Source organism: Hyaena hyaena, unplaced genomic scaffold, assembly GCF_003009895.1.
Source record: "Hyaena hyaena isolate Hyena2069 unplaced genomic scaffold, ASM300989v1 scaffold_139, whole genome shotgun sequence".
NCBI classification, from domain to species: domain Eukaryota; kingdom Metazoa; phylum Chordata; class Mammalia; order Carnivora; family Hyaenidae; genus Hyaena; species Hyaena hyaena.
Window position 1 is genome coordinate 2446284 of NW_024080771.1, and position 72089 is coordinate 2518372.

General features: G+C 39.6%; 2 protein-coding genes and 2 long non-coding RNA genes across 6 annotated transcripts in view; 2 read left to right on the plus strand and 2 right to left on the minus strand.

Annotated features, from left to right (window-relative positions):
* Positions 1 to 22247: 22247 nt before the first annotated feature.
* TERF1 (telomeric repeat binding factor 1) lies at positions 22248 to 56223 on the plus strand. 2 transcript variants are annotated; one of them, XM_039238405.1, is made up of 10 exons: positions 22248 to 22564; positions 29402 to 29497; positions 33778 to 33899; positions 35580 to 35666; positions 38987 to 39136; positions 40283 to 40392; positions 43809 to 43871; positions 45399 to 45487; positions 51835 to 51935; positions 55991 to 56223. In XM_039238405.1, exons 1-10 carry the CDS (start codon positions 22258 to 22260, stop codon positions 56165 to 56167), a joined length of 1302 nt encoding a protein of 433 aa, XP_039094336.1. In that variant the 5' UTR covers positions 22248 to 22257; the 3' UTR covers positions 56168 to 56223. The 2 variants fall into 2 exon arrangements, with proteins under 2 accessions (XP_039094336.1, XP_039094337.1); XM_039238406.1 differs by lacking the exon at positions 29402 to 29497.
* Positions 28811 to 48869, minus strand: LOC120235875. The gene is made up of 3 exons (XR_005529519.1): positions 48732 to 48869; positions 30551 to 30629; positions 28811 to 28961 (listed from the first exon to the last, which is right to left on the minus strand). It is a non-coding gene; the product is annotated as an uncharacterized LOC120235875 (long non-coding RNA).
* Positions 56224 to 60366: 4143 nt separating the features above from the next.
* The window catches only part of LOC120235870, a 13253-nt gene continuing 1530 nt past the window's right edge, over positions 60367 to 72089 (plus strand). Inside the window, exons 1-2 of one of the 2 annotated variants that reach the window (XR_005529517.1) lie at positions 60367 to 60464; positions 61305 to 61406. This is a non-coding gene — a long non-coding RNA (uncharacterized LOC120235870). Of the gene's footprint in view, positions 60465 to 60542; positions 60776 to 61304; positions 61407 to 72089 lie in introns of those variants that run through there. The other variant, XR_005529518.1, reaches the window with a different exon arrangement.
* Positions 63365 to 72089, minus strand: part of SBSPON (somatomedin B and thrombospondin type 1 domain containing) — a 30213-nt gene continuing 21488 nt past the window's right edge. The window contains exons 3-5 of the mRNA XM_039238400.1: positions 68889 to 68979; positions 67114 to 67290; positions 63365 to 65123 (exon numbers count right to left, since the gene is read on the minus strand). Of these exons, the coding sequence (XP_039094331.1) occupies positions 65006 to 65123; positions 67114 to 67290; positions 68889 to 68979 (386 nt within the window). The 3' untranslated portion in view covers positions 63365 to 65005. The remainder of the gene's footprint in view (positions 65124 to 67113; positions 67291 to 68888; positions 68980 to 72089) is intronic.

Genomic DNA, 72089 nt, shown 5'->3' on the forward strand with positions numbered 1-72089 from the left:
GCATCTGTAGGAGGAAATACTTCTAAATGATCACTTAAAATATTTTGGGGCAAAGCTTTAAGCTCTGCTTTAAAAAAGAAAACTGCTACTTCCGGTTACTTCTTAAATGAAGATTTAAAAAACTTCAGACTTCTTGTCAATATGAAAATAGGCATCTACTATACTTATTTTATTCTGATGCTGCACAACAGAATCGCTGATAAGCTAGAGGAAGTACACAAAAATGTGACCCTTCTTAGGTTTCATAGAATATAGGGAGACGTTTCACGGAGGTCAGAAGCACAAACAGAAAATGAACAGCTCTAAAAATCAGAAAATAATCAATAAAGATTGAAAATTAATGAAAATTTATTAACTTATGTATCACAAATTTGTAGCCTGGGAATGCCAGGCAAAATAAAGGGAAATGCTCCAATTTCTTGGACGATAATGCAATTAATTTAATTAAATGGTATTAAGGGCTTTTGCCTTGAGTATTGCTCCATATAATTGAGATGTTAACAAAATTATCAAGAGGGTGCATTCAGAATGAAGCATCTTCTTTATTAAGAACAAATCAGATGAGATTCTATATAGCCAGAGATGGCCCCATAGCTCTGGAACATTTGTGAAAATCAGCACAGAAAATAGGCAGAAATAAATGTATACTCTTCAGTTGTCTTCATTCGGGATGCTGTCACAAGATACCACAGAGTGGGTGGCTTAAACAACCGAAATTTATTTTTCGCAGTTTTAAAGGCTAGGAAGTCCAAGGTTAAGGTATCATTGCTTCAGTTTCTGGTAAGAGCCCTCTTTCTGTTTTTGTTCCCACGTGGCACAGAGAGAAGGAAGAAGCCAGCTCTCTCCTTAAAAGTCTCTTCTTATTAAGAGCACTAATTCCACCTAAGTGCTTCACCCTCATGATCTAATTATGTCCCAAAGACCCTGTCTCCAAATATCATCACGTTGGGGATTACAGTTTCAGCACATACATTTGAGGGGAATACATTTAGCACATAGCATTAACTGAAAGGTTACTGGGGCAAATTATATTTTCCAAATATGGCCACAAATATTTTTTGTCCTACATGCTCTTCCAAAAGCTTGCTGTTCTCCTATAAATAGATGGAACCTGAGCAGGCCTTTGTGATTGCCTCAAAAAATAGAGCAGTGGTTTTTACCTCGTGGTGTTTTCTCCTCCAGAGAACATTTGGCAATGTATGGAGACATTGTTAGTCATCACAAGGGGTGGGAAGGGTGCTACCATTGCTGAACATCCTAAAACGGACAGAGCAGCCCCAGAACAAAGAATGACGTGGCCCCAAATGTCAATAGTGTGTGTATTAAGGAATTCTCTAAGAGAGTCTGGTGGAAGTCATGCTTCATATCTCTCCAGGACAGGTCACGAATGGCCTTTCAACTTCTGCCTAGCACTCTCTCTATGAGAGATTCCTTTCCTTTGGAACCCAGCCACCATGCAATGAAAAGCTGGCTCCAGCTTCAGACCACATTCTGTGCAAGTAGCTCTGATGTAGCATATCGCATGAATGCCTCCTTCCTGGGGGTATCACTTAATGAAGATATTAAAAGTAGAAAATTTAGTCTTCTCAGTGGAACATTTTGTATATTTATACCTTCCAAGGGGTCATTTTAAGAGTGAAAAGAATAAAGATTTGACATCAGTGCACATGGACTCTAGGTCTAGCTCTATCACTTGCTAAATCCATGGCTTTGGTGAGGTTATTTAACTTCATAAGCTTCCATTTTCCACATTTAGGACACGTGGAAACATATGACAGGGACCGTGTGAGGATCAGCACAATGACGCAGTATAACTTTTAGCACAATGTCAGCAATGTAGCAATGAACAATAAATAATTGTTCTCATTATTGTTTTATTTTGAAAAACAGGTTGTTGTTGTTTTTTTAAAATATTCCTAAGTTGTCTTTCAAGTACCAGATGCTGCAATAGGGTTTTCCTTGGGTAATGTTTTGTCATAAGAGTCCAGTAGCACTGATAAATTGGGATAATATAATCATCATGTGAAATTTCACAAAATAAAAGGCAGCATTGCTATTATTTAAATTTCATGTAATGTGATTAAAGGCATTATAAAATAATATAGTTATTAAGCAACAGAGTATTCATTTTGACTGGCCCCAAATTCTGTTAGTGATTTTTCTTAAAGGTTCATATATTTTTGAGAGAGAGCAACAGAGTATGAGCAGGGAAGAGGCAGAGAGAGGGAGACACAGAATCCAAAGCAGACTCCAGGCTCTGAGCTGTCAGCACAGAACCCAAGGCTGGACTCAAACTCACAAACCCCAAGATCATGACCTCAGCTAAACCAACACTCAACCACGCTTCCCAGGTGCCTCTCTGTCAGTGTTTTTGACCAATCTGAGACATATTTTCCACAAAAATCTATGAACTTGTTTCAAGATGAGAACAACCACAGGGGTGCCTGGGTGGCTCAGTCAGTTAAGTGTCCGACTTCGGCTCAGGTCATGAGCTCACGGTTTGTGGGTTCGAGCCCCGCGTCGGGCTCTGTGCTGACAGCTAGCTCAGAGCCTGGAGCCTGCCTTTAGATTCTGTGTCTCCCTCTCTCTCTGACCCTCCCCTGCTCACACTGTCTCTCTCTCTCTCAAAAATAAAGACAAAAAAAAAAAAAAAGATGAGAACAACCAGAAAGNAGATTCTGTGTCTCCCTCTCTCTCTGACCCTCCCCTGCTCACACTGTCTCTCTCTCTCTCAAAAATAAAGACCAAAAAAAAAAAAAAGATGAGAACAACCAGAAAGGTAGGATTGTAGCTATTCCTGCTTTTAAAAAAACATAATGCATGACCATCCAGATTTTCAAAACAAGTAAATTAAAAGATGATTATTTGAATCACAAAAATTATTTGATTTAAATTATTTTATTATTCTTAAATTTGCAAAATATAATGATAAAGAAAACATCCTAAAAGTAGTAAGACAAAAGAAGTCCCTAACTTACAGGGGAAGATCCATAAGGCTAGCTGCAGATCTCTCCACAGAAACTTGGCAAGCCAGAAGAGAAGGGCATGATATTTTCAACACGCTCAATGAGAAAAATCCACAGCCAAGAATAGTATATCCAGCAAGGCTATCATTCAGAATAGAAGGAAAGATAAAAAGTTTCCCAGACAAACAAAACCTAAAGGGGTTTGTGACCACCAAACCAGCCCTGCAAGATATATTAAAGGGGACTCTGTGAGTGAAAAGAAAAGACCAAAAGTGACAAAGACTAGAAAGGAACAGAGAAAATCTCCAGAAATAGCGATAAAACAAGTAATAAAATGGCACTAAATAAGCATCTATCAATAATTACTCTGGATGTGAATGGACTAAATGTTCCAATCAAAACACACGGGGTGTCAGAATGGATTTAAAAAACAAGAACCATATGTATGATGCCTACAAGAGATTCATTTTAGACCTAAAGACACCTGCAGATTGAAAGTGAGGGGATGGAGAAACATTATCATGTAATATGTCAAAAGAAAGAGTAGCAATACTTATATCAGACAAACTAGATTTTAAACCAACAACTGTAGCGAGATGAAGAAGGGCCCTATATCATGATAAAGAGGACAATCCAACAGGAAGACCTAACAATTGTAAATATTTATGTCCCCAACTTGAACACCAAAATATATAAAATAATTAATAATAAACATAAAGGAATTCATTGATACCCCCACTTACATCAATGGACAGATCATCTAAGCAGAAAATCAACAAGGAAACAATGGCTTTGAATACCACACTGGGCCAGATGGACTTAACAGGTATATTCAGAACATTTCATCCTAAAGCAGCAAAATACACATTCTGTTCAAGTGCACATGGAACATTCTCTAGAAGAGATCACATACGAGGTCACAAATCAGGGCTCAACAAGTACAAAAAGATCGAGATCATACCATGCGTATTTTTTTTTACCACAACGCTATGAAACTTGAGGTCGACCACAAGAAAAAATTTGGAAAGGCCACAAATACATGGAGGTTAAATAACATGCTACTAAACAATGAATGGGTCAACCAAGAAATCAAAAAAGAATTTTTTAAAAATACATAGGAACAGATGAAAATGAAAACATGATGGTCCAAAACCTTTGAGATGCAGCAAGAGCTGTCCTAAGAGGGAAGTACATAGCAATACAGGCTTACTTCAAAAAGCAAGAAAAATCTCAAATGAACAATCTAACCTACACCTAAAGGAGCTAGAAAAAGAACAACAAACAAAGCCTAAAGCCAGCAGAAGGGAAATAATATTTTAAATCAGTTTTTCTCAACTGAGGGCAATTTGCCCCCCTACCCCAGATATTTTTGGTTGTCACAACTGGTAGGGGGGTAGGAGGGAGAGCACCTGACATCTAGGGGTAGAGGCCACAGCTGCTATATATACCCTAAGTGCTCAGGACAGCACCTACAAAAAAGAATTATCTGGCCCAAAATGGCAATAGTGTTGAGACTGTGAAATCTTGCTTTAAATAAATGCACTCTTTTTTGTGTGTATTTAAGTATTTGAAATTGGTATATTTAACAGCACCAATCATGACTTAATCAAAAGTCACCTATTTTTTTTTTCACTTCATCTTTTTTCTAAATGAAATTTAAAATGAGTGAAATTTCATTTCATTTACTTTACCCCAACTCTTGATGAAAATTACTGCCAAATCTGTGACTTTATTGCTCTTCACTCTTAGGTTCTATCATCATTGTAATAGGTAAACACAAGCCAAATACAGGAATTAGAATGTTCAGTCCAGAAGCATTACAGCAAATAATTGACTGAAGGGATAGTGGAAACCCCCAAATTTAGCTAGTTGGTCAGAAGGACAGGTGGCCTGGGGACCTCCATAGTGCAGGTAGTATCTGAAGTAAAGGCAATCTTGTTGGGGACCGTGCCCTTAAACCTGTACAGTCTGACACTGAGTCCGGGTTGGTTAGTGTACTGCAATATACATAGTACTTCCCCTTCCCTTGATAAATTGCAGGAGTATCTCTATGAAAGATGGGTCTTTAGCGCTGCTTTATCTTCTAGGCATTCACCTTCAGCTTCTTGCTGCTGACACCCAGACTGCCCACATGGACTCTGTTGGGTGCTGCTCACATCTGGTCCATGAGAAGCACTCATACCTCCCTTGCCCTATCAAACTCCCAAAACAACAGTATTTTTTTACACTCCCATCCAAGCAAGGCATAGCTCTTCCCTTAAATTCTATGTTTTCTGGGAAGGAGGATACCTCTCTCTATTATGCCCCCAAATGCTGGGCCACAAATTAAGGTCCCTGTGTGGGAAAATTCACCAGCTTTCTGTGGAAGCTTCATTAGACTTGATATGAAGGACATAGAAACTGCTCTCACACCTTCCCCAGGGAAGAGGAGTAGGCTCATAATATAATAACTCTGCAAATAAATTTTTTGCAAAATCCCCTTTTCCATTCTCCAGACAATTCTACAACCTTAAAATGGGTAAGGAAATTAGAATAGGTTCTAAACTATTTCTTTTGAAAACTGTGAAAACCTATGGTTATTCGTGGTCTCTCATCTGAAATTTCACATTTATTATTTCTTGATGGCAACTTACCTGGCATTTTAACCTCTATTACATATTTAATTGAAGATTGCAACAGAGATGAAAAACTAGAGAAGGCAGAAAGTTACAACAAAAATTATAGGAAAAGGAAAGCCAATTCTCAATTAAGACAAAACAATCCAGAGTTCATCAGTCAATAATAGAAACATTAAACTTACAAAAAGTGATTTATAAGAAACTTCTGGAAACGCTTGTGTTGCTTGATTGGTTCATCTGTTTAAAAATACACACTGTGATTTGTCATTTCAAAGCGAACCCTGCTTTTTGATGTTGATACAGAGGTTAAATAAGGCAAGACAGAAAATGCATTCTGGACGTTCACAGGAGAACTGAAAGGCTTCCCAATAGCTACATAGCTCACAACTGTAAAAGATAACTCATGCCACTAACATTGTCTTCTGTGGTGGACATTTGTAACGTTGCCTCTACCCCTCATTAGAGAGGTCCGTTGGAATAAATGCTAGCTTCTCTCCCACTTGCTAATGTTGGCAAGATATACTTCTCTGGCTTTAACTTTCTCGTATGTGATATGGTCAAAACAAAACAACAAACAAACAAACTTACCCATTAAAACATTTCAAGTTTATAATGATGATTGAACACATTTTTATCTCCTTTCTGAAATTCCCCTAAAATGAAAATAAAAGAGTAAATTAGTAAAAGACAGAAGGTCTCAGTGACATCGAGAATAGATGGGGAGACAACAGTCAGACAACTGTCTAAATGTCACAAAAGTATGGAAAATAGCTAGATTAGTGTTTTTTAACTCTGCATAAGACAAAAACTAAAGTCTGGCAATGAGGGGATTCTTAACTTTAGAAAACCTAAGAAAGGAGAAGAAGTAGAGACCTCTGAAGACAGAGCTGCAGTATGGCTGAAAATTGTGGGTAAATCCCAGCTATTTCAACCACTCACATATAATTAGATTCATTAGCCATATACTCAGGTACACAAACCCAGCGAGGTGAGCTAGGGCACTGTGCTGAAAACAGGAAGCCCAAATGAAAGAGGATTCCTCCCTGGAGAAACCATCCAGCTCAAGAGAAAAGACCTACGGATACTGCTATGGACTGAATGTTTGTGTCTTTCCAAAATTCATATGTTGAAGCCTGAATGCCGATGTGATGATATGCGCAGGCAAGGCCTTTGGAAGGTAATCAGGTCATGAAGATGGGGCTCCCATGAAAAGGACAGGAGATAGTTTACTTTCTCTCTCCCTGTCCTCCACCATGTCAGTATATAACGAGAAGTCAGTCATTTGTAAATCAGGAAGAGGGCCTTCACCAAGAACCTGTGTTGACACCCTGATCTCAAACGTTTAGCCTCCAGAACCGTAAGAAATAAATGTTTGCTGTTTGAACCACTCAGTCTATGGTATTTCTGTTATAGCAGCCCAAACTAAGAGAGATCATAAAAGTTGGCAGAGGTTAGGAGCTCTCGTGAAGTATTCAGGTCTTCCCAATCACCCAGGCCCAAGGTAGACAAGTCCTACTAACGTATATGGATGCTGACGAGGTTCAGAACGAGTCTCCCCAGGATGTACCACTTTGGCATGCTGATTATTTTTAAGTTGAAGATAATTAAAGCCCCAAAGATTCAGGAAGAGCTTTTTACCTCCTCCTCAACGGCCTAAAATACTTTAGGTAGAGGGCCTGGTCCAGGACCAGAGCTATCACCAGAGATAACTATAGAGTATATGGATACAGGTTCGGTGTGCTAAGCTGCAGGGGAACTTGGCAGGGCCTGTTTGTTCAAGGTCTTCTCTTTGAACACTGTCTCTGAATGATAGTGCAAACATTTGTTTACCAAACATTTGCTCTTCCCATCTTCTTGTGAATTGTCTTCCTTCTCTTTGAAGGTCCAGACTCCTGTCCCTTCTCCTTTGTTCATAATGGCATATAAGCCTCAATTGCTTGGCTGCTCTTTGAGACTCTCAAATCTCTGTGAGGCTTCTGGACATATGTAATTAAATTTTTCTCCTATGAATCTGTCTAATATCAAAGCAATTAATAGACCAACCAAAAGAACCTAGAAAGGTAGAGGCAGCATTATTTCTCCCCTACACTTCCAATTAGGTGCTTAGTGTTCCATTCCCAGACATAAACAAGGATTTTGAGACAGTCGAAGAAAGCATTGAATATTTTTTAAAAAAATGTTTTCAGTTTATTTATTTTTGAGAGACAGAGTACAGGCAGGGGAGAGTCAGAGAGAGAGGGAGACAGAATCCAACGTAGGTTCCAGGCTCCGAGCTGTCAGCACAGAGTCCAATGTGGGGCTCAAACTGATGAGCTATAAGATCATGATCTGAGCTGAAGTTGAAACCTTAACTGAGCCACCCAGGCACTCCAGGAAAGCATTTAATATTAAAGAGAGAAACCAAACCAAACAAGCAAGTAACAAAGACGTCAGATAGAAAACAGAAGTAATCACAGTAAGGACAAACCATAATATATATCCTATAAAAGATAAAAGAAAATATGACATCTGTGAAACAAGAACAATAAGCAACTTTTAAAAAGGAAGATTCAAAGGAAAAGACAGAGCTCTTTTCCTAAAATAAGTTAATAGAAATAAGAATTTCAAAAGAAATATCACAATTGAGACTATTTCCCAGAAAGTAAAACCAAAAAGATAGACTTTTTATAGAGAGAAAAGATTTTGAAAATGACTAAATTAGTCAGAGGGTCATTCTTTATTAGGAGCTCTGGAAAGAGAAATAAATGGAGGGGAAGCAATTACCAGAAATAATACAGTTTATCACATATATGAGATAGGACTAAAGGACATGACTTTCCAAATTCAAAGTAATCACCCAGGGACTCGTCCAATAAATAAAAACAGAACTACATCAAGAAAGAGTAACATGAAATTTAAGATGTCTATAAATAAAGAAGAAATTGTAAAAGCTCCCAGACAGGAAAAAAATTATTTTCCAAACAAGATTAAAAACTTTAATTGCTAGAGCACATGGGTGGCTCAGTCGGTTAAGCATCTGACTTGGGCTCAGGTCATGATCTCGTGGTTCATGAGTTCCAGCTCCACTTCGGGCTCTGTGTTGACAGCTCAGAGCCTGCAGCATGCTTCACATTCTGTGTCTCCCTCTCTCACTGCCCCTCGCCTGTTCATGCACTGTCTGTCTCTCTCAAAAACAAATAAACATTAAAAAAATTACAAAAAAGCCCACAAAACTTTAATTGCAGGGGGCCTGGGTGGCTCAGTCGCTAAGTCTCCGACTTCAGCTTAGGTCATGATCTCACCCTCCCAAGTTCAAGCCCCACGTTGGGCTTTGTGCTGAGCTCAGAGCCTGGAGCCTGTTTTCGATTCTGTGTCTCCCTCTTTCTCTACCCCTCCCCCACTCGCACTCTGTCTCAAAAACAAATGTTAAATTTTTTAAATTAAAAAAAATTAAAAACTTTAATTGCAACCGACCTCTCTGTGGTATTCCTGGAAGCTAAAAAAAAAAAAAGGAACAATTATCTTCCAGCAATTTCTAATTGTGCATTCTGTATTCAAACTATCCTTCCAATGAGAAGGAAGAATTATTATATTTTTAGACAAGAATAGTAACATAATGTAAGGGCACACTTTTACAGATGTTGGTTGCCAAAAGAGGAAACATAGTATGCCACATTGATGTATTTGACTTGTTTTTGTGCAGATTTCAAAACAGCTTCATAGACCTCTGGCCTCTATCCCACCTCATATTTTACTCTTTTGCATATTGGGCTTACAAGTAAGCTAGTAAAAAAGAATATGACAGATTTTTTTTAAGATTGAAAATCTTTGCATGAAGGGACATTATATTATGTATTCTATTGTTTAATGGAATATTTCATTAGATAGTGACCTCTACTGGGAAGAAGAAATATATCACCAGAGGTGATAAAGTAAGTAGTCAAATTCATCTCTTTAGTCAAGGAATTGGAAAGGCAATGCTAGTCAAATCTGTTATTAAGAATTGTTAAGGGGGACCCTGGGTGACTCCGTTGAGTGTCTGACTCTTGATTTCAGCTCAGGTCATGATCTCATGGTTCATGAGACCAATCCCCGTGTCAGGCTTTGCTCTCCATGTTGGGCATGGAGTCTGGCTGGGATTTTCTCTCTCTCTCTCTCTCTCTCTCTGTCTCTACCCCACTTGTGCTCTAAATAAATAAATAAATAGGAATTGGGGTCGCCTGGGTAGCTCAGTCGGTTGAGCGTCCAACTTCGGCTCAGGTCATGATCTCACAGTTCGTGGGTTCGAGCCCCGCATCGGGATCTATGCTGACAGCTAGCTCAGAGCCTGGAGCCTGTTTCAGATTCTGTGCCTCCCTCTCTCTCTGATCCTCCCCTGCTCATGTTGTCTCTATCTCTCTCTCAAAAATAAGTAAAATATTTAAAAGAATAAAAAATAAATAAATAAATAAAAATAAATAGAAATTGTTAAGGCACAACAGTACTCTGAATACCATTATTCTAAAAATTATTCTGTGAAGTATTTCAAAGTTATGTAGTATAGAGAATAATATAATAAGCACATACCTGTCACCCACCCTTATCAAATCTTAACATTTTCCCATTTTTTAAGTAAAATACTTACTTATATGTGAGGCCTCTTATATCCCTTTTCCTGAAAACAGTTCCTTGTCTCCTGTCAAGAGGGCATTACTTAGCATTCATCTTTCTCATGAATATTTTTCTCCTTCATATGAAAGTATCATATATAATATAGAGTATAATGTGTTGCAAGTTTTAAATTTTTATAAAACTGGGATTTTATAAAAATGGGATGACACACACACTTCTTTCTGAAATTTACCCTTTTCTGCTGGTTCAATTGATCTGTTACTGAGGTCTTGTCCCCCTCCCTTGGGGGAAAAAAAAAACCCAAAACATTGAGACATGAACTGAGAAGGAAAACATGATTCTTCATAATAGAGGTAGGTCAGATAACTTCTTAAGGGATTCTGTACAACAGTGTGTGAACATCAGCACAAAAGAGAAAAACAGTAGGAGTTAATATTATTGAGAACTTACAATATGCCAGGTAGCGTTTTAAGTGATTTCTTTGATTAAGTAATTGAATCCTCGGCCACTCTTCCGCAGGGACCTCCACTTTACAAAGGAGGAAACTGAGGCGAATAGAAGTTACCCAGTTTGTAGGTGTCAAGTAGGTCACACAGCTGAGCTGCGGGCCAGGAGGCCAACCTCCTCTGATTCTCTGCTCTGAACTATGATACGGAGATGAAGCTTTAAAAAATTCTATTGTACTACTGATATGGATGCACTTGATTCCTACCAAGTTCCCCTCCTTGTATCTGCCTGACACTCCCAGCTGGGTCCTGAAGGGTGCTGACAGTTGCTCTCTTCTCTCTCTTCTGAAATTTCACTGACCAGAAACTGAGCATCCTCCTCCATGGAAAACCTCTTGGTCCTCTGGCATGAGAAAAGCTAACATTGTGGTCCCTTGGCATGAGAAAAGCTAAGATTGTGGTCCATTGGCATGAGAAAAGCTAACACTGTGGTCCCTTGGCATGCAAAAAGCTAAGACTGTGGTCCATCGGCATGTGAAAAGCTAAGATTTGTTCTTGACTCCAGCACCTGGGACCTGAGATGAGTTAAACAAAGATAACAGCTTCTCTGGATCCATCCTTCTAAACAAGGCAAAATATTATCCTTTTCCATTTGAAATAATCTTGTTGTGAGGAAGAATAATTTAACGTGCTGTGACATCCTGAGTCATTAAATAGGAGGGTCTAGCAGTGCTATGCACTTATTTGCAAAAGTTGTTATGCATCAGAGCTTTTGGCTTTAATTCTTTAGCAGAGAGAAAGGGGAAGTAGACCTCCAGGCCTAAGTAAGAGTGACAAAGAAAATAAACTCTGGCTCGTGTCTGTTCTCCCAGAGGGAGACTTCTAGGGACAAGCAGGAATAGCATGGGGTCACAGTACCTGGTTTCAGGTCCTGGGTCCCTATCTTACTAACAAGCTAGCTCACTTTCCAGTCACGGGTGAGTTAACAACCCTCTGTGCTGCAGGCCAAACCTCCATAAAACCATATCATCATAATAGTATCTTACTAATAAACCTGCCAGGAAAATTAAATGAGATCACACATATAATGCACTTAGGAAAGTCCCCGGCACCCATTAAACATGCGATACATGTCAGGTATGGCTGACATCGTCATCATCAGTGTCTAGCTGATGGAACTTGGTCTGACCTTCTAAAGAGAAAGGGGGTAAAGACAGAGGTGGAAGGTTCTGGGTTTTTTATGAATATGTGCAACAAATCTTAGTGTATGATTTAGTACTTAATAACTGAAGTTTTCAAATTCTATACATTTCAATGGTAAGAATGTTTTCTATTCTCTTGAGTATCAGTTTCTTCTAGCCATGTCGAAGAAAACTGTAACATATATTCACTCAATAAATATTGATCGAACACCTACCATGTGACAGGGATTTCTCTAAGCATTGGGGATACAGTAGTGGACAAGACAGACAAAATGCCTTCCCTCATAAATCTTATGTTTTCATGAAAGAAACTGACAAAGTAAAAACTAAAATACAAATACGATCAGTTTGTGATACGTGCTATGCAGAGTACTGCAGAGGAGAGATATAAGACACAGGGGTCAAGGAAAGCTTCCCTTGACCTTCAAATCTCAGTAGTTTATTTTTGCTTTTGTTTCCCTTGCCTCAGGAGATATATCTAGTGTGGCCAATGTCAAAGAGGTTACTGCCTGTGTTCTCTTCTAGGATCTTAATGGTTTCATGCCTCACATTTAGGACTTTAATCCATTTTGAATTTATTTTTGCGTGTAGTGTGGATGGAGCTGGAGGGCAGTATGCTAAGTGAAATAAGTCGGTCAGAGAAAAACAAATACCATATGTGGAATTTAAGAAACAAACAAAAATGATTGTAGGGGAGGAAAAGAGAGAGAGGCAAACCAAGAAACAGACTCTTAACTACAGAGAACAGATGGTTACCAGAGGGGAGGTGGATGAGGCGATAGGTTAAGTAGGTGATGGGGATTAAGGAAGTGCAATTGTGATGAACACCAGGTGTTGTATATAAGTACTGAATCACGAAATCGTACACCTGAAACTTATGTTACACTGTATGTTTGGTGGAATTTAAATAAAAACTTAAAAAAGGAGACGAAAGCTTCTCTGAAGAAGGTGGCATTTGAATGAAATAGGTTAGCAAGAAATCTGCAACTGAGAGACCGATCAGGTCAGCAGGAACAGCAAGTGCAAAGGCCCTGAGGCAAGAGTGAGCGTGGCTTACTTAAGGAATAGCAAGAAGACCAGAATGGTTACAGCAGAGTGAGCAATGGGCAGATTTTGTAGGAGCTATGGTTAGAAAGGTAAGTAGGAGCAAGGTCATATAATGCATTTTAGTCCTTAGTAAGGAGTTTGGATTTTATTCTAAGAGTGATCACAAATCAATATAGATTTGAGCAGGTGGGGAAAAAAAATAAAGACCATGGTAAAAGTAAAGAGATCCATTGGGAGGCTACTGGGGTCTAAATGAGACAAGGACTATGTAGATGGAGTGGAGATGAAGATGATGGTTAGTAGTGAGATTCTGGATCTATTATGAAAGTAGAGCTAACCAAGCTATTGAAGGACTAAACATGTTGGGTGAGATAAAGAAAGGAATTAAGGACGAAGCCTGTGTTTTGGGCCCAATTAATTAGCTAAGTGGATGGAACTGCCATTTACTGAGGTGTCAGGGAGAAAAACTCTTCTCTCCTAGTTTCTTTGGCTATTCTAATAATTAAATTGACGGAGGACAGATTAACAGGAGAAAAACAAATTTAATTTTGTATGTACAGGAGCTCACAAAAAAGAGACTGAAAGAAGTGACCAAAGCAGGCAACTTTTAGACAAAGAAACAATAAATTTGTGAAAAAAATGGGGCGCCTGGGTGGCTCAGTCGGTTAAGCGTCCGACTTCAGCTCAGATCATGATCTCGCTGTCTGTGAGTTCAAGCTCTGCATCAGGCTCTGTGCTAACAGCTCAGGGCCTGGAGCCTCCTTCAGATTCTGTGTCTCCCTCTCTCTCTGTTTCTCCCCTGCTTGCACTCTGTCTCTCTCTCTCTCTCAAAAATAAACATTAAAAAATATTATTTGTGAAAATAAATTTGTGAAAAGTTGACAAGACAGGGAGTTCGGACTTGAAGGAGCAAATTAATGAAGAAGTAACAAGGTTTGTTTATACAACCTTCTTGGTCCTGAATTCCCCATCTCTGGTGATAAGGATACCTCTTACCCTCCAGGTGAAGGAGGGGACCCTTCACATGGGAATTTGTTTCCCGCTTTTGGGGGAAAAGAGAAGGGTCAGAGTGTCCTTGTACCAACTGTTTCTTAAGTAACTTTAATTTTAAATACTCAATATCAATCAAAATAATATTAATAATCAGTAAATAAAGTGGCATATTTTAGGGTGGCCTGCCCTGAATCCCATCAAGGGGAAGATGAGGGGTGGGCCTCATTTGATAGACTGAGGGTATATTTGGACTTGTCAAATTTAGATGCATGTGATCCAAGCAGTGATATGGGGCAGCTCAGCAGAAATGTTGGGGAGGGAGATTTATGTTTGAGTCTCAACAAGATCTAAAAGACTTTAAACAATAGGAGGAAAGAAGATCAACAAGAGAATGAATATAGTGAGAATCAGGAACAGGTTCAAAGCTGAGGAGGAGGTTATTCCAACATTTAGAGTTTAGCCAGACATGGAATGGCCAACAGGAATAGTGAGAAGTGGCTAGTAAGGTGGCATCCTGTAAGTCCAATAAGGAAAATGTATCAGTGCTCAAGGGGGATGTGATCAATTGGTCTTTGATGTTGAATAGTCCATAACTCTTAGGTATCACAGAATAATCTTTTTTGTTTGCTTTTTGTTGAGAGAGAGAGAGAGAGAGAGAGAGAGGGAGAGAGAGAATCCCATGCCCAGACTCCATGCCCAGCACAGAGCCCAACATGGGGCTCCTTCTCATCAACCATGAGATCATGACCTGAGCTTAAATCAAAGAGTTGGACACTTAACTGACTGAGCCATCCATGTGCCCCAGGTATCATAAAATAATCTTAATAGCTGGTATCTGCATATATCTGTATAGCAGTTTACAGTGGCAAAGCATGCTTGTTAGTACAGTAATTATATAGAACATCCTGTGAAAAATGAGTGCAATGATCAATTATGGGACATGTTATCTGTTATGTTTCACTCAGAAGTTCATAGTCCACATTAATGCATGCATTTAGTATGTAGCTCTGAGATGTCCATGGAAAAGAAAACTGCTACTTTTTTGAAATCAGGAATTACCCCAATTTTTTTAAATTGAGATTTTTGGGACTAATTTACAAAATCCAACCATTTTAGGAATACAACTTTAGGGGCGCCTGGGTGGCTTAGTCGGTTAAGCGTCCGACTTTCACTTAGGTCATGATCTCGCGGTTCGTGGGTTCGAGCCCCGCGTTGGGCTCTGTGCTGACTGCCGGCTCAGAGCCTGGAGCCTGTTTCAATCTGTGACTCCCTCTCTCTCTGACCCTCCCCTGCTCACGCTGTCTCTCTCTCTCTCCTAGAAATAAAACATTAAAAAAAAAATTAAAAAAAAAAAAAGGAATACAACTTTATGAGTTTACCACCACAACCCAAATGATTTTAAATCACGAATTTGGCCAACTCGGGATGCCTCTAGCTCCACTCTGGGAAATGTTAATTGACGGTTTGTGAACATTTCCACATATATTATCCCATTTAACCCTTGTGCCATCTGTCTGAGCTACACAGTTATGGGGTTCAGGACATGCTACCCCAAAATATGGCACTTGGCATCTTAAATATCTTAAGCTTAAAAAATTCTGTGTAAATGGCAGAACCAGGAAGGCTACTCTGGCTTCCATCACCCTTTTCCCTGAAATAGGCCATAGAACTCCCATGTGAAAGGTGCCCTCCATGAACCAAGAGGAGGGAAAACCTCACATAAGACAAGAAATTTCGGGCCAAGAAGTATATATAAACAAACCTTGTTAAACTAACCTTTATCCTAGATACTTCTTCACCACTTACTACCTCTAGCCCAAACCCGTTAGTCTGACAATTTTTCACAAAATTACTGTTTCTTCATCTAAGAGGTATAAAAGCTTCCTTCTCTGGTTACTACTTTGGCTCTTCAGTCTCTTGTGAAGGCTCCCGTGTACATGTAAAAATTCAATAGTTTGTATATTTTTCTCCTATGAATCATTGTCAGTTTAATTTTCAGACATAGGCAGGGACCCTAAAAGGGTTGAGGAAAAAATTTTCCCCATTTGCAATACCATTATTTCCTATAAGACAAAGAAAGAAGCATAAAGAAGAATCATGCTCAAGATCACGCAAAGCTGCTCAGCGAAAGAGGTAGATTGAACACAAATATTCAAACAAATCCTCTTTTTGTTTGACACGGTGGAAAAATAACAAACTACCAATAACTAAGACTATTTACTGACTCCTCGATTCATCACACATCTCTTTAAAGCAGGTGCTGTTAGGGGCACCTGGGTGGCTCAGTGGGTTAACCATCCGACTTTGGCTCAGGTCATGATCTCACGGTTCGTGGGTTCGAGCCCCGCGTCAGGCTCTGTGCTGACAGCTAGATCAGAGCCTGGAGCCTGTTTCAGATTCTGTGTCTCCCTCTTTCTGACCCTCCCCTGCTCATGCTGTCTCTCTCTCTCTCTCTCTATCTCTCCCTCTCTCAGAAATAAATCATTAAAAAAAATAAAGTAGGTGCTGTTATTCTTAACACATAGGAGTTAAGTGTTAAGAGGTTAATCAATTTGCTCAAGGGTAAAGAGTTAGAAATTGGTGGAGAAAAAATTCAAATCTAGATCTTTCTGAATCCAAAGCTTCAAATCCCAGCTGCGTCATACTGTGCTGTCCTATACAGTAGCCACTACTCATATTTGGCTAGTTGAGAACTTGAAATGTGGCTACTCATATTGACCTGTGTATAAATATAAAATATACACAGGATTTTGAAGAGATTTTAAAAATATCTCAGTAATTTTTTATAATGGTTACATGTTTAAACATTATTTTGGATATATTGAGTTAGATAATTTATTGTATTAATATGAATTTCATTGGGGCGCCTGGGTGGCTCAGTCAGTTAAACATCCAACTTCGGCTTAGGTCATGATCTCACAGTTCGTGAGTTCGAGCCTCACACTGGGTTCTATGCTAACAGCACGGTGCCTGGAGCCTGCTTCAGATTCCGTGTCTCCCTCTCTCTCTGCTCCTACCCGACTCCTGCTCTGTCTCTCTCTCTCTCTCAAAATCAATAAACATTAAAAAATAATAAGTAAATTTCATCTCCTTTTTACTTTTTAAAATGTGTCTCCTAGAAAATTAAAAATATGTGGTCCAAACACTGCTTTAATAAGTAGAGGCTATCCATAAAATTTATTTCTTAGTGTTGCAGTCAAGAGATTTCCCCTTATTTTTCCATCCAAGGTAGAACACATCACCAGGATACATTGTTTTATCCAGAGTTGGTTTCTTTCCAGAGGAAATAGGTAGAAACAGGATTCTTCCTCTGGTCCCCAGCTGTCGCAGTCATATTCTTTTGCACCCACACAATGTTATTGCTTTCACTTTTGGTAGATGCATTTTATTAAAAATATTAGCTAATCAACGACTTATTAAAGACGTACACCAGAGGTTGTGTTTTTTTAATAAAGCAATAAAATACAATGATCATGGGGAGACATTACTGGACATCCCGCATTTAACCTACTGCATTTCCTTGCAGGGAGATCTAGCACCTGTCTGATGCCTGTATTCTGTCAGTCATGTCACACGCTAATCCTGAAATGCATGTAATACCTCCTAAAATATCTCAAGGGATTATAAAGATCTTCCAAATATTTTTAAAGCTCTAAAAAATTAGAATTGCCTAAAATAGTATGTTCCTTCCTGAAACCTGCTTCATTTCAGTTCTAAACATTCCTTTAGTCCTTGATACTAATTTATTAATTCCGAGAAAGGAAGACGTCTTCATAATTAAATATTCTTCTTTACTGGAATTATAGAGTGTATGTATATATGTATATAGTGCATATATGTGAGTTTGTAGACATTTATATTTACCTATAGTGCCCACTACCTCAAAGTGGAGTAGAAATCTGGCACTTATCTACTATCATTTTATTTGCGTAGTTCAGTGGCTATCAACCCTGTTTCTGTACTGGAATCAACTGTGGGAATTTTGAAAAACACAAATGTTCCAACCTTGCCCCTAGAAATTCTGATTTAGTGAATATGAAGTCTACTTCAGCCCAATGAGAAAATCTGATGCATAACTGAGGTTGAGAACTATTTGTGAGGACAGCAAAACCAGTGTATTTTAGGCTCCCTAAACTTACTTTTAAAATAGAAACTAGTTTGCACCCAGGTCTCTCTTCTGTCCTCTCTGCCTGCAAGGATACTAAGCACCTCTGCTCAAATTTCTTACCAAACTCTCATTGGCTTAGACTCTTTCCCTCCGCCAAACTCTGAGTAGTCTTCCTAAGCATCACTCATTAGTCTAATGTTTATGTACAATGTGTGTAAATGTGCATGAGTGTGTCCCAACTGAACGATAATTCTTTAAGGAGATAAACATCTTTATGTTTATCATGCCCCATTTTTGCTAAATATACATCACACAATAGGTACTTAGTGAAAGAAAAAAAAAAAGGATGTTTGAAAAGTACCTAAGAAAATCCTCAACTTACAGTGATTTGACCTACGATTTTTCAACTTCTTGATGGTGTGATTCAGTAGAAACCATACCTTGAATTGTGACTTTTGATCTTTTTCCACTAGCAGTATTTGTTAAGATATTGTCTTATGATACTGGCCGTGGCAGCAAGCCACAGCCCCCAGTCAGCCACACGGTCACAAGGGTAAATGACCAATATATTTACGACTGTTCTGGTTTTCACTGTCAGTACAGTATTCAGTAAATTGCATAAGATATTCAACACCTTCTTATCAAATAGGCTTTGTATTAGATGATTTTGCCCAACTGTAGGCTAATGTAAGTGCTCTGAGCACATTTAAGGTAGGCTAGGCTACGCTGTGATGTTCAGTAGGTTATGTTTATTAAATGCATTTTTGACTTACAGTATTTCCAATTTATGATGGGTTTATTGGGACATAACCCCACTGTAAATAGAGGAAGACCTGTATGTAATTTGGATAATCAAAAGATATTTATAAACACAAAAATAAAAGTTTCTATTATTCACAATGAGATCATTAGCTTATAGTAGTGACAAATATTCAATAGGTAAACATAATTTAAGAAACTTATGGGTTTCAAAATGTTCCTTAGAAAACAGTCCAAGGTTGGGACTCTCACGGTTCATGGGTTCGAGCCCCGCATCGGGCTCTGTGCTGACAGCTAGCTCAGAGCCTGGAGCCTGTTTCAATTCCTGTGTCTCCCTCTCTCTCTGCCCCTCCCCTGCTCACGCTGTCTCTCTCTCTCTCTCTCAGAAATAAATTTTTAAAAAAATTAAAGAAAGAAAGAAAGAAAGAAAGAGAAAGAAAGGGAAGAAAGAAAGAAAGAAAGAAAGAAAGAAAGAAAGAAAGAAAGAAAAAAAACGGTCCAAGGCAAAAACAGTCTTGGAAATTGCAACAGCATAGGAAATGCCTTCTGGACTTTACAGGAATATCTGTACTAGTTAACTTGGGCTGCCATATAAAATACCACAGACTGGGGGTCTTAAACAACATAAATTTATCTTCGCACAGTTCTGGAAGCTGGAAGGTCAATATCAAGGTACTGGCTGATTTCATTCCTAGTGAGGACTCTCTTCCTGGCTTGCAGACAGCCACCTTCTCACTGTGTCCTTCCATGGCTGGAGAGAGAAAGAGAGTAGAGAGCTTTGTGGGGTCTCTTCTTATAAGCATGCTAATCCTACAGGATCTATCCTCACCATTATGACCTCATTTCACCTTAATTACCTCCTTATATGCCCAATCTCTAAGTACAGTGACATTGAGGGTTAGAGAATTAACATATGAACTTGAGAGATGGGGCTGGGGGATATATTTCAGTCCATAGCAGAATCTTTCCACAGTATCTTTGTCCAGTGGTCAGCCAGCCATTACAGCAATGATTCTAGTGGTGAGAACTCAGTACTTGACAATACTTCATTGGGGGAAAGCTCTAATGGTTAGAAAGCTTATGTGATATGAAATCAAATTCGTATCCCCAAAACTTTCGTCTTTGGTTCATGACGTGCTCTTAGGAACATCACAAAACAAATCAAATGCCTCCCCTAATAACAGCCCTTTAACTGAGGATAATTGTAGCAGTTAAGGGATCTCAGTCCATATATTCAAGTTTGCAAGAAATATAATTTTCTAATATTACCCAAGGGATGACTTGAAAGTCATCACACTCATGATTTTTCTCCGCAGTCACCCATTCCTTCACCTCAAACTATTAGGATCCATCGCCTTGAAAGTAGTCCCAAGGAAATGATACATTATAAACTTCCCTGCCAAAAGAAAAAAAGAAAAAAAAATCACCATCTCAGAATGTTTACAGATAACATAAGTTTTCCTGAAATGCCATGTGTTTGAATTATCTATTATACCATTAAATTAAATATGGCTAAAGTGTTATTGGGACTTTATGTATTATAAGCTTTATTGTAGGTATTTTATACTTATTACACCTGAGTTTTCTGATCATAGTGATGTCAAAGTATTATTTAGAAGAATAAACCTACCATCCATGTTGATGTTGATGAGCAGGATTAAAAAATTAAGAATTTTTTTTTCCTCAGAGACTTCCTCCGCCAGGCCTATTTCCTGGCCCACAACCCAGTAAAAACTCTATATTACTGACTTTCTGTTGGGATAAAATTTTAAAATACCTTTTGACCCACCCTATTCGGCCAGCACTTCTTAAATTCTCTTTAGGGATATACCAGTAAGGGAAGAAGACAGAGAATGCAGTATGTAGCTGAATGTAGCTCCAAACTAAAATTTTCTTGATGATTAGAATTAAATATTAATGAAATTCTTCATCTCATTTCATTATACATCATTGCTTTAAATAGTAAAAAATGTTTCCCTTCCCTGAATCTTTCAGTAAGTTGATGCCATAGGAAAATATGTTTACTCTGTGGCTTTGAACAAATTGGTGATACACCTAAGAATAACCCTTAACTCCAGCTGGGAAGAAGAGGAGGCTTGGAGGAAAGGAAGAAGCAGGCCCCACGTGAGAGCCTTGCATGGCAAAAAAAAAAGTTTCAGTTTGGAAACCTGGGGTTTGTTTGCTATGTTCTTAATGTACCTTAACCCTTATTCCCTTAAACCCTGTTCCCCATTGTTTGCAAACAAGACTTACTTTCTATGGGGCAATAGAGCCTGAAGGTGCAATCCCATCTGACTCATGACTCTCTCCAGAGAGTACAAATGTCCTGCTTTACCAGCTAATATTGAGCACTTATTCTGTACTTGGTTTCATTTTAAATTCTTTATATTTATTTGTCAAGTCTTTTAATCTTCCCAACAAGCCTGTGATGAGGGAATTATTATTATGCCCAATATACAGAAAAGGAAACTGAGATATAATTCCTCCAAGGTCACTGAGATATAATTCCTCCTAGTGGATAACATTCCAACCTGGGCATCTTAACTGCTGCAATATTGTGCTTTAAATGACTCGCCATTTAAACTATGTATAAAATTAAAACCCACAAAGGATTGATAATGTTGGGTGTATTATAAAAAGGTTTTTAAAGTAAACTTTTTATTCATGTTGCATATTGAAACGTGCATAAATCATGTTCAAAAGTAACTATCACCCGCATAGAGAAACAGAACATAGAGGCCCCCCTATCGCTTCCTATGCTCTAAATTTCAAAGTTCAAAATAATCATTCACTTATTGTTGTAAAAGCTGAACTCTATAATCTATTTAAGACCCTAATTAAATTCATTTCCATAGTAATATACTCTTTCTAGAGCAGTGATCCTCAAAATGTGGTCCCCAGACAAGCAACCTAGCATCATCAGGAAACTTGTTATACTTGCAAATTCAAGGACCCCAATCCAGACCTACAGAACGGAAACTCTGGGAGTAAAGCCCAGCAATTATGTTATAACAAGCCCCTGAGCCGCGTGTGATGCACGCTAAGGTTAGAGAGGCACGGATCCAGGTCCGTTGTAAGTTTTGGTCGGTGATGGCGTATTGTGTCAGGTGAACACTACCGCCTAAAGTGTTAGGCGTGGAAAACAGTGACAGCTACCTTTTTCAAGTACACTGCAGGTAAAATGCTTTCTATTATAAGTAACCGTGTTGCTGTTCCCGTAAATGTTGAATTTTATCAGGCGTGTAAAGCAGGTTCCTCACCTCCTAACCTCACTAGTCGCCCAATCCGTAGTAGTCCGTTTGCCAACGGAGCCGGGCTGCAGCGTGGCGGGGAATTCAACAACCAGAGGCGGGAGCAGGCCTCGGCCAATCAAATTCAAGGCTCAAGTCGCTCGCCCTCCCTGGCGACGTGATTGGTGGGTTCCCTCCGGCGGAAGAGACCTTTCGAGGCACCGCCCAGGGCCCTCCCGCACTAGCCAATCGTCACTCGGCGCCTGGGGCGGGGCCGGACTCGCGCGAGTGATTTAACATGGCGGAAAATGGTGGTGTAGCAGCTCCGAGCCCGCGGGGGCGTGCGGATGGGGAGGACGCTGAGTCCCCGGAAGAGCGAATGGCAGCAACGCCGAGAGATGATCAGGAGCAGTTCGAGTGCCAGGAGCTGCTGGAGTGCCAGGTGCAGGTGGGGGTCCCGGAGGAGGAGGAAGACCCAGGCCCAGTGGCCGAGGCTGAGGCGGTAGCTGCCGGCTGGATGCTCGATTTCCTCTGCCTCAGCCTTTGCCGGGCCTTCCGCGACGGCCGCTCTGAGGACTTCCACCGGACCCGCGACAGCGCCGAGGGTGAGTGCTGGGCGCGCTCGGCCCGGGGCTGCGCGGAGGCCCGGGGCGACAACGCGCAGCGGGGCGGGAACCTCCGCGAGCTGCCGGAGCCCAGTTTGCGGCGCAGCCCCCCTGTGGGGTCGGGTCGGGGGACCCGGGCTGCTGCGGCGCAGGACCCGAGACTCTGAGTTGAAGTTGAATCGAATCCCGCACCCGCCTGTTGGCAGCTTCTCAGTTTTTCCTCAGATTACGTTTTTCTGTTCAGTAAAAAGACAATTAGACTGCCATTTAGAATTGACGCAGGGTTAAACGAGTTAAAATGTATAAAATTGCCCAGCGTCTCAGGTCCTTTTTCTCCTTTGGCGCTTGTATGTGTTTTTTGGTTTTTTTGTTGTTGTTTTTGACTCCGGTATTCCTGTGATGGCATTTATTAAGCGGTCACAGGGGCCTCCAAGTGACCCAGGCATCAGTGTTTTCTATTAATTGGTGAGCTTTTTAAATCTCATTTGGCTTGGTTGCCTGCAGAATAAAAGTAACTGTCAATGAAATTTCCTTCCTAGACAAGAGCCTGTTAAGTAATGGACAAAAACGGGTTCAGAAAAGACTAGCCTGGCTTTTTCAGTAAGAACAGAAAGACACCCTAGAATTTAATATAAAATTAAACACTTCAGAAAACGATATTGGAACATTTCATCTTCATGGTAATCCCGTAAATTAGGCAAGTAATCCTAGTTTGTAGAGGAGTGAACAAGTTAAGCAGTCTAAAGTATTGGTAGGTTAAAAGGAGTTTTCCACACTTGTGCCTTATCTTCCAACCCAAGAACCTTTCCGCATACTGCGTCAGATAGCACTAGAGCCGTGGTTAATTTCCATTAATTAGGCAGTTAAATCCTGAAGTGAAGCCAGTTCATTAGACTTGGAATTATTTTAAAACTCCACTTTGGGGAGGAAGGTAGAATTATCTGTGTGTGCGTGTGAATTTGATTTGGAAACATCAGTATGAGCTCCTGTTTGGCTCCATACAAGCACAGATGGTGTTAAGAGACAACATTTGTTGGGTAAATTTGCGGATCCAATTGGCTTTATTAAACAATTTCATGAATTGGGCGGCATCCCACCCAGCCAAGCAGGTAGGAGGTCGGAGGAGTTGTTAAAAATGGAAGATTTTAATAGGAAGGAGGGCAGGGCAAGAAAGTTAACAAGCAAAAGAAAAGGATTATTCCAGGCTAGGTTCTTTCTCTTTAGGAGGAACAGCAGGGCGTCTCATGCAGATTCCTTCTCCAAAGGAAGATGGAGAGGGCCCATTTGGCAGACTTTTTGGTTCCAAGTCACGAGTTCCTGCGAACCAGTTTAGATTGTATCTCTCGGGAAGGTTGAAAGTGCAATTAGATTTGGTGATAAGCCCACTTGGGGACTCAGCCTGAGTGACACCATTTTGGGCCTGTGCTTCCCCCCCCCTTTTATAGTTTATTGTTAAGTTGATTTACATATAACACCCAGTGCTCATCCCAACAAGTGCCCTCCTCCATGCCCATCACTCCTCTTCCCCTCTCCCCCACCCCCATCAGTCCTCAGTTTGTTCTCTGTATTCAAGAGTCTCTCATGGTTTGCCTCCCTCCCTCTCCCCCACTATTTTTCCCCTGCTTCTCCCCCATGGTCCTCGGTTAACTTCCTCCTAATTCACATATATGTGCAAACATGGTATTTGTCCTTCTCTGCCTGACTTATTTCGCTCAGCATAATACTCTCTAGATGGTTACATATAGAAATGTATATGCATATTTCTGTACATATCTAGACACAGGTTAGCATCTACTCTTTTTTTTTTTTATTTTTTTTTAATTTTTTTTTTAATGTTTTATTTATTTCTAGGAGAGAGACAACATGAGCAGGGGAGGGTCAGAGAGAGAGGGAGTCACAGATTGAAACAGGCTCCAGGCTCTGAACCGGCAGTCAGCACAGAGCCCGACGCGGGGCTCGAACCCACGAACCGCGAGATCATGACCTAAGCGAAAGTCGGACGCTTAACCGACTAAGCCACCCAGGCGCCCCACATCTACTCATTTTCTTATCCTGGTAGGTGAAAGGGCACAGAAGCAGTGTAACTCCGAGTAGTAACCTAGCACCGGAGGCTTGGTTTCTAATACCATTCCTCAGTAAAGGGAACCAAAGCTCTTTGGAGAAATGGCCTGAATCTGGAACTGGCACAGGAAATAGGCAGGATGAACCTGGAGCATCTTGTGCCAGAAAGGAAGGAAGTACTAAAAGCAAACCCCCAAACAGAAAACTTTGGGGGTACAAAGGGAGCAGGAGGCAGCTGTAAGAGCTCCCAATGGCCACAGCATCTCAAGCAAAAACATAATTTGAATCATAACCCAAAAGTAAAATAATTATCTGAGTCTATACTGATGTAAGTAAATGACGGAATAAATAAATGAGAGAAGAAACTCCTGCAGAAGAATTCCAAGTAATTTATGTAGCTTCTGGGTCGTCAGGGAGGTGAAGCGGACCACTTCACTCCTTACGTGGGGGCTGTGCACACAGTATTCTGAGAAGAGCAGTGTGGAGTTGGGAAGGAAAACTACAGTAGAGAAGCCTAACAAAGAGTACCTCACACGTAGGTCAAGGTCAACAGGAACAGTGACAGTGGGTAGTATGTGCACTTTATGTGATGTATTGAATATGGAATTTGACCTCTTTGATCTTCCTCTCAGAACTTCTTAACTCCAGTCACATTGTGATAAAAACAGACAAATCCCAATACCAAAAAACTAAGACAGAATAAAGCATGGACTTTAGTTAATAATATATTAACGTTGGTTCATTAATGTAACCTATACCATGCTAATGTAAGATGTTTTATTAATAGGGGAAACTGGGTGGAGGGTCTGTAGGGTTTCTATCTTCACAATAATTCTATAAATTGAAAACCTTTCTGAAAAATAGAGACTTCTTTTGAGGTTCTAGGTCAAGACCTGAGGAATAATCTAGGCCACCTGTATTATTTTTAGGTTAAGGGCACAGAAACCCACAGAGAGTAAACTATTTTTTAAAGTTGCGCTGCTAATCAGTGACCTGTAAATTGTGAACATAGTGTTGTCTCTGTATTTTCCAATTTTGGCTGAAAGGACTCCCTTTTATCTTTTATAGGATTTCATTTACTACACTTTGCAATAAACACACAACCCTTGATGCTTTCTAGAATATTCTTAGCTCCTTCATTCTGACTCACAATGGTTCTCACACCTCACTTAACTTAGAAAGGCCTTTTCCAGACTGTTATTTCTAACTGATCTCTCACCATGGGAAGGAGTTAAGATAGTGATTAAGAGCATGGGCTCCAGGGGACGCCTCGGTGGCACAGTCCGTTAAGCATCTGACTCTTAATTTTTTTCTACTCAGGTCAGGATCTCAGGTGTGAGGTCATAGGATCTAGTCTGTCTCTGGCTGATGCTGACAGCAGAGCCTGCCTGGAATTCTCTCTCTCCCTCTCTCTGCCCCTCCCCCCTCGCTCTCTGTCTCAAAATAAATAAATCAACTTAAAAAAAAAAAAAAAAAGGCATGGGCTCCAGAATAAATTGTCTGAGTTTGATTCCTGGCTCTGGTACTTTATAGCTGTTAGACCTGAGCAAGTTACTTACCTCTTGGTAGGTCAGTTTTCTCATCTTTTTATTTGGGGTAGGAGGCAGAGAGAGAGAGAGAGAGAGAGAGAGAGAGAGAGTGTGTGTGTGTAAGGAGGGATTCTCCTCTCTGTCAGCACAGAGTCTGATGCGGGCTTGAACTCAGGAACCATGACAAGACCTGAGCCGAAATCAAGAGTCAGACATTTAACCTACTGAGCCACCCAGGCGCCCCTCAATTTCTTCATGTGTAAAGTGGTGATAATAGTATTTATACCTAACAGAGCTGTTGAGAGAAACACATGAAGTGATAGGTATAAAGCAAGGTTTATCGACCTCAGTACTGTTGACACTATGTGTTTGCACTACATAATTCTTTGTTCTGTGCATGCATGAGAGTGGAGGGGTGAAGGTGAGGGTTCTCCTCTGCATTGTAGGACATTTAGCAGAGTCCCAGACCACAAGTAGCAGATGCTAGAAGCCCCTCCCTTCCACTCATGACAATCAGAATTGTCTCTAGACCTTGCCGAACGTCCCCTAAAGGACAAAAAATCACTCCACTTTGAAAACCGCTGGTGTGGAGTGCTTAGAGTAGTGCCTGATATTAGAAGTGCTTAAGTACAGTGGCTATTGTAGCCAGTCAGGAGATCTCCCTAGTGTGTTTCTGTCAACAGTGTTTGGTTACAGGTGAGGAAAAAGCAAATAGCCGGGTTCAACCAGGGGAGGTTTTCTTTGTGTTGTTTTGTTTTATGACTAGCAGGTACGAAGAACAGAAGGGCAGCAGTATTTGTAGGTATTGCATATGGACTAAATTGAATATGGAGGGAGGTGAAGATAGAGGTCTGACTTTCTTCCCTAGCAGAGAGTAGATTCTTTTGTTTTGCTCCTATATCATACTTATTAACATTCGTAGCATTGAAATTTTAACGTTTGGTTTGTGTGTTAAACTAACATTGGCTAGCAGTAGCTGTAAAGTAAATATTGAACTGTTTAAATTTTATATAAATTTTGTGCTCTCTCTGAATACTGTTTAATTAAATTGTTTTTGGTCCAGATAATCTCTGGAACAGCATAATATTATGCTACTTTAGAATTGAGGAAATAATTACAAGTGAATGTATTTGTCTTTTATTTGCTTAGTAGCTGTAAGACTGCTTTTTGGTTTTGCTAGTTGATTTAATCTTTATACACACCAACCTATCCCTGGGAGAAGTGTTAACAGTGGTGCCTTCAGGTCTTTCTTTAAATATAATTTCCTCAGAGAAGCTTTCCTACCTCCTTCCTCCAACTAACTACTAAAATACATTCTAAGGCTTCTTTGTTTTTTGTTTCTTTTTTTAATATTTTTATTTATTTCTAGGAGAGAGAGAGAGAGAGACAGCGTGAGCAGGGGAGGGTCAGAGAGAGAGGGGGGACACAGAATCTGAAGCAGGCTCCAGGCTCCGAGCTGGCAGTCAGCACAGAGCCCGACGCGGGGCTCGAACCCACGAACCGCGAGATCATGACCTAAGCGAAAGTCGGACGCTTAACCAACTAAGCCACCCAGGCGCCCCGCTAAGGCTTCTTTGTTATATGTATCTATAGCATTCTGTTCTGGTCTTTTTCCTTTCCTCCACTTTTTCAATCATCTGTCTTTCATTGCTACATAGTAATGAACTCACTGAGATCCAGGATTATGGTTTACTCAGCATCATTCTCACTGCCTAGCATTACATGTGGGGCGGCATCCAAATATTTGCAGGACTAATATTAATAAATTTGTTTTTATACATCTGCAGTTTTATTTCTTCCTTCGGGTTAGGGCTGAGGAGAAACAGGTTTTGGCTGAGAAATAATCTTTTGTTGTTGTTGCTGAAATTGTATCCTGAAAGTTTTAAATAAGTAGCAGAGGAAAGGAAAGGTAGTTGGTAAACTGAGGCCTAAAGTTGCTGCCTCCTTTCCGTGTATGCCCCATGACGTCCTGTCCCAAACCAAATGACAATAGGGAAAGGAACTATTCTACTCGATTTTGCTCCTGTGATATCTAGACGAGACGGAGAGGAGGTTGCCACCCCACGTTCCCAGGAAGGAGTGCCACAAATTCGTTAATTCTATGGTCTGCGTCTGCGATAGGACCTCTAAGGCCTCTGACAAAGAGTAAAGGTAGTGATATTTCCAGAGCTTTTCTGTCCAGCTGTCACTGATGAACACAGTTAAGACCAAGGGCACGTCTATGACGGCCCCTTCGAATTTCCAGAATAAGTGTTGTTCTGTGAGAGCTGAGCGGCAGCTTTTGAACATTCCTCTTAGATGAGCTGCATGTGATTTTCTCCCCATGGCCTGTGGCCCCACACTCAGCTGTGTTCGCACCCTGGGAGTTTGCACAGTCTCCTGCCGCTGCAGTCACCCCAGCCAGCGGGGCACGCCTGGTGCGCCCCCTGCCGTCTCTGCCTGCGGAGCGCTGAGGTGAGAGCACAGAACAGCCAGCAGAGCGCCCCCCCCCCCCCCGCCTTGGGGGAGGCATTGCCCCCTGCCTGTAAGTCTGCGGTGCTCCATGTCGCACCTGTGGGCACAGCGAGACCTGCTTGACCGGCCTCGTGCCTCAGTGGGGCGCTCGCACTGCAGCCCCCCAGGAGCTGCCGCCCCTCCAGGCAGAGGCTCTCTCAGGATGACCCCATGGCCATGGCGAGAAAGCCAACGTGCTTTTGTTGGGTCGGGCTGTGAACTCACTTCTTAGGACCCACACGGCCTTCTGGAAAGGCCATGGGACCTAGGGTCTAGCAGATGGTCGCACTCAGGGCCCTCCCGTTGCCGCCATCCTGCCCCAAGAAATAGGCTTTTTAACTCTTTGTAAATTTAACAGACTCACTTATCTGAAACCTTGACCAAAATAATATAAAATATTTCCTTTAATGTTAGGAGCTTTAAAGTATAAAATAAACTTCCAGCTAATGATTTGACACATTTTACAGTTTGAGTCTAAATCCCCCTTTTTGTTAGTGTAGAGCGCTACCTGTGGAAGTACTTTTAAATATTTATTATTTTGCATGTGAAAATCTGTTTTTATTTTGCAAGAAAAACGTTCACTGCTATTTTTCTCACTTAAAAAAATGGTCTATAAATAAAAACATAGCTCTCAATTTATGATTTTTGCATGTTTACAGCCTATTACCCAACCAACCACAGAGAGGCACTGCTGGGTCAAGTTTGGCTTTTTTTAAAAAAAAGTTTTAATAAACTTCATGCCTTTCTTTTTCAGCTATTATTCATGGGCTGTCGAGTCTAACCGCTTATCAGCTGAAAACTATATACATATGTCAGTTTTTGACAAGAGTTGCAGCAGGAAAAACCCTTGGTAAATATGTGTTTTTATCTTATTTTGAAAATGTTTTAATCTGTGTTAAAGGTAAAACGATGAGAAGAAACACATGGGAGCTGTTAGTTGTTTTTGAGTTTACACGATGTGTTTGGCATGTCCATCTATTTAAGCATATCGTAAGCAAGTCAGAGAAACCTAGTTCTGATCTCCTGAGAGCGCTGGTGGTCAGACTTAGCTTGCTCCGGAGTTATTCAGACACCTGTTTAAAAACAGAATGCTGAGTCCCCTTCCCTGCCCTGAATTCCTGATGGGATGGATGGGAGGGGCCCTGGAGTGTGTATTTCTGGTAAGTTCCATGGTGATTCCGACACATGGGGAGCCACGCTTCATGGACCGCCTGGAAATTTCACTTTACATTTGACTGTAGGGTAACTTTGGTGACTCTTACTTTCATATACATTCTGTTTTTTACTAGCAACTATGATAATTGAAACCTTTTATTTGAACTTGATTTTAGTACTTATTTAGATAGGCATATATGATTTGTAGCTATAAACCTCTCTCCTTTATCTCCACAGGTAATTTTAGATTGTAATGGGCAAGCCTGCTTCAGTTTATTAGTAATAGATGATATTTACAGCATGGTCATTTACAGGACCTTTTGATAAAAATAATTACATATTTGTATTGGTTTTTACCATTTACAAAATGCTTTCCCAACAGTGCTAAGTGGTAGGCAGTACTTAACATGAAACTGCTTACTTCTAATGCTGTCATAGGATGGCGAAATTCCAGTGCATTAGTACCACTCTCAGGCCCCTTGCTGCCTCACTCCAGCTCACACAGCATGCTTCCTGCTGAGGGGGAGACCGGGTCTGCAGCTAATGCATGACCATAAGTGAATAGGACCAGAAGCAGAGTAAATATGGGGGAGCAGAACTCTAGGTAGTCTGGGCCTATAGCTAAAGAAGAAAAACATCTTGATGTGGACACAATCAGAGAATTCCTGACCATGCAGATGATAAGTTAACATGGTTGTTAACAGTTGTTTTGTAAATTAAATATGACAGAATATTTTAAAGTGCCCACCTGTGTTTCACGTGTCAGCAGTTGTTCAGTAGATCTTCCTTTCTCCCAGACAACCCTTCCTCCAACCTTTCCTTTGTTTCTGGAAAGAAATGCAGAATGTGTGTGTGACCCCGTGGTTTACAGTTCACCAGGATCCCTGTTTGGGTATATCATAGACATAACAGGCACATATCAATTGTCAAGAATCAGTGTATTTCACTATCATGGACTCAAGTGAGGCAGCAATTAAAATTTTATTCTAATTTATATGGAGGATTTTCAGCTATATATAAAACTCTTCTGCTTTTTTCCTAAGTGGTTGCTCAACAGCAGCATTGTCTAATAGAAATATAAAGTGAGCTGTATATGCAATTGAAAAGAAATAGATGGACTTAATTTTGGCAATATCTTTTTTTTTAATGTTTTTTATTTATTTCTGAGAGAGAGAGACAGCGTGAGCAGGGGAGGGTCAGAGAGAGAGGGAGACACAGAATCCGAAGCAGGCTCCAGGCTCCGAGCTGTCAGCACAGAGCCCGACGCGGGGCTCGAACCCACGAACCGTGAGATCATGACCTGAGCCAAAGTCGGACACTTAACTGACTAAGCCACCCAGGTGCCCCAATTTTGGCAATATCTTGTTTAACCCAGTATTTCTAAACTGTGTATCAATATAAAACATGTTAATGAAATATTTTATCCCCCCCCTTTTTTTTCAGTAAGTCTTTGAAATCTTGGGTATATTTTATACTTAAAGCAATTTCCATTTGGAACTAGCCATGTTTTAACTGTTTAATAATGATGTATGATCAGTGGCTACCATACTGGCATTAGTCTCCTGCCCCATATAGCTTTACAGTGTGACAGATGTCCTTAACGGCAGGTATTTGTTTATGGCAGGTTCCGTTCTCTCATGGGAGTTTATTTTTTAAGTTCTGTACAACTCTGGGAGACTGCCCTACCTTTCCACCCCAACTTTCTGAACTGCCCCAGAATTCACCAAATGACTTGAGGGGAAAACCAGCCATGTGTTTTCATTTCCTCTAGTTTCCAGTCCACCAAGCTAGCCCCCAGGAAACCGCCAGAAGCTTTCCTCGTTTCTCTTACCCCAGTAAAATCTCCCTGCCTGGAGTGCACTCACTGAATCCTCAGTCTTATGAGCAAATGAGGCCAGGAAAGAAAAGCCACATATCATTGACTCACCTCAAAAGGATTCTCTCCCTGAAGATGAAGCAAAGCTAGTTCTCTTTGCTTCTACCACTATCCAGTGTTTCTAGCAACATGATTTTGCAATTTGTCCCCCCTTTTTCTAGCTGTACTGGGAGTGCTGGCCTATTGCAGTATCCTACATCCTGCCTGAAAGTGAAAGTCTCCTCTGAAATTTTTGAAGTTAGGATTTAACATTGATACATTTTTTTCTCCTACATCTCACATTTATGAGAAGAAAGGCAGATTAATGAGATAGGTTAGGTAGTGTCAGTCAAGAAGCTTAGTAGGAAATACAAATATTGAAGTGAGTTTTTATTTTCTTTTTAATGTTTATTTATTCTGAGAGAAAGGGAGCACTCACACAGGCAGGCAGGGGAGGGACAGAGAAAGAGGGAGAGTGAATTCCAGGCAGCCTCCACACTGTCAGCTGCGGGGCTCAACCTCATGAACCATGAGATCATGACCCGAGTCAAAATCAAGAGTCAGACGCTTGTATGGCCGAACCACCTAGGCGCCCCTGAAGTGAGTTTTTAAAAGAAAAAGAAATGTGAAATTAAGAAAGAAAGATTAGGCAATCTGCCTTTGCGTTTTCAATTTCGTGCTTTCCAGTTTGTACTCTAGCCTTACCAGGCATCTTCTTATTCCTGAAACACACCTTGTTTTGAGACAAACTAAATGGTTTTTAAGTGTTCTGGAGTCTGCTTCTACTACTTGCTAGCTGTGTGACCTCTCCAAATCTCAGATCCTACTTTATAAAAGGCAAAGTTGATACTGTTGTATCCCCTTTTAAAGAAATTGTGTGGACAAAGGAGCTGTTGCATGTTAAGTGCTTAGCATAGTGCCTAATACATAATACAACCTTAATACGTGTTGGCTGTGAGTGTGAATATCTTTTGTACTCCTTTGCCTTATGTTCTGCTGCTGCCTTCATGAAATGTTCCCCCTCCCATCCGTGTCATCTCATGTTTATCCTCAGCGTTCCAGTTTGGATTGTTTCTATTTCATTAAGGATTCTCTTCTAGTATCCTTTCGTAGAGTTGATATTCTATTCCTCAGATACATTAGACCCTCCTAGAGGGTTTTTGGGAAATACAGATGCAGGGGCTCTACCCTGTACTAATTAATTAAATCAGTCTCTAAAGGATGCGTCTAGGTATTGCATTTTATTTTGTTTGTTTATTTTGAGAGAGAGAGACCACACAGGGGAGGGGCAGAAAGAGAGAATCTCAGGCAGGCTCCATGCTTAATGGGAAGCCTGACTAACGGCTTGATCTCACAACCCGACTGAGATCATGACCTTAGTCGAAATCAAGAGTCGTACTCTATAGAGGCACCCCTGTAGTTTTTTAAAGCTCCTCTGATGATTGTGAGGTATAGCTAGAGCTGAGAAGCACTGGCATAGTACATGATTCTAACAAAGTACCAGTCACATCGATTTGTCTTTCTTCATAATTAGCACTTGAGTTTCATAAGGGCAGGAACTGTTTCTTCTTCCAGGTCATATCCTAAGTACCTGGCACAGGGCCTGGAATATAAAGAGGCTTACTCTACACATTAATACATTTTTATGTTTAAAATGTTGGAGGGGTGCCTGGGTGCCTCAGTCAAGCATTGAACTCTTGATTTCAGCTCAGGTCATGATCTCACGGTTTGTGGGATCCAGCCCCACATCAGGCTCTGTGCTGACAATGTAGAGTCTGCTTGGGATTCATTCTCTTTTCTCTCTTACTCTCTCCCTCAAAATAAATAAACATTAAATAAATAAGCAAACTGTTGAAGAAACAATTAGAAGACAACAGGACATAAAGTAGAAATCGTTGAAACTGCTAACAGTTAAATGCTCCTTCAGATTTTTCAAAGAAGAAAAGGAAATTAACTTGAAAACTAAAATCACTTACCTAAATTGCTGTGTACAGGAATACTGCCTGGCACATACTGAATATATTCAATAAATATTTAAAGAGATGAATTCATTAAAAATTGGCCAAAGTAAGGTTCTACTTAGCTTCCTAAGTTACTTATTTTTGTTTTGGTTTTAAAAGATGCACAGTTTGAAAGTGATGAACGAATTACACCCTTGGAATCAGCCCTGATGATTTGGGCCTCAATTGACAAGGAACATGACAAACTTCATGAAGAAATACAGAATTTAATTAAAATTCAGGTATGAATATTATGTTATTAATATTAATATTCTGGTAGAATCTAAGCATATAACATCTAGAGCAATCTAGAGCCACTTAATAGAAATTGGACAGTAAACCCAAAGTAAAATTTAATATACTTACTCTCTTCAGACGTTTGACCTCTGGTTTCCATTCTTTAATACAAGCTCTAAGAGCTGGGACTTCATATTTCTTACTGCTATGTGTGTGTGTGTGTATATGTATATACACACACATAGACCCCACTCAAGAAAATATATGGCGCCATTTTAAAGATCACAAAGCAGCTTTCAAAAATCAGTAATTTGTACTGTCTCAATTCCTATTAAAAACTACAAATATGAAAAACAATATTTGATAAGAAATTAATAGATTTTTGTGAATAAGGGAATGTAAAATTTTAACTATGTAGAGAGAATTTTAGGAATAATCTGTTAAAGAGTGAGGAGCTAAAAAGTCATTCAAAGTACAATGGCAGGGAACTATGTTTTGCTAACAGGCAGAGCAAATACTAAGGATTGTTTCAGTTAAATACATTTTTCCTCAGTTTTAGAAAATTATTTTATGGTTGGGTAGGAGAGAAAATCCAGATGAAAGCCCACCTTCCCAAAAAGGAATTATTGTTAGTATGGTGATTGTCAAGTAGAATTAAGACCAGAAGAGAACAGGCAAAAATATGACTGCTACTTTTAAGAATTTCAGCCTGGGACAAAGAGCTTTGTCAGGTTATGCCAGTATTTGGAGGGGGTTCTAGAGGAAGCAAGCCATCATTAGTACACTAGGGTAAAGTTGAGTGGGCTACCATAGATTCATAGCAAATATATTGCTTGCTATTCATCAGATACTATTCTAAGCACTTTTCATGTAGAACTCTAATCCTTAAAACAGTCCTATGAGATAGGTACTATTATTTTCACTGCTTTACCTACCAGGAAACTGAGGCACATGAGGTTAAATAGCTTGCCAAAGTTTACAAAGCTACCCAGATGGTAATGGTAGTCCCATATCTTACCACATAATATATCAGAAAGGCCAGTTTATAAAGTGATTATTCAGAAGCATCTGGCTTCCTAGGTTTCTATTAGAGATTTTCAAGGATCCTAACTAGCTAATTTTACATATCCTAATCATCATAAACACCATCCACTACCTCTCTCATTTCCCTTTTGCTCAAATTAATATTTAGGTCAGACCTAAATGTACATAATGTAGCTCCTAATTTATTTATTTATGTCTGCTTTTTTTGTCGTTTATTTTAGAGAGTGCATGTGAGTGGGGGAGGGGGGCTGAGGGAGAGAGAAAAGCTTAAGTAGGCTCCATGTTCAGTGCAAAGCCCAGCGTGGGGCTCGATCCCACAACCCTGGGGTCATGACCTGAGCCAAAATCAAGAGTCAGATGCTCTACCAGCTGAGCCACCCAGGACCCCCCTTAATGCCTGCTTTTAATTAGCCTAAATTTGAAAGAGCTAGAATGCTGGGCATTTATGTAAATATGCCAAGGGCCAATGAAAAATTGTTAACATCTTTTTCAAACCACAGTTATTTCATCTTTGAAAAGGTATTTTATATCATTTATCACATTTTTTAGTGAAGTAGTTTAGATTTAACAGGACTTATTTCAATATTAAACAGCAATTATACATGTTTAAAAAGGTATGTATTTGTCATCCTGTCTTTTAGGCTGTAGCTGTTTGTATGGAAAATGGCAATTTTAAAGAAGCAGAAGAAGTCTTTGAAAGAATATTTGATGACTCGAATTCTTGTGAGGTAGTTGCTTAAATTAGAATCATAATTTATTTTTCTTTTCTTTTTGTTTTTGTTTTGTTTTGAAGTTTATTTATTTTGAGGGTGCGTGCACGAGCCAGGGAGGGACATGGAATGAGGGAGAGAGAGAATTGCAAGCAGGATCCATTCTCAGTGCAGAGCCCAACACAGGGCTCCAACAGACACCGTCACCTGAGCCAAAGCCAAGAGTCAAACACTTAACCAGCTGAGCCACCAGGCGCCCTAGAGTCAGAAATTTTAAACCTGTCTGTATGGAGTGAGGAAAATGGAGAGAACAATGGAGAAAGAAAGGGATGCTTTCTTTTATTTTTTATTTTTTATTTATTTTTTTTTATTTTTATTTTATTTCTAGGATAGAGAGAGACAGCGTGAATAGGGGAGGGTCAGAGAGAGAGGGAGACACAGACTCTGAAACAGGCTCCAGACTCTGAGCTGGCAGTCAGCACAGAGCCCGACGCGGGGCTCGAACCCACGAACCGCGAGATCATGACCTAAGCGAAAGTCGGACGCTTAACCGACTAAGCTACCCAGGCGCCCCAGGGATGCTTTCTTTTAAACTTATCTTTTAGACAAGATAGAACAGTGCTGTCCAAGAGAAAAATTATGCAAGTCACATATGTGTTTTAGTAGCCACATTAAAAAAATTGAAAAGAAGCGACTGAAATGAATTTTAGTATTTCATTTAGCCCAGTATATCCGAAAACATAATTTTTAACATTTTATCAACATAAGTAAGTATTGATGGGATGTTTTACAGCCTCCTTTTTGTACGAAGTTTTTAAAATCTCATGTGTATTTTATACTTCTGTCTAAATTCAGGTCTTCTATTTCAAGGGCTCCGTAGCTACATGGGGCTGATGGCTGCCATACTGGGCAGCACAGATATAGGAAAAAACATAGTTTATTTTTCTGGAGGTCTCTTATGTGATCACTAGTAGTTTTTGTGTATATGTGTAACGTAATGTTAAAGTCAGTAGAACTTACTGGTTTTTCAATATTACAAACAGTGTTGTTGGAATAACTTAAGCTTGTTTAAAGAAATAAGGTAATTATATTTTTTTCAGTGAACTTTTTATTGAACAGTAGTATACCTTTAGTAGCATGCGTGTACCATCAGTATATAAATAGATGCCTTTTCACAAAAGAAACATGCTTGTGTGATGAGCCCCTAGATCAAGGAAAAGAAGATCACCAGCACCCTGCAGTCACCATCCCACCTTCTCAAGGATAACCAGGATCCTGACTTGTGACATGCAAGATTAGTTTTACTTGTTTCCAAACTTTATATAATATAGTCATATAGCAAGTTTATATAAGATTGACCCATGTTGTTGCTTCTAACAATATTTCATTTATTTTCATTGTTCCATTGTTGGAATATGCAACTTATCCATTCTACTGTTGAGAAACATTTCAATTATTTCCAGTTTTTGGCTGTTACATTCCTGTTACACATCTTTTGTAGAACAAATGTATGTGTTTCTGTTGGGTATATATTTAAGAATAGATTTGGTGGGTTATAAGGTATGCACGTACTCAGTTTTAGTAGATAACTGCCAAACTGTTTTCCAAAGTGGTTATATCAGTTCCTTCAGTAGTGTGAGAGAGTTCCAGTTGCTTCACAGACCTTCTCTGTGGGTTTCCTTTTAGTATGCCAGCAGATGTGTAGTACTGTCACATTGGGTTTTAGTTTTTCTCTCTCATGACTAGTGAAGTTGGGCACCTTTTCATATGCTGGTATAGAGTATAAAAGTGGTCACCTTGATCCATTGAGGGACTGAGTGGAGTCAAGTAGGTTGTAGTTTTATTTAGACTTAGTTTGTCTCTAATTTGCCCCTGTTCCTAGGCTGTGACCCTCCAGAGATCTCAGCTGAAAACCTGATTATGTTTATTGAGTTCCCTGTCCCCACTTTTTTTTGCCTTAGCGCCATGAGGCTACTGAAAATTCCACTCTGCCTCACAGAAGAGGAAACCTTCACTTATAGCCATAAAGCATAAGAAGAAGCACTTAACCTCACTCTGATGAGTAATCAACGCAATCCCAAGTAATATATTGAAATAGCATTTCCTATACCTCAGACTGGCAACAATTAAAATATCTTAGAATACCAACAGTTGGCCCAGAGAGTAGAGAAATGGTAATGCGGCCATACCTTTCTCTCTGTGGTGTATGTAAATTAGTACTTAAACTTAGGAGAGCATTTTAGCAAAATCTAGAAGTATGCATTCTAGCCATTCTGCTTCTAGATAAATACCCTAGAGTAACTTTTTACTTTTACTGCACATTTTAAAAGCCATGAAGTTTTATTTAACAAAAAACAAAAACAGCCCCCACTAAGACAATTGATCTGGAATGGAGCCTGAGAAGTAGAATTTTTTGAAGGCTCTATAGCTTTTATTGTGCAACCAGCCTTCAAAGATCTGATGTCCAAGAAAAAATTGTACTGTGCACAAGAAGACATGTAGAGAAATCTTTATCAGTATTGCAGTAATAGAAAATAGCCTCTAACTGCTTTCAAAAGGCTAGAAGAATGGATGAGTAAATGGTATTTTTGATCAGTGGAATATTGTACAACAGTGAAAGTAGCTAATTCTATAAAAAATCAACATAAATAAATGTCAGAGTTGAGCAAAATGTAACAAGTTTCAGAAAATACACATATGCTACACAGTACCATACATTTATGGGTGCATACATACATAGTTCAAGTTTAAAGGAATGCATGAATATGGTAAATTCTAAATTCAGGATAATGGTTACCTTGAGGAGAGAAGCTGGAGGTATAATCATTTTGGTAGTAAACAAGGACTTCGGTTATTCGGATGATGTTTTATTTCCATAAGCTTGGCAATGAACATTCAGGTTCATAATTTTATTTTCTAATCCTTTTGTTATGTGTGTGAAATACAAAGTAGGTTTTTTTTTTTTAAGTAAGAAAAAATATATTGGGAGGCCATTTAAAACAGAATTTTTTTTTTAACTTTATTTTTGAGACAGAGAGAGACAAAGCATGAGCCAGGGGAGGGGCAGAGAGAGAGAGGGAGCCACAGAATCTCAAACAGGCTCCAGACTCTGAGCTGTCAGCACAGAACCCTATGCAAGGTGAAACCCATGAACCGTGAGATCGTGACCTGAGCCAAAGTCAGACGTTTACCGACTGAGCCACCCAGGCACCCCTAAAACATAATTTTTTAGGTTCTCATGTATCCCTGAGTTTATAATATGATTTTTTAAATTAAAGTGACGAAATTAGTATCTTTTTGTGATGTATGTGTTAATACATTTTTCCTGTTTTCTTTAGTCTTTAAAAAGGAAATTGCTTATGGTAATCTCTCAGAGAGATATATTCCACTCCATTTTTCAACACTTCAGCTACAGCCACATGATGGAGAAAATTAAGAGTTATGTGAATTGTGTAATAAGTGAAAAATCATCAGCCTTTCTTATGAAGGTATGCATATTTCAGAGAGACTCTAACAATAAACTGAGGAGAAATTGTTGTAATAAAGGAGAATACTTAAAATAGAAATCCTTAAAAACTAATTGGAATCTTATTTAATGATTTTGTAGAAGAATGGATAAATGTTACAATTAGTGAACCTAAAGGGTTTATCAGTGATCTTTGCAATGTCTTTTAAACTTTTTCAAATAAGAGTTGGGCAAATTTCAGAATAAAAAGTTGAAGGAAAAGTAAGTTAAAGAAAATTTTTGCATGTTTTTATAAAAAGTAAAATTGGACTGAAGAAGGTCCTTTTCTTAAAAAAAATTTTTTTAATGTTATATTTATTTCTCTGAGAGAGAGAGAGACAGCGTGAGCAGGGGAGGGTCAGAGAGAGGGAGACACAAATCCGAAACAGGCTCCAGGCTCTGAGCTGGCTGTCAGCACAGAGCCCAAAGTGGGGCTCGAACCCATGAACCGCGAGATCATGACCTGAGCCGTAACCGACTGAGCCACCCAGGTGCCCCTGAAGAAGGTCCTTTAAAAGAAAATTTTTTTGTGGGGCGCCTGGGTGGCTTAGTCGGTTAAGCGTCCGACTTTCGCTTAGGTCATGATCTCGTGGGTCATGGGTTCGAGCCCCGCGTCGGGCTCTGTGCTGACTGCCAGCTCAAAGCCTGGAGCCTATTTCGGAGTCTGTATCTCCTTCTCTCTCTGACCCTCCCCTGCTCACGCTCTCTGTCTCTCTCTCTCTCTCTCCTAGAAATAAATACAAATATTTAAAAAAATTAAAAAAATTTTTTGTTACATTTTATCCTCAGTGGAGCACTAATTAAGGGAGTTTTATCTTAAAATATCTGGAATTTTTATTGATTTAAAAAAAAAAATAACCTTTTATCTTAAAATTGCCTAGCAAGCTCTGTGTATACCAAATACATGTATAAGGAAAGACCTCTGTAAGGCCTAAAAACCAAGCAGATAACTAAAGCAGCTGCTATTGATGTCCTCCTTCCTGGAGAAAAATACAGCGCAGTCCCTTTATTGACCTGTGAACAGACACTTTGGTTATGACTGTCAGAGAATTAGAAGGCTTAATTTTAATGCTATTTGTTCAGAATGGCTTCATGGATTCCTTCCTCTTTCACAACCCCATTTTTTAAGGCAGCAGCAAAAGTAGTGGAAAGTAAAAGAGCAAGAACAACTTCTCAAGAGAAACCTGATGGTAACAATATTGAAATGGAAACCGAAGCTAATTTGGATGTAGAGAAAAGGTTTGTAAATTCATTAATATATTTTTTGTCTCATGGATACAATATGTTTTTAAGAAAGTGTTGCTAATGAGCCATTTTTAACGAAAATTATTATTATAGAGGGTACGATTTACTGATAACATTTGGATATTTGGAGTACTATACAATTACTTCATGGTTTACGCACATTGTTTCATGTGTTAAGCGGAAATAGCACAGTTTAAATAGTGTGAGTAATGCCATTTACCATTCTCAGGCAACGTGTGTTCTGGAACAGTGTCGAAGTTGGAAACTTGAATCATCTGAGCCCCTTAGTTCTCAGATCCCATATGCCTTCATCATGTGACTCACTATTCCTGAGGGTTATTCTAGTATTTTAAGATACTGTTCCTACATCTTTAAGCATAAGCTACCACTTCATATGGTGCTCAACTGAAGAAGTTGGGATTTGCTCCAATGTGGAGGGAAACAGGCTGTGTTAGTCCTACACATAGTAATCCCCCTTATCCGCGGGAATACATTCTAAGACCCTCACTGGAGGCCCGAATCTGCAGCAAGTACTAAACCCTAAATATGCTGTACTTCTGTCGTTACATACATACCTATGATAAAACTTACTTACAAGTTAGATACAGTAAGAGATGAACAACAGTAATCTACTGGAACAAAAGTTATGTCAGTGTGGCCTCAACATCTTCATGTACTGCAGCTCCCTTTCCAGTGCCGGTGTGAGCTGATGAAATGCGTAGGTGGTGAGGTGAAGTGAGGGGAATGACGTGGGCCCTGTGATGTAGTGTTCGGCTGGTAAGGGCCTCAGGAGGACCATCATCTGCCCCCAGATGCTGTTGACTAGGGGTTATTAAACTATGCAAGTGAAACTACAGATAAGGGGGAACTACTATATTGAGAGACAAGTTCAGTCTCCAAAATTGTGCCCTTAGATTTTCAAGGGTAATTTTTACCTTTTGTCTTGGCTTTAGGAGCTAACCTTATTGAGGAAGATATACTCTACCATTATAAAGTAGAACCCGTGGTCCATTCCCTCTATTCTTCCACCCTTGATCCATGGCCAAATAGTCATATCCTGTGGTCTCTGGGTAGATGTGTTTCTGAATGGATATAATTTCACTCATTTGGAGGGAGGGAGACTCACTCAAGTGTTTCAGGTTCTTCATCTTAACTACGTATTTAGAGATAGGGTTTGGGGTTCAAGTTGGATAGACATGGCATTTCTTATACCTTAAGACTAAGCTTAGTTGTCTTATAGTTTCTCCTTGTCCCTACCTATCAGTGTGATCTGCCCCCTCACTGGTTCATCTCCCTAAAAACTCCATTAAAGTATTATTTTCTAAGATCCACTTTGAGAAGCAGATCTTTCTTTTTTTCTTTTAATTTTTTTTAATGTTTAATTTTGAGATAGAGCACAAGTGGGGCAGGGGCAGAGAGAGAGGGAGACACAGAATGTGAAGCAGGCTCCGGCGTCTGAGCTGTCATTACAGAGCCTGATGTGGGGTCAAACCCGCAAACCATGAGATCATGACCTGAGCCAAAGTTGGACACTGAATCCACTGAACCACCCAGACACTCCTAGATCTTTCATTTTTATTGGCTCACTTATTTTATTTTGTTTAGTATATTACAGTTTAGTGAAAATACTAAGGCCCAATACATTCTTGGCCTAGCCTTCTTGCCCAGGATAATACTGCTTTGAAATCATGAAAACTTGCCATGATTCATGCAGATAATGAACACGTTTCCTCTCACCTAGTACTATCCATTTATTTCAGATGCCCTCTTACACATGACACAGTTTAATCATTGTATATGAACAGAACTCTTGATATTGTCATCTGTCTCTCTACCCTGATTCTCCTCATTCATCCAGTTAATTCGCCAAGTGTTATGAATCCCATCTCCATGGTTCTTTAATACATTGTTTATCACTTGTATCCTAGGTTATTACTTAGCTTGTACCATACAAATCCATCCTTGACATGATTTCTAGAGTTAGCATCCTATAAAAATAAATCAGTTTAAATCACTTTCCAGCTTAATAATCTCTTTTGGCTTTCTGTTTCCTATAGATGAGTTAGAATTTATTGGCATGGCTTGCAAAGCCTTACATCCCCCCTTTCTGCTTTCTTTATATACAACCTTCTCCAAAACATTAACCTCTCCCTGCCCACATACATGGTACTTTCTAGCAACACAGAACTTAGTCCTGATCCTCAAATATTACAAGCTTTTTTATGCCTTGTCTCTTGCTTTAATTTTGAATTTCCTTTCTATTCTCTCCAAGGCAGGCCCTTACTTGCCATTCAAGTTCTAGCTTAAAAGATCAGCTGTGTTTTGCTCAATTCTCTGATCAGTTGTAACTTCTGTGCTCCCACAGCATTGAGTCACATCTCTGTAAAAGGACTTCTCTTGGGCAGTAACATACCTGTTTACCTTTCTGTATTTCTCACTAGATTGAGGATCCTTCAAAGGTTCTTAATTAACCTTGTATCCTTGGTACTTAGTTCATTACCAGGCATACAACAGAATTTGCAATGCACTAGACACAGGGAACAAAACTAAAACTAGAGACAAAATAAAAGATCAAGAACCAAGCAGTTATCAAAACCATTCTAGAAGCAAATTGACTCAAGACAAATAAGAAATAAGACATCAAATTTATCAATATGAGGACAAAAGTTAGCGGAACACAAGTGAACAAGGATAGAATCTGAAGTGTGATTGTGAAATCGGACAAAAGATGAAGCCTTCATGTTATCAGAGGTAGATGCCAACTTTGCTCTGATAGATCTTTAAACTATTTTGAGGCATTAAAGGGCACAGACATGAAACAGGAACAGTAGCAGACATTACCTAGTTTGTTGTTAAAAATAATAGACTTAAATGCTAAAGAAGTTGATATGGTAGCTTTAAGGAGGGGTGAGCATTGAGCAGGACCTTGAAGGATAGTTAGGATTTTTACAGTTGGAGGAGGAGGAAATGTTATTTTAGGAGAAAAGAACAGTTCTAGTGAAGACACAGAAGTGTAAATGGTCATGGTGTATTTGTGGAAACTAAGTTTAACTTCAGCACAGGGGATGGATTTGTTAAAAAGTTCAGTTGGAGGCTGGTGGGGAAGACAAGAAATTAAACTTGAATTCATGAAGATCCATGGGAGAGTTTTTGAAAGTGACATGAATCCTTGACTACAATATTAATTCTGCTTAACATATGTTTATGAAAGCTTGATTTAATATCTGGTACTCACATCTGGGGAAAAATTACCATGTTGTAATGGACTATCTGTATGTCCTAATGTTACCAGGGTTTCTTTTTAAAGATGTTTTGTATAAATTGAGATATGACTTGATTATAGTAAGTATTATCCTTGTGAAGAGTTTCTTTTGCTTATTTATATCTTTACAAATTTTCTTCTTTCAAAGTGTTACTACTGACAAACAGTCTGCCGTAACTGAATCCTCAGAGGGTACAGTGTCCTTATTGAGGTGAAGTAAACTGACATTCTTCTCTGTCTTTAAAATCTTTGAGGCTCTTCATGCAGACCTAAATATGTTGTAACTGTTATATAAATAGTGTGATGTAGAGAATATTACAGGTGCCTGTTTACCTCCATGGATATTCAAGATCCTGACATGTCTTGAAATTCCAAACTATAGAGACTTGCCTCTGGGATCCTGGGTTACACATTTTTCCACAAGGCCATTTTTGGTATACACATTTAGGGAGTGTTTGAACTTGAAGCAGATGTTTAATAAACTCTTATTCTGGCCTAGAAACAAGGATCTGTTGCTAGGGGAGGACGGTTACATTTCTGATGTATCTCAAATTCTAATTTTATGAATGTACTTGAAAAGGTGTGTTTAATTTACTAGAAACTTAATAACATACAGTCTAACATATTCAAACAGCAGAAAGTCTACATGAATGATTTCAGAGATAGAGCAGTTGGGACGCTGAATAGAAACCATGTGGGAGGCTTTAATTTGGTGTGGAGGAGATCGTTGGAATTGAGGTCAGGACTGTGTATGGATTATCCATGAGAATGCTTCAATAACATGATAAAAGCATCACTTGAGGGTAAATAAAGATCTGTGAATGATGGGACTTGTTCACAAGAATTGTGAATGATTCTGAAGAATGGTAGATGGTGGGTACATGTCTGTGGCACGAATCTGCAAGGGCTAAGGTTTCTATGGAAGCAGGTATTCATTAGGAAATAAAAAGTAGAGAGACCCATCTCTGGGACCCTGGGTTCATAGAAGGTAGAAGATTAAGCCAGTCTCTACTTGAGCAGACCTCAAAGAAAAGAAATATTCTCCCTAAGGGGGAGCTAGATTTTAGACAAGGTGAAGAGGTAGGGGAACTAGTGAAGAGATTGAAAATAGCATTCGAGAGAGCACAATAGAAAGTTTTGGAAGGGAGAGAAAGGATTACCAGGTTACCTCTGAAAGGTAAAAATAGAGATTTTAGGTGCTGATAAAATCATTTCCTAGGCTTAGGTGAATTTTTTCATCTAAACTAGCTCCTTTATAAAACGGAAATAATATCAACTTTGCAGGGATGTTAAAAAATTTGGCCACATTCTGTATGTCTAAACAGCCTTTCTGTCAGAAAAGCTCTTTTTGGAAGTTATAAAGATAAGTGATACCTGCCATTATGCGTAAAGGAATTTTGGAATTTCTCTTTTGGGAAAGAAAAGGCATGACAGAGAATGAAAGTTAATAGCTGATAATCTGAGGATTTTTTTTTTCTTCATATAATTAGAAGGCCAAAAGAATCATGATTTCTAAGTAGATAAGATGGAAAAAATAAGTGATGGGAAGAGAAGGAAGTGAAGACAACAAAAATCTTAAGAGGACAAAGATTAAGATGGGGCACTCAGCAAGGAGAACATCAAAGGAAACAGGCCAAAGTAGAATGTACTAGAACAGAGATTAAGACAGATCATCTACCCTTTTTATAGATTTTCTAGTCATTGTGGAACCAATCCCATGCTTTTATGTTTAATTTAGGTCTCACAGGAATCTCTTTCTATCTAAGTGGAAACCCGGAAGCCGACAAGATTTTAATAAGAAAGAGGAAAGAGTGGAAACTCTTCAAAGTAAGTATTCTTACACTTTACAGTTTTAAAAGTGGAGAATTGAGGTGTCTTTGAAAGTAATCCAGCCTTTGACCTCCCTGCCACACCACACAGACACACTTCAGAAAACTGAAGCACAGAGGATTCAATGTCATAACCTCATAGAGTTAATGTAGAAAGTTAGTGCTTAATTTAGAAAGTGAGCCATTCTGATTGCCTAGCTTAGAGTACTTTTGCTATGATGGTACACTGCTTTTCTCCTTAACTTTGTTCAGCAACTTGAGGTAGTTACTTACCTGAAACGTACGTTGCAATCATGGTGGTTCCATTCTATGAAGTCACCATGATTAGTGAATACTGAACCATTACAGGGGAATTACAAGACCAGATTACTTTGAGCTTCTCATCACCACAGTTTTGTCACTTGGGAAATAAATAACCTTGTTCAGTATGCTTCTGTGTTTCTGTTTAAAGACACTATTTAATATATAATATTGATGCATTAACCTTGAATTCACAGCCAGTAGCCCTGTAATTAATGCTGGATGAAGCTTACCTAACACACATATTTTTTCTATCGGGAACATTACAGTCTTCTTGCGTTTAGGAACACTAGACAGCACTTCCACAGTGCTTTTGGGGGCCATTTTTAAAAAGCAAAAGTACCCAAAAACCCAAGATGTAACATTAGATTATACTGTAAAAAGGACAGTTATTTATAACACGAGAGCTAAAACATGAAAAAGTTTCACCTTGTTTAACCCAGCTGGGAACTTCAGGAGAGTTAAATTTTTTGTTGTTCTGCAGTTACCACAAAAGCACTCTGAGTATTGATTTTTGAGTTAATAAATAATTAGCAGGGAAGTGAATTCACAACTACAGAACCCATGAATAATGAGGATTGACTATGGAATCTAGCTACCCTCCTAACTGCATTTAGAATTTATTCTCGTAAAAGGCATCACTAGATTTAAAGAATAAGTAACAATAATCAAAAAAGAAATTGTTTTAAATAGTTTATTGTCAAGTTGGTTTACAAAAAAAAGAAATCTTAAAAGCAATCCATAATTATTTAAATAACAATTTGATTGTAAGTTTCTCCTTGGTATATATTTATTCAGCAAATGTTTATTGAGCCTACAGTATATGCTAGGTACTGTATGAATGAATGCAAAAGTATTTAAACTGTTGCTCCACAATATTATTAGCTGATCAATATAATAGTAGTAGATGTGCCAGCTTGATGCCAGGGACAAAGCACGGCTGCAATAATTACTAATTGGATAAATGTATTCATAGCTGATGGCTGATGAATTAACTAATATTTGTAAATTACATCTCTAAAATGTTTACATTCATAGATATTAATATCATCTTCATCTTTTTTTTTTTAAACTTTTTTTTTAATGTTTTATTTATTTCTAGGAGAGAGAGAGAGACAGCGTGAGCAGGGGAGGGTCAGAGAGAGAGGGAGTCACAGACTGAAACAGGCTCCAGGCTCTGAGCTGGCAGTCAGCACAGAGCCCGACGCGGGGCTCGAACCCACGAACCGCGAGATCATGACCTAAGCGAAAGTCGGACGCTTAACCGACTAAGCCACCCAGGCGCCCCAATATCATCTTCATCTTAAAGATGGCAAAGCTAAACTCCAAGAAATACTTGCTCATGTTGTTCCAAAATTGTTCTGGGTCTGCATAATTTTGTTGCTACAAAATAGCTAGGAATCATAATTCTCAACTAAAATAACTTGGGATTCTGGACTTTTAATTACATAATGCAAAATTCAAAGAAATGGGAACATCTACTTTTTTACATTCTAAATAGTTGATCAGTAGTTAAACTCTGAGAACTGTAAATAAATAACCTCATTGCAGAATGCCTTGACAGTGACTATGGATATTGAGCCTAGAAGATCTTGTGAGGTTTTGTACATTTCTTGACTTCTTGTTAGATGTTACTAATACGTACATACACATTTTTTTTTTTTTACATCCCAGTTTGCTTAAAAAGTATGCAGTATCCTCTCTTCATAGTTACAGGATATTAGTTTTGTTTGGGCAAAACAGTTTCTTTTAAAATTTCTTAAGGAAAGTTTTACTGATTTCAATGGCAAATAATCCAGAATGTGCATTTCTAAAAAAAATTTTTTTTTTTCTATTTTATTTTTTGAGAGATGGAGACAGAGCATGAGCAGGGAAGGGGCAGAAAGAGAGGGAGACACAGAATCTAAAGCAGGTTCCAGGCTCTGGGCTGTGGGCGCAGAGCCCGACGTGGGGCTCGAACCCACAACAGTGAACTCATGACCTGAGCCAAAATCAGATGCTCAACCTACTGAGCCACCCAGCCTCCCTTCTTTTTTAATTGTTTTAAAACACCTTTAATAACATTTTTTACCAGATTTGTAAGATTGCCATGTACTTTCAAAGAATCAAGCGATTCAGAAAACTGAAAGAAAATTCCCTAAATTCTTTATGTGCAGAAAAAACTTAGTAGTGATTAATATTTGAATTAAAAGCTTTCCATGTGTAAATTCATTTAGTCCTCGGCAATCTTACAAGTGTTTTGGTTTTTTTAGATGGGGAAGCTGACACAAAAAGAAATTAAAAGCACGTGGTCACAGAAATAGTGAACAGAGCTAGAATTTGAAATTCGACATTCTTTTTTAAGGAAGCTCTACACCCAATGTGGGGCTTGAATTCATAAGCCCAAGATTAAGAGTTTCATGTTTTTACCAACTGAGCCAGACAGGTGAAATTAGACATTCTGACCTAAGAGCCCATTCCTGTAATTGCTGGACTAGACTACAATGGAAGAATAGATAGCCAAATAAAAATTTAGAGAAATGTGATCAGGTTACTTTAAATATATATTTAAATATACTTTAAAATATATTTGCATTTACTTTTTTTTTTTTTTTTTAACATTTTTATTTATTGTGAGACCGAGAAGGACAGAGCATGAGCAAGGGAGGGGCAGAGAGAGAGAGAGGGAGACACAGAATCTGAATCAGGCTCCAGGCTCTGAGCTGCCTGTCAGCACAGAGCCTGATTCAGGGCTCAAACCCACAGACGGTAAGATCATGACATGAGCCGAAGTCGGATGCTTAACCGACTCAGCCACCCAGGCGCCCTGGCTGTGGATTTTTAAAGATAAGATTATAGGTACTATAATTTCTAAATGTTTACATCACTGAGAATGTCTGTTCTTTTTTCTCTTTGGGATGAGAAAGGGAATTTGCTCACTCATAAGTTGAGGTATACATTACCTTAAGGTATGGCTGGATCCCGCTACTCAAGCATTTTCATCAGACCTGCTTCCTCTGTGAAGCAGCTCTACTTTCCTCTGTTGGCTTCCCCTCCAGACTGACTCTCTTCATTCAAGTGGCAATCCCTGACAGACCCATGCTCCTGTCCTCACTGAAGTGAAAGATGCTCCTTTTTTTTTTAATTGAAGTATAGTTGACACAGAATGTTACATTGTTTCATGTGTACAGCATAGTTATTATGACAACTCTGCATTACGCCATGCTCACCTAGGGTCGCCATGCTCACCTAGGGTCCGTTACCCTCTGTCCCCATCCAGTGTTACTACAGTACCATTGACATAGGAATCTATTCTGTATCTTCAATGGGTAGTGTGTTTTGCTTAAAGGGAACTTTGGCTAAATATAATATTCTTTGGAAATAGTTTTTTTTATAATTTTACGGATATTGATCCATTATTTTTTGACTTTGTAAGTGCTGCTGCCTGACTTTCTCCCCACTTTGTATATGAATTGCCTTTTATTCCTAGATTCACAGATCTTTTTTAATATGTGCATCTAATGCTATAAATTCTCCCTTTAATTACTGCTTTAGTTTCATCCCACAGATTTTGAGATGTTGTTTTTTCATTTAGTTCACAATATTTTTTCATTTCCCTTAAGACTTTTTCTTTGACGTCTGGGTTACTTTTTTAAGTTCCAAATATTGAAGGGTATTCCAGATAATCTTTCTATTATTGCTTTCCAATTTAATTCTGTTTGGGACTGAGAAAAATACTTTGTAGGATTTCTCTTTTTTTAAACTAAGATTTGTTTTATGGTACATAATATGGTCTGTCTAGGTGAGTGTTGATGTGCATTTGAGAAGAATGTGAATTCTGTTGTTGAGTGGAGTGTTGTAAAATGTCATTTAGGTCAGGTTGGTTCATAGTACTGTTCCGATTTGCATATGCTTGCTAATTTTTGCCTACTTGTTCCACCGGTTACTGAGAGAGAATATTGAGACCTCTAACTGAAGGATTAGTTTAGTTATCGATCTCTGCTAATTTATTAATTTCCTTTGTTTTTATAGTCCTCTAGCACCTGCTTAAACAATTTGCAATAGGAAAATCTCTGTTCATAACTAGTGTGGTTTCCATTTTCCTGATTGGAGCCTGACCAGCACATACGATCTGTTCCTAATACCATATTGTCTCAATTATTGTAGTTTTATAACAATTCTTTATGGGATAGAGCAATTCCTTTCATCTTACTGTTCTTCAGGAATATTTTGACTATTCTTGGTGTCTTCTGCGATGTGAGGAAAAAACCCAACTTCATAGAGGATTCTGCAGGTGCAAAAGTAGACCGTAGCCTTAACAAGTCAGAGCTAAACAGTTTGTTACACATTATAGCACAGCAGATAGCCTAGTGGCACTATTCCTTTATCACGTCCCGTAGGCAGCGTAATGGCCCCAGATAGATGCTGTGCAGGCAGTAGATTGTACTGTAGCTGAGGAACTTGATGCCAAGAGCCTACCACTTTTTGAATAAGCAACAAAACATGATAGCAAACAAAGTAGCCCCCGCCCCCCAACACTCCCACAGGAGAGAGTAGTTACATGGTGCTTAGACTATGGTTCCTTTGACCTACATAGGTGCTTATTTGACTACAAAGTTGCTTCACATCAGGAAACAAAGAAGCCTTATCATTCAGCAAAAACTACACCAGTGCTCAGGGCCAGTGGTGGACCACTTCTTATATAACACATATAATTTTAGAATAATCTTGTAAAGTTCTACAGAACAGTTCTACAGTTCTTTAGAACTGTTAAAAAGTTTTACTTGAAGTTACATTGTAGGGGCACCTGGGTGGCTAAGTTGCTTAAGCATCTGACTGTTGATTTCAGCTTAGGGTATGATCTCATGGTTTGTGAGATGGACCCCCACATCAGGCTCTGTGTTGACTGTGAGAATTCTCTCTCCCTGCCACCTCCCCCGTTCACAGAGGCTCGCATGCTCTCTCTCTCAAAATAAATAAGTAAACCTGAAAAAAATATTTTGGGGGCACCTGGGTGGCTCAGTCGGTTTAAGTGTCCGACTTCAGTGCAGGTCATGATCCCAAAGCTCATTGGTTCTAGCCTGGCATCCGGCTCTATGTGGACAGCTCAGAGCCTAGAGCCTGCTTCGGATTCTGTGTTTGTTTCCCTCTCCTTCAAAAATAAACAAACATTTAAAAACAGTTTTTAATTAAAAAATACATTAAGAAATGAAATTCCATTGTAAAAAATAGATATTTTTGGAAAAAACAGACACGGTTAGTATATATTAGTATTAATTATAGACTTTAGTTATAGACTATAATAAGTATATAGTCTTCCTGTGCAGCATATTTCTCTATTTAGGTTGTCTTATATATATATTTTCTTATAATGTGTAGTGTATATATACATATCTATAGTAAAGTTTTATAATTTACTACATACATACAGTTCTTGACCACTTTTGTTAGATATATAAGAATATTGTGTTTTTTGTTATTATTATAAATATTTTATTTTGCTTGTTTTATTTTGTTGCTAATGATCAGAAATACTATTGAGCTTTGTTTAATGATCTTATATCCAGCCATCTTGCTAAACTCTTTATTTGTAGATATTTTCAGTTTTTTTATATAAACAATTTTCTTTCAATAGTTAACCATTCTGTTTCTTTTCAGTAACACGTACATTTATTTTTGTCTTACTAAAGTGACTATAAATGACAAAGAATGAGGAAGGGGTTACAATTCCTACACTAGGTCAAATATTCTTTAAGCATTATCCTAAGTAAATTTCAACAATCCTATAAGATAAATATACTCCTTTTTTAAAAACATATGAAAAATGTTTCTGGGAAGTAAAATAACTGTTTAAAGACATATAAAAGAATCAGCATTCAATACCCCATCTGATTTTCAGAAACTGTTCTTTGCGTTGTACTGTGCTGTTTCCAGATTCAAAGGGGAAAAAATTAAGCTATTTAAAATAGCTAAACACTAGATAGGAATTTCATGGTAACCTTTAAAAATATAATCCCCCTTTTATTTTAATGTGACAGTTTTTAATGACTATATTTCTACATTTAGATGGAGGAAAGGAAAAAAACAGACGAGCCACTGAAAGAAGGAGAAGACACATTTTGCACAATCAGCCGATAACTTCTAAAAGTCGATCTAGGAAAAAGCAGGTATTCCCTATATTTCCTTATTTTTGTCTCCTTTACTGTCTTTGATTTTCCCTAGAGGCTCCTTAGTAAGAATTTGAGGCAGCTTTTCCAGCTGAGGCAGTCGTTTAACAGGGGCCCAGATACTGTGCAAAGATGTGGGAGTCGGGGAGTGTTCTGTAGTGTTGTGATTTTTCTAATTCTTTTAGTGAGTTTGTATCCTGGGCTAAAACCATCTAATGTGCTTCTCATCCTTTATTTCCTTTAGAGGGGGCTGGAGTTGGGTGGAGGTGAGTTGGAGTTGGGCACCTGGGGCTTTTTAACTCAAACTTGTCCACAGTGAGCCTCCATCACTTCATCCATCATAGTTAAGTGTTTCTATCAGTACTGGCTCTAGCTGTGAGCTTCTGTATCCACCTTTTTGTTTTTCTAGTTTTTATGGTAGCAGTTTGCCTACTGGCATTAATTCTCTAATGGATCTACAAAGAGTTGTTGACTCTCAGTTTAGGTTTTGTCTTCGAAGAACTGGAGTGATATTTCCAAGCTTTTTATATGTCTCCAAAGTAGAAGTCTTGGCCTCATATTGATTGATTGATTGATTGACAGCATAAGCTGGGGAGGGGAAGAGAGAATGGAAGAGAGAGAATCCCAAGCAGGCTCCCCACTACCAGCATGGAGCCCTACTCAGGGCTTGATCCCACAAACCGTGAGATCATGACCTGAGCCAAAACCAAGAGTCAGACACTTAACCGACTGAGCCACCAAGGTGCCCCATCTTGCTTATAACTTTTTTATTATTTTTTTAAATGTTTGTTTATTTTTGAGAGAGAAAGAGCATGAGCCCGGGAGGGGCAGAGAGTGAATGTGAGACACAGAATCAGAAGCAGGCTCCAGGCTCTGCCCTGTCAGCATAGAGCCTGATGTTGGGCTCGAACTTGGGAATGGCAAGATCATGACCTAGGCCAAAGTCGGACACTTAACTAGCTGAGCCACCCAGGCACCCCTGCCTCATACCTTTAATTGATCTTTCCCTGTAGTTCTTTGGCAACAATTCTAAATGGGATTGTAGGTGTTGTTTATAAATGTATATCAAAAACACAGCTTTTTTTCTTTTTTTTGTATTTAAAACAAAATGTGGGTTATCAACTACATAATTTAAAGAATAGAACATAGATGAATGATATTGTCTGTCACTGTTTACTTTTGCCAAAAAGGAATTCTATGGCAATTACAAGTGCCTTGTTTTATTTTCAACTTTCCACTGTTGGTTTTTTGGTGGAACCGTTTTTTTCAGATTAATGACAGATTTTATCTTATTTTGTGTTAACATTTACGTTCTTTAAAAAATTTTATTGCAGTAGTCTGTACCTGATTGGACAGATTCTTCTTGCTGCATTTGTCTGTGAAACAGAGGTGTTTCTGCCTGCCTCATCACAGTTTTTTGGAGTTTTTGAGAGAGGGAGAGAGAGATAGAGACAGAAAGCGCACATGTGCACAAGCAGGGGAGGGGCAGAAGGAGAGGGAAGAGAGAATCTTAAGCAGGCTCCACACCCAGCACAGAGCCCTACTCGGTGCTTAATCTCCTGGATCTCTTCGATCTCATGACCATGAGATCACAACCTGAGCTGAAATCAAGAGTTAGGTTCCTAACTGACTGAGCCACCGAGGTGCCCCATCATCACAGTTGAAAAAGAGACTTCCTTTTGTAAATTTATTCTATTAAAGAATAAAAGTAAATGTCACAAAGATTTTTTTTCCCAGAGATGGTATGTAATGGGATTTACTATAACTGGGGTTGTTTTGGGTACTATAAATGTATCATTTTAAGGCATCGTAGAACATTGATTTTTCTTCTGAAAGACATTAAAAATGATGATATGATTTTTAAATATAAGTTATATAAAAACATTTTAGCCAGAGGAAAGAAAATGATGAGTACATTTTAATTTGTTATATGCTTTTTATATTTTGGGGGGTTATGGGCTTGATCAGGTTGACCAGGGTTGTTATCATTATTTTATTGATCCTGTTTATAATATTTCAAGAAAATCAAGGACGCCTCAGTGGCTCAGTTGGTTGAGCGTCCAACTTTGGCTCAGGTCATGCTCTTACAGTTTCATGCGTTCAAGCCCCACATTGGGCTCCACGCTGTGTGGAGCCTGCTTGGGATTCTCTCACTCACTGTGCCCCTCCCCCGCTCATGCTCTCTCATCTCTCTCTCTCTCTCTCTCTCTTTAAAAATAAAATTAAATTTTTAAAAAAAACTGCAAAGGACAGAACAGCACAAAGAATACACATTTTTTTATGTCCTAAAATGTCATCTTAAACTCTTTTGTTTACTATGTGATATTATGAATGGAATCTAAAACAAGAAGCCAGATGTAGAAAATTAAGACAGGAAAAAGAGGAAACAAAAGAGTAGACTCTGGGGTGTCTGGGGGCCTCAGTCGATTAAGCGTCTGACTTCAGCTCAGGTCATGATCTCACAACTCGTGGTTTCGAGCCCCGTGTCGGGCAAGAGTAGACTCCATTATAATTGTACTGCCCTTGTGTTTTCTTTTTGCTCTGACACTGTGAGGCCAAGTGTGGCATCAGCTCCTTTTATAGAAAGTAGGAGTGGGTCTCTTTAAACTTTTAAAGAGTATGTCATTATTTGCTATGTGACCACATGTTCCATATGATATTTGTCAAGACTCTTGCCTTTAAATCATAGATGAAATTAAGTTTGGAAGATTCCAAGCATTCAGTTCAAACAGAAGATGCATAAGCAATCACAGAGTAATAATGTATCGAATTAAAGTTGCTCTTTTTCAATAGAAGAAACAAATACTTAATGTTAAAAACTCTGGTTTTCAGTTAACCTTCACTTGACAAAATTATAACTTCTAGGTTAGAGGTTGGCAAACTTTTTCTGTGAAGGGCCAGGTAATGAATATTTTAGTAAGCTTTATGGGCCGCAGACTGTTTCTGTTACATATTATTTTCTTCTTTTAAAACCTTATTTTGAAATGTAAAAACCATTGTTAGCTCCTGGGCAGCGCAAACAGCCTAAGGCTGGATTTAGGCAGTAGCTTGCTAACCTCTGCTATATGTGATCCACTGGAAAATACTGTTTAAACTTGCACCCAGGAACCTAAGCAGGATTCAGGCAGAGAATATTAACTTATTTTTCAAGAGAACTGAGCTTTTGTATTGTATCAGGTACAGTCTGTGCATTCTATTAGAAGTAATTAGCTCAGATTAGACCAAGAAAACTGTGGTGTAGATCTGAAATTTGCACAAACCAATGACTACTCTTTGTTATTTTTTTTTAATGTTTACATTTTTATTTTGGAGAGAGAAAGAGAGCAGGTACATGAGTGGAGGAGGGGCAGAGAGAGAGGGAGACACAGAATCCGAAGCAGACTCCAGGCTCTTGAGCTGTCAACACATGGCCCGAAGTGGGGCTCGAACCCATGAACCATGAGATTATGACCGGAGCCGAAGTCCAATGCTTAACTGACTGAATCACCCCGGCACCCCGATACTTTTTAAAACCAAACAAAACTGGGGTGCCTGGGTGGCTCAGTCAGTTGAGTGTCCAACTCTGGATATTAGCTCAGGTCATGATCTCATGGTTTGTGAGTTCAAGCCCTACATTGGGCACTGTGCTCACAGCCCAGAGCCTGCTTGGAATGGTCGGTCTCTCTCTCTCTCTCTCTCTTTCTCTCTCTCTCTCTCTGCCCCTCCCCCACTTGCTCTCTATCTCTCAAAATAAATAAAATTAAACTTAAAAAAACAAAATTGTAGCAAGTTCTTAGACAACAGAAATTCTTAACTTGGGGACTGTAAAAGCAATAGATTTTTTAAAGGGGAGTCTAAGTAGCCTCTGAAATGTTATATAAAATGTTGTATACCCTCCTTTGTCTGTGAAAATGGATCCACAGCTTATAAGCTCTTACAGAAATCTAAGAAATGTATATGCAAATTCTTCCTCCTTAAGAAACTTTAATATTTTGATTAAAAGCAGTTGGATTTATAGTAAGTATGTCCTTTAAACAATTGTTTCTGTAAATAACTGTTGTATATTTTATCATAAGGCATGGCTTTGGGAAGAAGACAAGAATTTGAGATCTGGTGTGAGGAAATACGGAGAAGGAAACTGGTCTAAAATACTGTTACATTATAAATTCAACAACCGAACAGGCGTCATGTTGAAAGACAGATGGAGGACTATGAAGAAGCTCAAACTGATTTGCTCAGACAGTGAAGACTGAGTGTGTTTGTAAAAGCTTGGTAAAAGGACAGTAAATATTTTGATCACGGAATTCTATTGAAACTTGGTGGTCATTGATGTTATCTTAAAATTCTTGTCTAAAGCATTAAAGTATCCTTACACTGTCACTTTAATCTGAAGATTGATGCTGTAAGAGTAAGAATCTTTTTCTTCTGATAAAATGTAAATTTGTTGAATCCTGGTGCTTTCAATAATCCTATCTCCGAATCCTGTCCCCCACCTCCAACAAACATGAATATCTGGTAAGAGAATAAGTGTATACCTATTACCCTGTTCTGTGTCTGTAGGCTGACTTCACCTCGGTAACACACATAAAAGTAAAGTTTCTCTACGATTTGATTTATGACCTTAATATATTAGTAACTAATATGCTTATTTGTAGAATGTACAAAGTAATCCATGTCTTGTAACATACTTAAATTTTCCTGTCAGTACTTTCATATAAGGGAGAAAACTTAAAAATTATAATACCTATAGAACAAAATTTGTACTATTACCAAGAAGAGCTTCATGTGTCATTTAGGTACATTTAACTTTGTTTCAGTGTTAAAACTTTGATAAAGATGGTTTTAAATCTGCTTTATAATCTGGTACCTTAGATACCAGTTTCTGTGATATTTTAATTTAATACATCAGTATTGGGCCTAGGTAGGATTCTGTAAATGCTTAAATTGGTATTAACCATGATTATTTGATGTCTGTGATAAATGCTAAATAAGCAATGTCCTAATACCTTACTGAACAATTTTAAGTTTTCACCAACATTTTATTCTTTAGAGGATTTAGTCACAAACTAAGAGCATTCTTTGGCATTTCGAGTCACATGTGCTTTATTTAATGAATGAAAATACTGAAGTATTGGTGTACAGAATTAAATGGTAGTATTTTATAACCTGTTTCATTTCTTATTAAAATTGCATACATTACTTTCCCCTTGTTCCTGAATTTATTTTCTTATGCATATAGGAAACGGAAATGTGGATAATTACTCTACGCTGCTTGACTCCATCTCTCCTTTACACTGCTAGTTACTGTTGCTTATTACAGACATTTTGATGGTTTGTACCAAAGCTAGCAACATGAGCCAAAATGGACCTGTTAAGTAAACCTCATTGCAGACATAACGTAACTCATCAGATCCTAAGTTTCCATTAACTGTGAGATGCTCAGTTTTCTTATGTGCCACTAATAAAGATCAGTGTATTTACACTATACTGTGGTGCTTTCTTGAGACTTTCATTTTACTTATTAAAAGAGCTTTATTTAAAGGTAAATTTCTATCTATGACTTGTGGACATGTAAAAAGGAGAAGCAAAATAAGTTGAATAATGTATTTCTAAAACTTCCTCATCTTAAATCTCAATCTTCTGAATTACCTTTTTTTTTTTTCCTTTATTTTTGAGATAATTGTAGAGTCACATACAGAGAGGTCCCTTGTACACTTGTTCCTCCAATATTTTCCTCCTCTCGGTATTCATAAAACTACAGCATTATCACATCAGGATATCAATACAACCCGCCAGTGTTCTGCACATTCCCCGGTTTTACTTGTACCGATTGGTGCGCGTGTATTTAGTTCTAAATAATTTATCACTGTGCAGGTACACGTATTCACTACCACAGGCAAGAGCCTGAGCGGTCCCAACACCGCGGGGATGCGGCCCGTTGCCACTCCTCACCCTCTGGCGTCCTTCCTCCGACCCCTGGCGGCCTCCATCTCCAAAGTGTCATCTTTGTAAAATGCAGCATAGTGACATTCACAGAAATGGTGGAGTAGGGAGCTCCAAAGACTTTTCCCTTTACTGAGCCTACTATGAAGCTGGCAAATGCTATTAGAATCTAATTTTTGAAACTCTAGAATATAATTAAGACAACCGGAGGATTGCTTAAGAAAGAGGTTACTACATTTTGTATGGAAGATTTTTGGTCTTCCTTTCCGCACTGGGGATACCAGCTGGCGTTCTTGGTGTGGCTAGGGGGTGCCAGGGGAGCACCTGGTTCTCTCAACGTTGTTTTGACCTGTCTGGCATTTCCCTGAGAGTTTAATCCAGAAGTTTCCCTTTGTTTTACCCCTTTTGAACTCTCAGGGGCTTTAAAAACATTACGTGCAGCTGCCCAGAGTCAGGGACGGCACACAGACTGAAAAATCTGGGGAGTAAGATACACGGGGGTCGGCACACAGTAAAGGTGCTTTGAAGGACGCCTGTAAATCGGGGAATCTCGAAGGCTGTCTGCATGCCCAAGACGGCACGAGCTCCGGAAAAGACCTGGCAGGAACCCAGGCCTCTCCTTCTGATCTGTAAGCTTCACGTACAGAAGGCGAAAGATAAAGCAGAGTTGTAAGTCATCGGCTCAATGCTGAACAAGCCCCAATTCAGCCAGTCTGCAAAGCCCAGGAGAATATCTTGTTTTTCTTTTTGACTTGAGGCATTTAAGGAAATTAAATGAAACCACCAATTTTTTGGTGTTTTTTCTTTCATGTGTGTAGCTGTAGTTCATTTTTATACAGTAATATATGATTATATCACATTTATTATGTTGAATATTTGGGTTGTGGAAATAAAAACCACTCAGAAATGAGGACAAGCTGTTTCTTGCGGGCTTGCTACAGCAAGAGAGTCTGCCACGACTATTCGCGTTTTGTAGACACAGGTAGAGAGAAGTTTATGATGGGAAAGCTTTATAGTGAAAACAAAGCTTCAGGCGTGCTCTGTTTGGAAGTCATGGGCATGAGGAAGCTGGGGCCTGGCCAGCTAGCAGCAGGCATCTTAGGTGATCGTTCGGAGGAACATAGTTGGCTTACTCTGATTGGTCCCGAGTTTGGACAAAATATCAGGATGTTGGCAGGCATCGACCGAGGCCTGGCCACTCTGGGTGGGTTGCTAACCGAGGTTTCATTTGGCAACCTCAACTGGCTGCTGCAGAGTTTGTGGGTCACACTTTGTTGTCATATAAGGTCCATTTTTATATTCAGCCTCAGAACCCCTTCAGTTTATTCCCATAAGGCTTTCCCAATTTACCTGAAGTCTAATGTTAGGAAAAATAGTGACTCGAATAAACTGAACAGTTAGGCATGATATAACTCTTAGAGAAACCATTTAAAAAACCCAAATATATAGCCAACAGATAGAATTGTTAAAAACTATTCAAATAATCCAAAAGAAAATGGAAGGTGACTGGGGTGGGGGGGACGCGCAGGAAGCAAAAACAGAACCACAAGAACAAATAAAAACCTGGCACACTGGAATCCAACCCTGTCAATAATTATATTAAATATCAATGGTCTAAGCCAGGGAGTAGCAAGTTTTCTCTCTAAAGGGCCAGATAAAATGTTTTAGGCTTTGTGAGCTAAACAGTGTTGTCAAGTCTTGGAATTAGCCATACACATAAATACTAAGTGAGTGGGTGTGGCTGTGTTCCAGTAAAACTATACAAAAAGAACTGGCGGCGAGATTTAACTTGTAGGCTGTAGTTTGCTGACCCTTGCCTTTGAGTTCTAGATTTTGTTTTCTTTAAGATATATTGGACTTCGTTCCGGTAAGCAGCTACTTCTGAAGCTGGGAATGTCTTAATTCTTTTTTTTTCTCCCAGGTTTGGAAGTTTCCAAGTTTAGAACCACTTTTAAAGTAAACTAACAATGGGGTTTCTAAAGACCAGCCTGGTAAGGAGAATTGGGGGCACAAATCCACAGGACAGCAGACTGTGCTGACAGAATTAAGCCAAGGTAATGCTCCCACAATTCTTTAGGTTGAAGGGAACAGATGTGGATTTACTTCCGGTTCCATTTTCCTCCAAGAATACAGTCTTTTGGCATCCCTGTTTAATTATACGCCTCCTCAATCTGGCCTTGGGCTTGCACTCTGCCTCCCTGGCTAAGGAAGAAAGATGATAATGGAACTTTTGGCTGTAAAATGGCAGCCCTTTCCTCTGCCCAATGGCGGAGCACAGCGTGCTGGAGGTGAAGAAACTGGGTGCAGCTGGTGCTGCGCTGGCAAAGCAGCCCACCATTGCTGGGCGGTGTGGGGAGGCTGCAGCTGGAACCCTCCTCCCCCCCGCCCCCCCAGCTCCCATGCTGGATAATAGGACCTTCGCTGGAAGGGCGAGGTCCTCCTGTCATTATGAGTCATTCCAGCACCCTCTGTTAGCATCACAGTATCACAAAGCAAGGGCAAAGGAAGAGGGAACTGCAGCTGAGAGCCAAAAACTCTGTGTTTGTGTTTTACTTTACCCTTCCTCACCACGTACACCTTCATACGTCAAAATACGTCATCATTAAAGTAAGGCTTCATTGAAATCTATCCTGTGTTCAAAGATCAAAAATAGATGACCATTTGACCTAAGAAATGTGATGCTTTATAAAATCTACAACTCTCAAAGGAAAAGAATACTTTCTCAGTGTTTTTGTTTTTTACAAGAGAATTATTTAAAGAATGTATTCCCTTTCCGCTTGAGTCCTTGAAGAACTCCCATCTGTCTTTGTCTTTATAAATTTGTGAGTGCTTTGCTTTGCATGGATTATAACTCTTACCAAACCCTGATGAGGAATTGAGCTTCAGTTATTTTAACTTGCCTTGGCAGAATTGCATCGGTAAGTGACAGAACATGTATCGCTGATGTCCCACAATTAACACTTTTCTTTATCAGAAAAAAAGAAAAGCAGAACTCTCTTCCCTCTTTAGCCCATGAATGTTGATGTTCCTCATACAAAAGCCCTAGCTCAGTGTTCTCAATACCAGTGGAACTTGGCGGCGGCGGCAAGTATTATACACTAGAATTCCTCAAAATGCACCTGTAATTGAAGTGTATTTTCACTCTCAAGTACTTTTTCATTATTTCAGAGATGCTTTTTTAAGTTTCTCTAATGCTAAGGCTTTCTACCACTACTAAGTGGTTAAAAATTACAGTAACAGCTCTGCTGAGTTGTTATGCAAGTGAATCCTGTGATGAGTCATTTTGCTTATGCTTCCCTGAGTACTTCCCCGGGGCTGTTACTATTACAGTAACTGCCTGATGTGACACAGGAGACATTTAACTCCCCTCCCACCTCCACCCGTGCTCCTCCTGAGTTGCGTTCAGTGTATTTCTTTGAGTTACTAAAACTTCTCTTACGCCATCAGCTTCAGACAGGATTCCTTGACTCCCTGATTAGGATGAGGAAATCAAGACCCCTCAACTCTGCGTTTCTGTTCTCCCCAGCTTCCCACACCCTCCTATTACTAGTAAGTACATTGTCAAGGGCTCTGTTTGTTTGGATTGGATTGGTTTGTTTTTAGCATTCAGCCTAATTATAATGGAATATTTTGTGCTTTAGATATGGGTTGAGTCTAAAAGATCAGAAACCAATAAACCTGTATTATGATTATAGAGTATATTATTCACGTTAGATCCTATAAGTGTAACTAACTCAAAAAACAATCTTATAGCATGAATTTATGCAATCCAAAGAGGTGTCAAGATAAATTGTATTCTCTCTGTCTCATTCTCTCCATCCCCTCTTCCCTAGTAATTCAAAATCATTCCATATTTTAGTTTTCTTCACATTTCAACCATACTTCTATTTTCAAGTTTTCCTTGGAACTTTTATTTCCATTTTTACAAAAGTAATCCATGTTCGTAGTTTTAAAAGGAAAACTTTAACATGGGGCCTAAAATGGAAAACATCCTGCCCTTTCACTGCCACTCAGTTCTCCCTAAAGGTGACCACTCTCAACTTTTTTTCAAGGATTGATTTTTATAGTTAATGAAAATACACTCATACTGCTGTTTGTTATTCTGGTTGGAGCTATTAGATTATTGACCCAGATTCACTCTGGTAGGCATTTGGCTTTCTCTTCTCTCATTAGACAACCATCTGCTTTTCTGGTCCCAGAATCTGGTGGCCATCGCTTTTCTGCTTTTTCTCTCTTGATCCTCTTATCATTATATTTTTTATCTTTAAGAAAAATCCTTTAGCTGTAAGTTTATTGGGATTTGGGAGGCAAATATATGTTCTACCTGCCATGTTTAAATGAAAAGAAAAAAAAAAAACCCTATTTAGGACCCTAATAAGCCTTCTAAACCCTTGTACCTCTGAAGGGATGTATCTCACCTTCACACTTTATTGGTAGGTAGCTTGGCTGACAGAGAAAGCTAGCTTTAAAAATATTTTCCCTTAGTGTTTGGAGGCCTTATTCCATTAGACCTCAAGCATCCATGAATACTGATGAGATGTCCAAGTCTCTGTCTTCTAAACAACTTGAGTTATTTATATGAACCCTCACTAGAATATTCTTAGAGGGTAGAATCATTTTTATGCATACCTAGATATGATGCTACATTATTGCTGTTGGTACTCTTGCTTAGTTATTTATAGCATTCGCAAATAAAAACATCCCAATAAAGATCCTAAAAAGAGAGTAAGGTGGTTATAGTTTACCTCGATCCTTTTTCTTTTTTTCCTGCATCTCTTCTTTTTCACACCCCCCTTCTGAGTGGACACCATCTCTAATTTTTTCCTTAGTCCTTCCTGAGTGGGAGTGTGTGTGTGTGTATATATATATATACATATATATATGTATGTATGTATGTAAAATCTTTTTGGTATATTTATTTTTGTTCAAATTACTTTCCACATACACTTTTGAAAATCAGTCTGTTAAGTAATTCTAGGTTCTACGCATCATTGTGCCTGTGGAAGGAGCCTAGCTGGATGACACTCACTGAGAAAGAATACTGAAGAGGTCTCAAATACTCTGATCTTTAACTTTGAAAATAAAATTGTTGGTTCTCTCTTAGTCCCTTGGACTGTAAGTTTCAGTCGTGAATTGTTTCCTTGGCCTCTGTTAGAATTAATAACAAGCTTTCAAAACCATTATTTAATACTTAAGTCTTCTAGCCTATGAACTTCTTCTCAAGAGCAGAAATAACAAAAGTATACTTCACTGTGAAAATAGCAGGTGGCCAGCACTAAAAACTAAATACGTAAGGTGGAAAATGATATTATCCAACTCCAATATGTTCAAAGATAGGACGCACCCCGGAACCACAAATACAGCATAGCTTTCTCACTAATAGTCTTCGTCTGAATGCCTGTCAGTTCTGAAGGATTTTTTAAAATTTTGTGTTTGGTGAAATTTTGTTCATTCTCCAACCAGCCCAGAAAAGTTGGGTATTCTCTAGCCAAATAAGTAAAGACCTCTTAAAAATGTGAACAGTAAGTTTATTAACCGGTATAAAAATTTTAAGTAACAATAAAATCGCCCAGGTATATCTTTAAAAGTCTTGCTTTGCAAATGTTAGAAATGGTCTTAAAATGTTAATAGTGAACTTACAGTTTAAGTTTCTAGCCTTGATGAGACTCAAAGTTTGTATTATTAATTTCTGAAAAATATAATTTACCATAAAAACAACTCTGACAGTTAAATGAATATACAGTCAGAAATACTGCTACTCTCAGCATCAAATATCGGGAACTTTTCCATCCTTGGTAAGTTTGCTATTGTCATTCTGCCATTACCTGGTAAGTACCAAGGAATATGTATTTTAGTAAATCATTTGTTAGTGAAGACTATTTTATACAAATGAAACCAAAGAAGTTTAAATTTTAAGATGCAGTTCTCCAGAGAAGATACCCTAGATTTAGAATTTGTTTCCAAATTGTGAAAAGGGCTGAGCTTTCACGGCTGTCCTTGGCAGAGTCTGACTTGTCATCCAAGCCGAGTCAGGATGGGAAGCAGAGGTCAGGTCGTGGCTCACCTGCAGAATGACGTGTCCTCCAACGTCCTGAAACAAGCCCCCTTGGCTCTGATTCGCTGGTTTTCCAATCATAAAATAAGAAGACGAATACTTCGTGTGTGTGAGATCATCACATTTGTAATAAAACAAACGTCTTCCATCATTTATTCCTCTGCCTTCCACCCCAAACATAAGAACATGTATGCTGTAGAAAATAAAGCAGTAAGTCTACCTTGATTAAACTTGCAGTGGGTTTAAACTGAAATCTGAAAGATTACTTTAGTCTGCATCAAGTTTTAAGCCTTGGAAATAATCTTAGATGATAATGATAGTAAAATTTTTGCACTTAAAGCACTGTTTCATCCATTGGTACCAAAATTCTCTTCATGAAAGTTACAGCACTTAAGGAACTTGGACTGACTTAGTTGGACTTAGAACGAACATTTGATTGGTCTTGTCCATTAACAAAAGATAATTTCTTCTTCAAAAAAGTAGTTTTAACTTAGCTGTTGGTTTTTCATTACAAAACACTTACTAAATCTTAAACGCTTTGCCCTGTTGAAAATTACTTGTGACTATTTTCTTGAAATTATTCTTTCACAATTTATGGAATATGTGGAAAATGGGAAATGTATGTGTGACAGCGTGCATATATATCTGTATATATTTTTTAAAGTGAGAGGATTTTAAGAGATTACAGAATAGAAAGAAAGAATGCAAGATTCAAAGCATGGATACCCGTAAATGACAATCTACCCCACCAATAAATGGACCATGTTGTAGTAATTTTAGTGCAAAGAGACTTGTATTTTGTGCTGTGTGGGCCACCTCTTGAATGAGAAGACTCTACAGAAGGCCAAGGACACAGAACCACAGGAGACTTTAGGGTAGGTCCTCGGTGTAGTAAAAATGAAAATAAAGGCACTACATATCTTGAGAACTGGCCCGTAAATTTTCTTCGCTTCTCCAGAGTGTGACAATGACACGTGTTCAGAGACTTGGGCCAAACGGCTTTTGAAGGTTTATGAAGCACTGAACATGACTTAGTAGTAATACTTAGCATGTTTACAAACACATTCTGAAATATTTACATCGCAATTGCAATCTATATAAAAATAAAGCTGTGAACAGCTGGACAAGAACACTGATCTACTCGCCGAACTTTTTTCCAAGTTCCTTGACATCGAGGATTGCCAATGGCTTGCCAGTGGAGAGTTTGATTTCTGAAACGATATTTTGAAAATGGTAGTTACGCTAAAAGCAAACCAAGGAAAATTCCAATTTACAGAATTATAAATTGAGGCGTTCTGTTGTTGCTTTAAAAATGATCATATTTGGAGTTTTGGAGTGCATGACAAATTGAAATGTTTAAAAAAATGATCACAAACTGAGTTTCCCTTCTTTGGGTTCTGTCAAAGCGAGTTACAAAGACACCCTCACTGAGAGAGCAGTTTGAGGATGCTGTATTCATTTCTCTCACTTGATCTGAATACATGAAGTGTTACATAGAGGAAATGGCTCCCTATTTCATGTATATGTAAATTAGAGGGCTCTGCCCAAATGATCTCCTGTAATCATCTCCAACTCTTTGATTCCATAATGAAAAAAAAAACAGGACAAGCAGGAAGAAGGAAGCCAGATTATTGAAATTGTTATTTTTAAGATCACGGGAAATTCATCCGGGGTTCGAGGTACTTTATGGATACAGATTAAAATGTAAATTCATTTAAAGACAAAATATAGATGAGATACTCAGAAAAATATTAAGTCTCAATATTTGGTTTCTAACCTACTTTACTGCTCATGTGGTATACTCCTTACAAAGGTTATTAAGCTTGAGTGACTAATAACATACATTCAAGTTATTAAATAATAAAATACACTATGGGAGTAATGACTAGCTGGAAAGGTTCATATTTACTTTCTAATCTGTACTTTTACCAGTTCCACCTGATATACTGAAAACCGTAATCTGTGTGTGACCGAAATTGGCCCTTGTCCAAGAGCTGACCAGCATGAAGTCTACACTTCTCTTAGTTAGGAATAGTGCCCTTGGATGTAACTGATAAATGAGTACAGGACTGTATATTCAGGGTAACTAAATGTTCTCAGGGTCAATTCTTTTGGACAACCCATAGGTTTCTATCAGTTTCTGATCCTGTGGAGCTGAGCCCACCATCGCCTCAGCTATGGTTTTAGGACTACCCCACGGAGCATTGGTCCTGAAACGTTGCTGTGGGAGTGAATCCTCTGGGCAGGGGTCAGCAACCCACAACCGATGGGCCATGGCCAGCCTACCCCTTGTTTTTGTATGGCTTGTGAGTTAAGAACAGTTTTGGGGTTTTTTAAAAAACGTTTAAATGTTTTATTTATTTCTGAGAGAGAGAGAGAGAAAGAGTGTGTGTGTGAGCAGGGGAGGGTCAGAGAGAGAGGGAGACACAGAATCTGAAACAGGCTCCAGGCTCTGAGCTGGCTGTCAGCACAGAGCCTGACATGGGGCTCAAACCCACGAACCATGTGATCGTGACCTGATCTGAAGTCAGAGGCTCAACCGACTGAGCCACCCAGGTACCCCTCAGTTTTTGGTTTTTAAAGAGTCAAAAGAAAATCAAAATAATATATCATGACACATGAAAATTATATGGAATTTGAACCTTTGTGTCCACAGATACAGTATTAGAACAAAGCCAAGTTCATCTGTTCACATAGTGTCTGTGACTGCTTCCAAGCCATGGTGGTAGAATTGAGTAGTGAGACTGACCATATGGCCCACAAAACTGAGAGCATCTACTCTCTGCCAACTCTTGACCTAGAAGATTGTTAAAAATCCACCCTCAAGGACTCTGATTCAGTTAGGCTCAAGCGGGGCTCAGGAATCTGTGTACCCTAAATCACCATCCCAAGAGGTTCTGATTCAAGTGGTTTTCAAAACACTGCTTTCGAGTGACCATGTTTTCAGTAGTCGTTGGGGAACATGGTCTGAGCCAATATCCAAATGTATCCATTCATCTCTGCTATAGAGCCTCTGAGTCCCATAATGTGAACTGGGCCCTGGATTCAGGAATTGCTAGACAGAAGATTCTCCTTACTTGGGGTGTTGACTCCCAAATCATGCCCTGATTCGCTATATAATGGTCTGCTGTTCAGGACACAGAGGACAAATATCTCCAAATAAAAACAAGAAAGCTCCTTCAACTGATGTTTCTCCCTTACCCATCAGAGTCCAGGCCATCTCCGGAACAGCGGAGGCTCACCGAGTTCATAGCTGGGGGCTGACAGTCCACGCACACCGTGTACCCCTCCCGGAGATACTGCATCCATCGAGTCAGGGGTCGGTTTTCCATAGCACAGTGATGAGTCAGGGACTCTGTCTTGAACTCCATACAGTATCTAGAGCAAAAAAACAAACAAACCAAAAAACCCCACAAGGGTTGCACGTGCTGTAATTAGCGGTAGCCTAATGCTGCGGAAAGTCTCCAGGAGCCTGAAGGCACCGAGGGCATTTGACAGACTGGAGAAGGCAGCGCAGGGCACTCTCCCAAGTGAAGCACAGTCACACAATGCCTTGTCAAGTTCCTCATTTGCTGAGCCAGGATGATGGATGATGTCCGACTGGCAACTAACAGTGAAGTGTATGTCTTTTCCAATCCATGATCAAATGACCTGGTCAACATGAATTTACAGAATTTTGTATATCCTGTATCCCATCTAGTCTGACCACCAAATTGTGTGTAAAAAGCACATTTCTGTAGGAAACCGACCCTTAATAACTTTGCTGATACTTTAGGAATGATAGAGACTGAGAAAGAACTGGCTTGAGCCTGAAAACATGTAAGCCCTGGAGAGCGAGCCCTCGATGCTCAGGCCAGCAGCCAGGCTTTCTCGGACCCACAGGCCTTCCCTACACGCCCCGCCTGGTATGATCGGTGATAATGACAGGGAGTTTGGACTTGAACCCAAGCATCGGTTATATTGGGCACCACAGATAAAAGGGAATGGGAAGCTGAGATGTTTTTCTGTGACAGAGGCTAGTGTCGCCTTACGGTGAACTATGGAAATCTCTACGTGACTAGACTCGGAATGCCCAGGAGGAACAGGCAGACATGGGTGAATATTGTAGAGCCTTGTACTAAAAAGCAACATGATTTTACAATTCTTCGGGGAAGCAAAACATAGTAAAACTCCTGCACGTTGCATTTTCAGTTCTAATTAAGTAAGCTACAATGGACTGGTTTCTTTTCCGTGGAATTATGAGCTGTCCTAGGTTAGATGGAAAGAGATTGGAGAGTCTGCTTCAAAGAGCTTTAAGAGTGCTAGGCCATTTATAAGGTACCTTTAGGTCCTCAGGAAATTCTGTGACACAGCTTCAATCAACTTTCATCAGCCAGCTTAACCCAGACGTCTCTTCATTATTTTCTCATTAAATTCTCCTAACAATGCCATGTGGTAGGCATTAATGTTTTCATTTTTCAAGAAGAAAAACTGAGGTGGGACATCTCCAGGGTCTTAAGGCTAGTGAGTGGCCGTGTGGGGATCTGAACATAACAGCTGTCTGGTGGCCTTATGCTGACAGCTGAAGAGCCGACTTCAAGTAAGCACAGAGCCCCCTCCCAGCCTGTGCCTTCCGTCTTGGTGAAAATCCTCAGAGCTGAGATGTGGGCCACTTTCAAATTTATCAGACACAAAGGTGCTAGATCCATGTTCCCGTAATGACTATAAGAGGAACACCCTTGGAATGATGGGTAAAGGGACATCATTTTATAAAGCATGTTTCTCATTGAGCGGACCTCAGAGACAAATCCTTGCAGCCCCACAAAAACAGGGCCTGGCCTTGTGGTAAAGAGTCACGTTTTATCCAAAGTCAGTGAACAAGTAACAAGAAAACCCGTCACACCAAGCTGACCTTTATGGGCTGACTTAAGCATACACTGGAGAAGTAGAAGCTGAAAAACTCAAACCAGACAATACAAACAAAAACAGCAAATTACCCGGCATCCTCTGTGTGTGTAGACCACTGTGGAAATGCGGCTTGTCGTGTTCTCTCCTTGTTGAATGCAGAAGTAGTTATGAAGGCAGGGACTAGAAAAGAGAGAATGGCATTGGACACTTGCAGCCTAAAGCACTCGGAATGTCCTTTCCCAAACTTGGTGACAGTCCTGTCTAGAGCCCCTGGTCCCTAAGTGCAAAGGTCCATGGCACACCACCAAGGACTGAGACGGGCCAAGGTACAGTGTCCCCAGAACCCAGTTCGAACAAGATTTGTGTGCACACAGATAGGCAGCTACAAGCAGGCTTGTCCGTGGTAATAAGCGTGTGAATAAGTGTGTGAAAAGGGGCTGGGGGAAGAAAAACAAGAGGAAGCAGTAAAAGATGCAGAGGAAACCAAGGGGGAAAAGGGAGAAAAGGTCTTTTTTAAAATAAAAGGAAGAAAAATAGAAAAAAAAGGGGAAAGATGGGAAGAGTAAAGTAAGAGAATACAAGGAAGGGAAAAGAGAAAGAGACAAAAGAGTAAGGAGAAAAAAAGACAAGCAGAGAGAGAGGAAATGTGAAAAGGAGAAAGCAGCAGTAGCAGAGGAAGGAAGTGCAAGTGCCCCTCAGGACTCTGCAACAGCAGCCTGGAAGCCTTTCTGCCTGCCCCATGGCCTTAGAGTGGCTGCCTGGTGCCGGCCAGCACATCATCCTCCCCATCCACCCCTCAGCCTCAGAGAAGGAAAGTCAGATCGGTCCTTTCCTCCTTCCTGTCCCCAGCCCCAACCCAACTCTGTGCTCTAGACAGGAGACAAGAAAGGGAGCCAGGAACCCTTCCCTCCGAATTCTGCTCTCTTCTTTCACTGATTTTGTTTGAGCGTCTCCTTCCTATTTGCTCCTAAGCGTGGGGAGGCATCTGTCGCTACAGACAGTATGGCACCTGGAGATAACCTCACGATGCCACTCCACTGTCAACTCAGGAAAGACAAGGCTTTGCCCCGCTCATCACTGTGGCCCTCACACATTTACACACGTAGCAGGCATGTAGGCAATGAACGGTGGCTTGATGGGTGAATGATGCCACGGAATCGCCAAGACACACAGATCCTACTTTCCCGTGGTCTTCAGTTTCTACAATGAGCCTTGTGGCTGAGGTGGCTCAACAATCCTCTCTGCCGTTCACTTCAGAAACTGGACTGTCCCAGGAAGGGTAGATACCAGCTGATGTTGGCTCGTGCGATGCCGGGACTCATCACTGACGTGAGCAGAATGGCATGAGGTACCAGTTGCAAAACAGATGCCTCAAGCCTATGGGCTCATTTTGCCTGGCTCCTCATGGCCACAAGATGGCAGCCCTCATTCTTTTGCAGAGTTTCTTAATGAGGCTTTTTTTTTTTTTTTTTGATTATCGTGGTTTCCTTTTTATTTTTTGTTTTATTTTTTTAAATGTGTATTTTTGAGAGAGGGACAGAGCATGAGTAGGGGAGGGGCAGAGAGAGGGGGAGACACAGAATCCGAAGCAGGCTCCAGGCTCTGAGCTGTCAGCACGGAGCCTGATGTGGGGCTCGAACTCACTAACCATGAGATCATGACCTGAGCCAAAGTTGGATGCTTAACTGACTGAGCCACCTAGGTGCCCCATGGTTTCCTTTTTTTTTTTTTTTTTTTTTTTTTTACAAATAGTTTATTGTCAAATTAGTTTCTACATAACACTCAGTGCTCATCCCCAAAGTGCCCTCCTCCATGCCCCTCCCCCCCTCCCCCCCACATCCATCAGTCCTCAGTTTTTGTCAGCATTCAAGAGTCTCTCATGGTTTGCCAATGAGGCTTTTTTATATTGAACGCAAGAGTGGCCTAATACCTGGCTTGCTCCTAGCCACTTGCTTCTAAGAGTCGCAGGTATGGTTCTTGTCCCCGGCGGTTTGATGCTTAATCTCTTCAGTATGACAATCAGTCACATCCCGCGTTGAGCCCTCACAGTCTCAGCTGTGAGGCTCTTCCTTGCTGCACTAACATGTTTAATTGTTTTCCAGAGACACGCCACAATTTCTAAATGTGACCCTGGCTTTGGAACTTCCAAAATCCACGGACAGGGTCAAGAAGAACAAGCGAGCGCATGTATGTTAGGATCTTACTGCTTGTCTTAGACCTCATTACCTGAAACACGAGCACCTAAAGGGTGTTAGCTTTCCCACGGATTTTTCCATTCTGTTCTTCTGCTGCGTTTCCCAGTTTTTTCAGTGAGTGGAGAATGCAATTACTGCTAAGTCCACATGGCATTGTACCAAACTATGAAATTTTCAGGATGTGTTTCTTTAGCTCAAAACATTTATTTGATCTCCTAATTTGTATTGCATATAGTATTACAAAAGTTCAAAGGCAATGCACCTAATATATAGCTTGGGGGGAGGGGAAATGAGGTTAGGAAGGCAAGAATAGGACTATAATATCTGATATAAAAAATCTTTAGAAAAAGGTCCTTAGAAAAATGATGAAGCAAGGACCCCAACACAGAAGATAGCTTCTGGTTCTTAAGATCTACCGTCCACGTACAGTATCAAGCCTCTGAGGGTATGACCCATCATAAAAGCAAGCCAGTGGGGCGCCTGGGTGGCTCTGTCAGTTAAGTGTCCGACTTCGGCTCAGCTCATGCCCTCATGGTTTGTGGGTTCGAGCCCCCATCAGGCTGGGTGCTGACAGCTCAGAGCGTGGAGCCTGCTTCAGATTCTGTGTCTCCCTCTCTCTCTGCCCCTCTCCAACTCACGCTCTGTCTTTCTCTCTCTCAAAAATAAATAAACATTAAAAAAACTTGTTTAATAAAAGCAAGCCAGTAACTCTGGGGCTTGTCTCTTCTGTGTCCTGTCCCCTTCAAGCCCTGGGCTTGGTTTGGTGGCACGTTCTGTTGACAGGGCACACTTCCTCCATGAGTCCTCAGAAAATAGACCAAGAGCCAGACTGCCTGGAGGTCTCTGAACCAGCACCACTTTTTAATATCTCCCTAAATTTCATTTCCAGTACTTAATAGTGGTAAGTAATTTAGAAATTATGTTTGCCTGCAGTCCCAGTGCAGCTTACGTGTGGAAGAACGTAGCCGGGTGCCTGGAGACACAGGCTCTCAATAAAGCTAGTTCCCCCTCCTTTCCCCTTCCTGGCAACAATATTCAGATGTAGTAGATTCTTTGTTAAGAGGCTATTTGCCAACTTTTCTGGCATCCTATCAG

Coding starts and splice junctions, on each gene's coding strand:
- TERF1 (XM_039238405.1), top strand. CDS start 22,258: ATGGCGGAAAATGGTGGTGTAGCAGCTCCGAGCCCGCGGGGGCGTGCG. Junction 39,137..40,282: donor CATCAGCCTTTCTTATGAAG/GTATGCATATTT, acceptor CCATTTTTTAAG/GCAGCAGCAAAAGTAGTGGA. Junction 43,872..45,398: donor GGTACAGTGTCCTTATTGAG/GTGAAGTAAACT, acceptor TGTTTAATTTAG/GTCTCACAGGAATCTCTTTC.